Source organism: Ambystoma mexicanum, chromosome 9 (assembly GCF_040938575.1).
Source record: "Ambystoma mexicanum isolate Mex_15411 chromosome 9, UKY_AmexF1_1, whole genome shotgun sequence".
Classification (NCBI taxonomy): Eukaryota; Metazoa; Chordata; class Amphibia; order Caudata; family Ambystomatidae; genus Ambystoma; species Ambystoma mexicanum.
The window spans coordinates 1203873726-1203945814 of NC_090931.1; positions in this window are offsets into that span (position 1 = coordinate 1203873726).

Below are 72089 nucleotides of genomic sequence, written 5' to 3' on the forward strand. Positions count from 1 at the left end.
AGCACATGATCTTCTCTGTTTCTGGTCTCTCTCACAAATAATGGCTCATTGACATGTATCTCAAAACATATACCCGAGGCCTATCAGCTATTGTATGGTGTTAGGGAATGCGCCTTTCCTGGATGCTCACCAGGTTAATTCCCCCCTATGAAGTGAGTCACCTTAATGAATTGTCTCCCTTTCTCTTATAGAGATAATTCAGGCCAGCTATATCAACTCCCTCCCCCCTTGAACCTCTTATACTTGGTGGGCACTCCCACTATGATTTGTGAGTGGTGCTCTAGTTTGGCCTTTACTATTGTTGTCTTGCCCAGGTTCATTTATAAACTTTAACATATACATATTACCAGCTGATTCCTCAAAACATTTTATTTGATTATGGGGACACAGGCTGATCTTTAATAAAACCCCTAAGAGGTTACTGAGCACATGATCTACATCTTGTGCCCCAAAGTGGCTCTTTTGCCGGGAAACCAAAATAGAGTACTCGAGACGCAGACACGTTTGTTGGGTTCTGGGTCCTAAAGAAACACATGGTTGTGGATTGTATGGGCTCCCTCTTTTCCCGGAAAGTGGAAATGTAAAGGGCAAATAGCTGGATCAGCTTGTACAAGTTTTACATGTTTATTTAGAACAAAATCCATCAAAAAGAACATTTAAACAAACTTAACTAATGGCATGTTTTAAAACTATTTTTTAAATATTCTTTCTTATTTATGTGTTATAGTTCAAAAACCTTTCACATACTTTATATAATTATTAGAAAATATTTACATTAATCCAAAATTAATGCAATATAAATATCTATAGAAAACATGTCCCTATATCATAACAATCATTATTACACTAAAAGACTAATACCCTTACTAAAATCATTCATATCTAAACTTTAATTATTACTCATTAAAACTCATTATACAATGTGATTAGTTTGATCTAATTAGTCCAACATCCATTTTGACAAATAACGGACAAATTCATGAATCAAAAAAATGTTTGTAACGTCCCAATGTTTGTATGCATGTATGTATGTATTGGGTGTTATGAAGCACACTGTACATCATTTAACCACAATAATGCTTGCAAAGGTTCATGAGGTAGACTTCAGGGGTTAGGATAGATAACGTGCTATCTGAGGTGGCTACGTCCCCTGCTGGTGTATTGCTTGAACACTAGGGATGTCAGTTCATTTCTGAGTCTTAGCAGCATTATAGATGTGCTGATGCCTGATCAGATGATGTCCAAAAGTGCTGGCGAATAACAAGGCAAGTCCTGCTATCTGATATTCTCTCTCCTTCATTAGTATGTTTCCAGCCTCACACTGTTGTGGCCTCTAGAGTGGTAGAGACCCTGAGAAACAAATAGCTTTCTAGATAGCTAGGCTTGGTTTGATAACGTCATGAATGTAATTCTGGTCGTTTTGTAGATAATTTGGGCTTATATCAGAAGCCATATTCTTCCCTGTGTGTGGTTGAGATATGCTCCAACTTCATGATTCTGGTGATTAATAATGCCCCTACATAGTGTGTTGCTTTGACTCTTATGATGGTGGTTGTAGGGACTCCTAAAAGAAGTGCATTTCCTCAATCTACATGGCAGAGTACATGGTATTGGATGCCAGTTCTGAAGTCATGGGGTTGTAGGAAAACAGTTATTTTACATACAAGGACATGTTTGTTTTGGTGAGGTCTTGCTTAAATAACAAGTTGCAGTCAATGGTAAAGTTCAGGGATTTTGAAATTAGGCCTACATTCAATGGGGGGAAGGGATTCAAGATGTATGTCAGAAATTCATGTTTGTAAACGGGGACGTCATTTCACCAAAATGCCTGGGGTAGCGCAAGTGACATCAAACGACCCTTGACCCCTGATGACATCATAGGAAGTGATGTCATTTGACCCTACCCCTGAAGTAATATCGCAGGAAGTGATGGAACATGACCTTTCACCCGTTGACAAAACAGGAACTGGCATCACATAGCATTGTACACTACGAAAAATATGGTTACGATATCACTATAATGTGATTTACATTTCATACAAGAATGGATAGCCATATGTATCGTTAAGATCAGTGTGTATAGGCCCATATTACCAAATTACTGTGAATGCAAGCAGAGGTTCATGACCAAATGATAATGTTGTGTTATTGTATAGCACTTACGCTTAAGCCCTTTATATAGAAAAAATATACACCCAATATCACCCAACCTGTGTTGGTACTCATTTATCGACCTCAAAAGGATGAAAGGCTCTGTTGAGGCATTTAAGAACAGACTAAATCAGTGACTCACCCCCTGAAGTACGCCTGAAATAAACCTTTAATGAATCTAGCATTTATTGTATAGAATTCCATTATTTGGTATTTCTATTCTTTCTTATTTAGGGTCAGTGCTGAAAGTGTTCTTATTTTTCTTCTTTTTTTAAGGGGCCTGGACAAGAAAGCCAGCCACTCCAGAAGAAAAGAGCCACATGGTGCTGGCCACAGCCCATGAGCTTGTATTACAAAACAAAACTGTTTGTTTTAGGTTTTTTTTAGAGGTCGCAAGGGAGACCACAGAGGTCCCAAGGGAGACCTCAGAGGTCGCAATTGGGACCTCCGGCAACCCCTAAATGACATCCCTGTTTGTAAAAGCCTTTTCTTACTTGGGCTTTCTGGGAGTACAAAACTGAGTGTTTGGGGGGTTGAGTTTTAGATATGTTACTGTAAACCATGATTTGCTGAGCATCAGAGAGCTTTTCAGTTTAGAAAAGTATTTAGTGTAGCTGCTATTTCGGTTTAATTGTTTGGCCAGAGTGTATTGTTGGCCACAGATGTCAAGGTCAGTGAAGCACGCTCCTAAAGGTGAACAGGAATAGATTTAACGTAAATGGCTCCATGATGGACCACAGCAGGAGCCCTCACCCAGATGGAAGGACAAATGCTCTGACACTTCCCTTCTGAACCAGTTGGTCTGGAGTCAGTCCAGCCATGTATGCAATTACCAAACCTCATTTGTGTTCTCTGGTAATTTGAGTGGTAATTTGGCTTTCACTGCCTCTGTGGGGTGTTGGCAGGGCTGGGATGTTAATGGCCATGTCCACCCCCCACAGCGGGTGTGAAAGTCATTCGCACTCTGGGGTTTATCTGCAGTGCACACGTTCTTTTTTCCCCTCAGAAGATTGGCATGCCATAGGCAACAGGAAAGAAAATAGAAAAAAATGGCTGCCGCCATAGGGAAAAGGGACTAAGTCGCTTTTCCATTTCTATGACAGCGGCTGGGAGACGGTTGGAGCACCGGGAGCGGAGCACACAACTTTGGCCCAGTAGGTAAGTGGGGAGGGAGGGGGTGGGGAAAGGAAAGGATCATTTTGGGGTGTGTGGAGGCAACAGGGAGAAACTGAAAATGTCACAACCCAGGGAAGGGCCTTGAATGGCCGGACAGAGTGGGCGTAGAATGCGCATTCTCACCCACTGTTCCCGCCACCTGATTTGCTAAGGAACCTTCCCTGGGTGTAAATATGCTTGTCTTAAATCAGTTTTCTTTACTTGGGATATTTTCAAAATGGTCTAGTGGTTTCTTATTTGATCCCTCAATTTCTTGAATGACATGCACCTCCTTCTAAGAGGAGAAGTGCACATCCTCAGTAGATTAAGGCATATTCCCCCAGTCCTTAAGAAATGGCTTTTTTTAAAAGACATTTATTTTAAAATGGAGGGGTCCCAATATTGAGGGACTAATTCAGATCTACCAGAGCAGTATAATACCAGTGATTGTCTACGGCCTGGTAACTTTATCTGATGCAAAAATATCCTGGGTTGCTAAACTTAAAATCAAGATATTGCGATCAATTTTAGGAAATCCATCCACTATACCAGTTGAGGCTCTCCAATGTGAGCTCTTCGTGGCTCCAACAACGATGTAACCTCTACTATAAAATGATTACTTGCCCTGCAGGTATGCAATCACTCATAGCTCTTTTTTCTAATCATTATTGGAAAGAGTTTTCCAATACATTTTTGCACGAATTCCGTTATATGGTGCTTAATCTTTTTAGTAATTTGGAAATTGAATCAAGGATATTTTTTAATGCCTAATTGTTTAGACATTTTAAACAAGAAAACTAGAACATTTGATATCATGATCAATCTTGATTTGCTAGCAACAACGCGATTGTATGTTATGTTTAGCACACAGGGCTTTAAATTACCAACATCTTATTTGACTAAATTATGTTGATTTCAACTTTGTTGTTTTCCTACTTATCTATGTTTTAATATATTGCCATGTAGTGATCCTACACCTACAGGCAGGTGGTTGAACTTACGACAGGACGAGCGGACTTGCCACATCAGTAATTCGACTGTTGAGACAGCACGTCACCTGCTTACCAATTGCACTAATATTCAGCCTGACTACGTGAGGAGCTACTCCAGTTACCAAACTAATATTGACTTTATCATAGCCGATCAGTTCTGGAGCAGCATCCTAGGAGAAGGAATCGTGATTTCAGCTTCCACCTAGCATGTTTGGAAAGTTGCTTCTAAATGTATTGTTTTATCCTGATGATTTATAAGAATTCATACAATGTTATGCATTTAACATTTTGCGTAGATCATTTGCAATTTTACCTTAGGATGATATAGGTGACAACATTGTTATTTTGAGATGATTGTCAAATGTATTTAATATCTCTCTTTTATATGTGATCTGAACTTATATTATAAGTATATGTACATCTCTTGTAGTGCTAAAGGTTTGTATGACGGAACCAATGCACACAACAACAACAACTAAAAATAATAATAAGCCATATTCAGATATGAGCACTTGAGGTAAATAGATGCTCACATTCAAAAACTGAGGCAGGAAAAGTAGCTAAGGAGAATAGTTGCAAATAAAATCATAGAGATTTAGAAACAACATCTAATCTTTCAAACCAATCTTGTATTCTAAGAGCATATTCACATTTCCCCATTGTTCAGGTGCACGTGCGCATGCACTGATGGAAAAGGTGGCTTCCAAAAAGATGCACTTGTCTGTATTATAAAGGTGTCATAGAATCTCAAAAACATAGCCATACATATCAAGATGCCCCACCTCTCCCATACTTCGGTGTGTAATTGTACAAGTTCGGGTCGGGCATGTGGGACATTGTGGCCCTAATGCATAGAATGATTTGCGTGAAAATGCACGCAAGCCCCAGTTTGTGTATTCATGTAACACATTGTGTGGGGCTTACCGGGGACTTTCAAAGAATCTGCGCAGGCCCCACACGTCACTGCGACACAACAAATGCCTTGCGCGAGACTCGTACCGAAGGGGCATTGGGTTCTGCGCAGTCACCTAAAAAGGGGGCGGAACATGTGGAATGGGGAACAACAAGCAAAAATATGGGCATAATGAGGGATATACCATAGTAAAATCCTTGCATCGCCCATACGTGTGTTAAAAACCCATATTCATGGAATTGAACAGGGCTCCCCGTTGCACGAAAAAAGACGTGCAAATCCGGAAACACGTATGCCACGTGAAAGCTGGCATAAGCGTCAACTCGAACTAAAACAAATGCATAAAAAGGACACGTGAAAAACAAACTCTTGTGTACAGCTACGTTTGATGTACCATTTGTTGCAGCAGTGATCATGGGGCACCGAAGGAGCAGGATGATGGCCAGGGCACAGATTTTTCTACCTAGGACCAGCCTTTCTGGGATGCATGATGACCAGGTCTATAGCAGGCATACGTTTCCACCTCATATCATATTAGACATGGTGACGAGTGGGAGGATGGCCTTACATCACCCACCCTGTGCTCCCAGGCACTGGGCCCCTTCAAAAAAAAAGGTGCTCGGTGTTATACATTTTTTGGCCACTGGGTCATTTCAGAAGACAACTGCCATAGTTGGGGGCATTTCACTGCCCACGCAGTCACGTTGCCTACACCAGGTGTTGGCAATCATGAATGCACACCCCTCAGTCCGCAGGCACATATACATGCCCAGAACACCAGCAGAAAGGCAGGCCATAGTCAAGGATTGGTATGGGGTGGCGCACTTCCCTTAAGTGTTTGGTGCGATTGATTGCACCCATGTGGCTCTATGTCCACCTAGGGCCACAGAGCACATCTATTGCAATCGCAAGCACTGGCATTCCATCAACATGCAGGTTGTCTGTGATGCCAATGATCTCATTACTTCTGTATATGCAAACTATCCAGGGTCCACCCATGACAACTTCATATTCACAATGTCACCCCTACACCGTGCCCTGGAAGCTGGGAGGTATGACAACGCATGGCTCATTGGTGAGTATAAATGCCTGTGCACATGCATGCTTGTCACACACACACAAATACGCACCAACGACAAAAATGTAAACCTCTACAGGGGACAGGGCTTACCCTCTGAGCACCTACATGATGACGCCAATAAGGAACCCTGCCACATCACCCAAGTCTTTGGTGTCATTTGCCTCAACTGAATCATTCTTCCTGTGAGCTAACATACCGTTGGCATATCACAGTTTGCCTAAGAGCACGATACTCTATTCAGGTAAGCAGTGCTGAATTGCGCTGTTCCTTTTCGCTGCACCTTGTGTAGGATTCCACTGATTTCCGGCTGGGTGACTTCTCTGCACTTTTGTTCACATTTTCTTATGTACTAAACCCCTTGCATTTTCCATTCATCTTGATGCAAAGGGTTATTCTTTTCTTCAATTTGATGTTTTGCACTCCACTAGTGACCACTTTGGGTGATGGGTCCTAAAAGATTTTGGGTCTGTCCTGGGTCCACTCTCTCTGGCTCTGATAACCTAGCTTCATTGATTCTAATAAGCTGTAGTGCTACTACAAATTATGGCACCTGTATACTTTTCCAGACATCCATTTATTTTCATACTTCCTCTAGGGCTGAACAGAGAGATCCTCTACCTGATGAAGGTGGTACACCCCTTTAATTCCACTGAAACGCCCCATTGTGCCAACCTTCCGCTTGGGTACTGTGTTGTACCATCAGAACAACAGCAGTTGGCTATCCACGCTTTCTTTCAACTCAGACAAGCGGAGGGCGTAGGCTCCTCTAAATCAGCCTTAAACTGGTATCTTCCAACCAGGACTTTTTGGAATGATTTATTCATGTTTATAATGATGTATTGATGTCCACAATAAGTTGCAATTGGTTTTTCTTGCGTCAATATGCACATGATGATGGCTTAACGTCACTGATTTGCCAGGGACAGTCAGCCAATTCAGCTGTATTTTCTGTTTTGCAAACACATAGATCCCTCTTGGGACTAATATTGTTTCAAATTACATTGGATGTGTGTTTCCATTTCATGTTGAAACTGTTTTCGTACTTACTGTTTGTGTTTCCTCACAACAATATTTTCTCTGTTGCTAGCTATTCCCCATATGATTATGTTCAAATGTACATTTATATTTTTTCTCAGTCAGTGTTTAATTGTTGAAATAATATCAAGTTGCTCTATTGTATTTAGCGTTTATATGACTTTTTGATTAATCGGTGCTATATTAAGCCGGAATGTCTATTTCATGAATCTCAGACAATTTTCTTTTGCACTAAAAAAAATCAAAAAACAATTTGTTGTACACTCTATTTACTTTTTCTTTTCCTTTTTTCGGTTCTGGCATCATTGAGACCCTGAATACTCACAGGGCTTATGTTACAATATATATACAGGTACCAGAGATCTGTAAAAATATGTGATTAAATCATCACTTAAGGCAACATCTAAATAGCATAATTTGTACTTACAAAGTTAACTAATTTCATACATGGGAACACCTTTTTATGTACTCTTGCTCCAATTTTTTTCCCGTTGTTTTGGAGTTCCTCTTTGTTTTACTATACTACCACCATGCCAAACTAGACATCCAATGTCCAGTGCTTCACATAAACCATCCAATCTATTATATCAATACCATTTGCATATATAAAGGGCACAACAGGCCTTGGACATTGCAGCGTTGTCACAGAAGGCTTACTCAGTCACATAAGTGCTTGTCAAAACATTCAGGTTGCCTAGCCCCATGTTGCAAGGTGGCAGCATCATACAAATGCAGAAAGGGAATTTAGGTTGCCGTGGCTAGGAGGAGAGGGAAGAGGGGAGGACAACAAGAGTGGGGGCATACATAACATCACAGTTGACCAGGGGTGGAGGTGGGAGGCATACACAACATCACAGGGACCAGGTGTGGGTGGGGGGCATACACAATATCACAGGCAACCAGGAGTGGGGGTGAGGGGCATACACAGCATCACAGCAACCAGGGGTGGGGGTTGGGGGCTTACGCAACATCACAGGTGACCAGGTGTGGGTGGGGGGCATACACAATATCACAGGCAACCAGGAGTGGGGGTGAGGGGCATACACAACATCACAGGTGACCAGGGGTTGGGGGGCATACACAACATCACAGGCAACCAGGGGTACGGGGGCTTACACAACATCACAGGTGACCAGGGGTGTGGGTGTGGGGCATACACAACATCACAGGTGACCAGGGGTTGGGGGGGCATACACAACATCAGGGGTGACCAGGGGTGGGGGGCATATACAACATCACATGTGACCAGGGGTGAGGGGGCATACACAACATCACAGGTGATCAGGGGTGGGGGTGGAGGGCATACACAACATCACAAGTGACCAGGGGTTGGGGGCATAAACAACATCACAGGTAACCAGGAGTGGGGTTAGGAGGCATACAAAACATCACAGGTGACCAGGTGTGGGGGTCGGGGGGCATACACAACATCACTGGTGCCCAGGGGTGGGGAGCCTACACAACAAAACAGGTGACCATGGGTGGGGATGGGGGGCATACACATCATCACAGGTGACCAGGGGTGGGGGGCATACACAACATCAGAGGCAACCACGGGTGTGGGTGGGGGGCATACACACCATCACAGGTGACCAGGGGTGGTGGTGGGGGGCATACACAACATCACAGGTGACCAGGTGTGGGGGTGCATACACAACATCAGAGGCGACCACGGGTGGGGGGGCATACACAACATCGCAGGTGACATGGGGTGGAGGTCATACACAACATCACAGGTGACCGGGGGGCATACACACAGTGCCCCGTTCCCATGAAAATACCTTCAAAGTGTCAGCAAATGCCATGCACTCATCTGTCCGTGTAAGTCACCTGTCTTGTATATGATGCACACCATCATGAGACGCTGCACCTACATGGAATGAAATGCAGAGAAACAGCACAAAATACATGCACATACATTATCACAGTTGACACCAAAAAGAAAATATGCATACAACACAGAGTGCAGGAGCAACACAGGGTGAATGCCCATTGGCATTGATATGTACAGGAGTACAGTGTGCCACACCAGAGAGAGAGGGATGGAGAGAGAGAGAGAGGCACAGACAATGAATAACAAGGAAATGACAGATCAAGGAGTACATGGCCCGGTTCACCAATGATGCATGTATATATCAAGCTGTATGGATATAGATGACATACATAATATTTCTGCTCTTGAAGTCTCTGACGTCGTGTTCTTTTCAATTGAATATTAGAAAACAAATTTACCAATGATCATGTAGGATCGGATATTACATTTGCCACACTTGTGAATACCTTTAGGTAAAGGTGGTATCTAAATCTTTGACTCCTCGTGCAAGTGGGACAGGGCAAAGGTTTTGATGGCAGGTGGTTTGTGGAAAGTAACGGATAGTGTGTCAATGTTTCAGATCATCATCTAGAACAAGGCCTGCCATTATATTGTAAGAAGATTTTTGATGGTGTTGCTCTCATTATTCTACAAGGGGATACACTTGATTTGGCCATTCTGTTCTCTTTCAGGTTTTGTTACTTTTAAAAAAAATTGTATATAGAAGTTTGGTTCTTTCAAATTGGGATGCGCGATGGAGCTCTGGGGAAACAAATGTGGTGCTGTAGTCTGTTTTTAAGTCTCGTACTAAAAGCATAATAGAGAGGCCATCATGTGACTTAACATGCATAGGCGATTACCTACACTGTGGTTTCCTTGCACTCTATCGAGTATCCAAACGTCAAAGTACTGAAGGACTGTGAAAAGTGTTGAACATGATATGATATGATATGATGATTTATTTATACAGCGCCTATACACAATGAGTTTCAAAGCGCTTCAAGGCAAGGGAGGGAACAAGGGAAAATACAACGACATTCTTAGAGGCCATGAACAGTAAGGATATGAAATGAACTATTGTACTCGGCTTGATGACATTTCAGATAGTGCAAAAGCTAAGACATAGATAAGGAAGGGAGGGGGAGAGTGGGAAGGAAATGGAAACAGACAGGCGACTACCGTACTAGGCCTGATGACATTTCTGGTAGAGCCGGAGAAAAACAAAAGGTGAGGGAGAGGGGTGCAGAAAGGGAAGGGAGGAACAAAACAAGCGACTATTGTACTGGGCCTGACAACGTTTCAGATAGTGCTGGAGGGAGAGGGGGGACAGTAAGGGGGTGGGGGATCGACAGATGAGGTTGCTATCATACTAGGTCTAGGGACAATTCTGATAGAGTAAGTGCAAAGAAGAAAGCAAGGGGAGGAGATAGGAAAAGAGAGAAGCAAGAGGGGAGAGTGAATACAATTGCAGAAGTCAGTAGTAACATATAATGTTGCAAGCCAGGATACAAGATGAAGAGGGAACAGCATGATTCCGGGCCACCATGAGTACAAGATGCAAAGAAAGTCCAGCATGAGTTGGGAAAGGGTGACGCATTGTGAATCAATGTAGTCCAAAAAAGTAAAATCCAGCATTGGCCACAAGACAGTGATAGTGAAACCAGAATATATCAGGACATACTCCTGTGTGCGGGAAAGAGGGGGAACAAGGGAACAACATGGGGGCACCAGAGAGGGTGGAGATGGCCTGTGGGGACAGAGGGTGTAAACACGTGTTGGTGCATGCTTGCCTGCTGTCTTAGCAGGGGGTCAGACCATGGATCCTCCTGGTCCGCACAGGAATTGCCATTTTCTTTGACTGCCCTTCACATTGGCTGCCTGGGCGAGAGACGCCCTTGCTCTAAGAGTTAAGAGCAGGAAGGAAGAGGCAGGGCTAAGAAGGTGAGTGGTGCTTAGGCCAGGTGACCCAGATCCACTTACACCTGCTCCACAGCTGCAAAGGAAAAGAGGCTGGAGGACTCCTTAAGTAGGGAAAAGAGCGGCAAGCAGGAAGGCACCAGGTTGGCGGGGCTTGCTAAGTGGTGACATGGCCACCCCTGGTCTTTTAGGAGGCTTTGACTTTTGAGCTGAGAGATGGACTGTGGTATAATTCATTTCTCTCCTCTGCACACATACCATGCAAGATATAGAGGGACACATCATAATTTCACCCTGTAAAAAGTATGTACCTAATACAATGCATGAAAAGCCACCACTGTGAGGAGACGACTCAAACATTCGTACAGAATTGTCATATTAATGTTTCCTTAACTGATAAAATAATTGTATTTACACTGTCATTCCTTGTCATAAAAATCTTAAATTTGTTTCCAGAGAGCGCATCGCCATATACATTGTGTGAATGTTTGGCATCAAGAATTACATATTCTGATTTGACTCAAATGTGCAACCTTTTTCTGGTAAATCCTGGGAGGAAAAATGAGGAAAAAAATGATCAACACGCTTTCAGATTCGTGTCCAGTGTATGGTTCGGCAGTGAATGGAGCAAGTGTCTATAGCGTTATTTAATTACACCATATGGCATCATTCATACCAAATAAAGGGGCCCAGAGGGCAGTCTTTTAGAACACAACTTTCCTTTGTTTTGCTTGCCTTTTAATACCCTGCGTTTAATTGTCTTAATTCCTGCAGATATGAACTCGAAGTGCAGCAGTGTATAGATAGTGCACTCAGACGGTAAGCACACTGGCATAACAGGGGCCCCTGTCTTTTTTTTTCAAAATCTTTTTTTTTATTTCTTTTTAAATCATTTTGCCTTCATAAAGAAATGTTTTCTGTAACAGAAATAATGTCTTTATGAAGTCAGATTGACTTCAAAAAGAAACAATCAGCCTCATTACAAGTTTGGCTGTAGCCTTGCCGGTAAAACCGCCAGGCTGCCGCCAAACGTGCACTTTTTTCCAGCATCCGCGAATGGGCAATTACCGGGTCATTACGGCCACGCCAGACCTGGTAATTGCCCATTTGCGGGGGGCAGAAAAAAATGCTCCCCATTCCCATAGGGTTCAATGGGAATGAGGAGATTGGATGCACTGGCACCATTCATAATGGTGCCGGTGCACCCAACATGCTCTGCTAATGGGTGCCGGTACGCCCGCCATGTCAGACCTGGCGGGCGGGAAGGCACCCTCCAGCAAAACTCATAGTTTGCTGGTCTGGTAACAACAGTACCTGCAAGCTTACCGGTACCGTTGTTACCGGACCGGCAAATTTATACTGAGGCCCAATTTCTTTTTGAAGTAATAAGGCTCCCCTCAACCCCATGAAGTGTGTGTGTGAGTGTATGGTGAAAGGGTGCACACAAATGTATGTGTGGCTGCCTGGGTGTGCCTGCATGGTGAAAGAGTGCACACTTAAATGTAAGGATGACTGGTGTGCATGCGTGTATATGGTGAATGGTGTTTGTGCTTGTGCTCAGGGGCACAACAAAACCTACATTTCAGGGGGCTGATGCTTCAAATGTTGGGGGAGGCGCTAACTTCACGGGTGGTGGGGGAGGCAAACCTTTTTGTGTGGGGGCATCTAACTTCTTTACACATTTTAAAGAGACTATTCTAGTGTAGCTTCAATTTTACAAGTTAACTCTCTCCTTTAAGTGTGAGAGCACCCACTTATGAACTGTTGTGAGAATGAACGGTCTCCTGTTCCCTTTCTACACTTCCAATCACTTCCCTGCCATGAAAGTGCTAAACACACATCACAATTTCAATTGCCTAAAGGATTTGGCATTTGAATGCAGGTACTAACAGTGAAATGCCTTAGGGTAGTAACTGCTTGGCCCTTGTTAACCCACGTGCCGTTTAACATCGGTGTCCTGTTCTGTCTGGCAACTGCTCTGAAGGTCAGCCAGGTTGAGTCAACATAGCCCGAAATTACGGGGGGCGAGTGCTGCAGCCCAGTCAACTGAATACTGTTAAGACCCTACTTGTGTTTAATGCCTTAATTACTTATTGGTATCATCATTACTCCTAGCCCTATTCTTCCTTGTCCCTGTAATTATGTATGAGGCAGTACTTGCCTCATACACAAGCACTAGGATGAGGTAGAGGTACACAGAGGTAATGCCTGACTTAGCTACCTGTATCTTCATTACTCCTAATCCCACTCTTTCTCATCCCAGTACTTACCTATGAGGCCAGGAGCCTCAAACGTAAGCTCTAGGACAAGGAGGGGGGACGTGAAGGTAATTCTGGGCCAAGGAGCTGATTTTGGAGGTTGGGGTAGGGCATGGGAGGGAGAGGGCATGTGTGGGAGGTGGGATTGTGCGATAAATCATAATGGTTTTCCATGTCCAGGCTAAGCAGGCATGATATGTGGTATTAATGGCATTTTGCTGCAGCCAGTCTAGTTATTCCTCAATTTAGTATGACTTTTTTTTAACTGCACATTTCTGATAAAGCAGTCCTGCTAAGTGTAATTACCTGGCTAGATTGGCATTTGGGTGCTGCTAGTCTAGCCATTTCTTACTGCAGCATTGTATATTTTTTGAGCATCTGTGATAAAATGATATGATAGAAGTCTATTATAACACGCCTGTACACAAGTGATTCTTGGCGCGACAAGCAATGGAGTGAAGGTAGAGGGAGTGACAAGACAAATGATCTTACTAGGCCTTGTGTCATTCAAATCGAGCAAGTGCGAGAATGAGAAATGCCAGCGGAAAGGGAGGGGGGAGTGCAAGGAAGAAGGGCGGGGAAAACAAGGCTGTAATGCTCTGAGTAAGTGCAGCGGGACAGTGCAGCTCTGGGTAGTGCAAGGAGAACAAGGGACTGTAGGGTTACAGTTACAGTCCCTAAGTGCGTGGTAGGCCATCGGCAGTGCAAGGGTGACTGATCAAGAAAGAGCCTGGACTCAGTGAGACTCTGAGGGTAGCCAAGCAACCAGTCGGTACAGCACACAGGTAGGTCAGGTAGGTCAGCAGGGGAGGGAGAGAGCAAAAGCAGACGAGAAGTGGAAAGTTTTGAGCTGCTACCGAACATCAGGTGGTCCGCTAAAGTTTGAGAGGGGCAGGGAGGCCATTCCAGAGGGAGGCATCTGCAGAGGAGAGAGATCTACCACCCCACTATCTGCCTGAAGAAGCATCTATCCATTAGAGAGTTGGAGGTAGCCGGTGGAAGGGCTAGAAAAAAAAGGTATCTTGGAAGAGAGCATTGGTTGTAGTGTGGGCCCGACCGCATAACGCATTGTGGATAATGCAAAGGGCCTTGAACTTTATTCTTGCAATCACCGAGAGCCAGTGGAGAGATTTCAGGGCTGTAGAGATATGATCCCTGGGCTTGTGGACAAGGACAAGTCTTGCTGTCCTGTTCTGGATAAGTTGCAGAGGGCGGAGAGTAGAGGAAGGTAGCTTGAGAAAGAGGCTGTTGCAGTAGTCCAGCCTAGAGAGAAGCAGGGCTCTGGAGACAGTGAGCTTCTGGGGAAAGTGAGAAAGGGAAGAGTCCCTTTGAGGAGGAGCAGCTGGTAGGTAGTGGGACCTCTTGGCGACATCCGAGATGCGAGGAGAGAAAGAGAGAGTAGAGTTGAAGATGACACAAAAGGTTTTTTGCCTCGCAGGAAGGCGAAGGAAGAGGGCCCAAGATGGGTGGCCAGAGTGAGAGAGGGAAAGCAGGGGCAGGGGTCCCAATGAGAAGGATCTCCATCTTAATGGCACTAACGTCGATATCGGTGGAGGTTCACCAATCCTGAATCACGGATAGACAGTCAGGAATGAGCAAGAGATGAGAGGAGCCTGAAGGAAAACTGAGTGCCATTCGCATAAAACTGAAAGTTAGAGGAGAAGGTAGAGATCAGGTGGGCCAAAGGAGCCAAGTAGAGGTTGAAAAACCAGGGTGAGAGGGTAGGGCCCTGGGGAATGCCACAGGAAGAGAGAGAGAGAGGTGATGGAAAAAAAGGGACCAAGTTGGACCTGGGAGGGGCAGTCCAAGAGGAAGGAGGTCAGCCACTCCAGACCCTGATCAGTGATGCCCAGGTTCTCACATAGTCGATTGATCAGGATGGCGTGGTTGACTGTGTCGAAAGTCGAGGAAAGATAACGGAGGATTAGGACAGAAGGAATGCTGGAATCAAGGTTAGAGAGCAGATCATCATAGGTATTCAGGAGAGATGTTTCCGTGCCTCTGGCAGCTCTGGAGCTAGACTTATGGTCATGGAGACAACCAACAGATTCAACGTGGAGAGTAAGCTGGGAGATTGCCAGCTTTTTTCCAAGAGCTTTCCAAGGAAAGGTGTGATGGAGATTGGGCGATAGTTTGCCGGACAGGTAGGATCGGCAGACTGATTCTTGAGGAGTGGGTGCTCAAGGGAGTGCTTAAGGGGAGAGGTGAACGTTACAGTGGTGAAAGAGTGATTACAGAAATTGCCCAAGGTGCAGCGAGGGTGTCAATATGGTCCTTGATGGTTCTGGAGGAGCAGGGGAGCACCTGTTTAGACAACACTTTCATGGATCTGACTTGTCTTAGAAACCTTGTCAGGTGTTGTCAGAGAGAAAGAGGAGAAAGGAGGAGGAGAGGTAGAGATGGCCAAAGGGGGGCCGACAGAGGAAGAGGGAGAGGAAGAGGAGATAGTGGACAAGATGTCCTGAGTTTTAGCTGAGAAGTGAGAGGTCAGAGCCATAGAGAGGGCCTGGGAGGGAACCGGAGAGGTGGAGACCGCAACAGATTGACCAGTTTCATGAAGATTTTAAAGATTTTGGCCGTGTTGTTCGAGGCAGCAGAGACCCGGGCTTCAATGTGTGCTCTCTTCTTGATGAGTGTTATTGCTTCGACTGGCATTTTTGTGCATCCAGTCTAGGTCTGTATAAATGTGGCCTGGCATGCTTTACTGTAATTTCATAACACGTCTACACTGGTCTACATTGTGCAGCCAGTGGGACATGTTTTCAATGTGGCATGGCACTTTTAATAGCAAAGCATTAATGTTCCTGTGCACCGTTGGTGACTTTCATATATTGGATTGGCGTTACCCTACAAAACAATTGCAAACACTCTGGCTTTTTGGTCATTATTCTCAGAAAGTGTGCTGTATATTGCATTAAAACACATATTTATATCTTTCCCCTAGTACAGTGTGCGGCATACCCTTCAGCAGCACGTTCATGCGTATTGTGCAAGCGTGATAATCTAGGACGGCCCAGAGTGTGGCACGACCATGATTTGTTGCTGAGATGGGGGGGGCACCCTCAGCATGGCTCGCAGGGGGGCCCCCACATTTTGTGTTACGCCACTGGATAAGCACACATCTGCCTCTGTTTGACAGGATATGCACCCGTGAGGGAACATTGTTTAAGATATTTGCTATATTATTAGCTATAATAGCTTGTTAACTTGCCTCTTCCTATCATTTACTCCACCTTCAAAGCGGTGAAGAGATTAATTAGAACTAACTCCTGTTTCACACTGGCCTGCGGTACCTTTAAAAAATGGCATGTAACAACCAGGTGCCCTGCAATTCCAGAGCAATCCCTAAGACTCAGCAACTGTTAAGCGACGGTACCATGTAACATCTAGACTTTCCAGCCTCGTAGTTAGCATCAGTCCAGAAACCTTCATTGCAAGATCCCTTAGTACGTCTTCTACTATCCTACCACCCATTCATCTGTTAATCAATTTTATTCACACCTTCGATCATATACAACAGCTACACATCTCACATTGCAACAGAACACTGGCTAGATATTGTTTCCCTTGCTCACCATTACACAACCAGAACTATATACCTCACCCTCTAACCTACCATGTACAGCCCTTCTGCAAACCACCTTCCCATTCTCACTCTTAGGACAGAACCTGTTAGAAGTGAAACTTGGATACATAAAAGTGTTGCTCTCCTTTGGCTAGACATGCCCCAAATGCCCTCAGTACAACTCACCTAGACAGATATCAACATACAGAAAACAAGCTGTTCTAATATGTAGTAATCAACACTTCAGATTGCACAACCACCCTTGCCTCTCATTAACGTCCCACTCACGCCATCCCTTACAGAAACTAGCACCAAGAGCCCCCTAAAAGAGCAGATCATGTGTCGAACAAGAGCACATTATAATAAATAGCATCTGTGCATGTGTGTATTATTTCTGTATCACCTCTGGGATGACCCCAGTATTCCAACTCTATGGACAGGCTCCGAAAATAAAAATAACAAGGCATTTCAAAATCAAGATATGAAGACGCCTGGTTTGTAGAGTTTTTACAAGGATACTAGGATAGCCAGCATCAGTATTTTCCTCTGATGTATATATGTTTCAAACATAATACAAGAAAATAAATAAGGTACCAATCATCACAGTCGTCTACCAGATTACGTGCAATGCAAATGTCCTCTGATAAATATATTTTCTGTTCAGATGACTAATATCAAGAAGGAATTTGCAAGCACTCTCATTCAAACACTCACGATTTTTTGCAACCAAATTGCTTTCCATTCCCTCTGATGAAGAGGCCATTTTGTTGATAATCTAAATCGATGTATAAATATTTAGCAACCCTCATTTTGAAAAATGTGATAATTGCTGTGAGAAGATGGCTGCTGTAGCAGTGCAGCTTCTGTACTTCCTCCAGGTTCCTTCCTGGTTCACAGTGGCAGTGTTTGAGCCTAGACTACACTGCACGCATTCATATTGTGCCATCAAGTCGTGCAATGCCATGCTGTGTCGTTAGAGCTTTTTGGAATATGCAACTCCATTTTTCTTTCTACTTGACAAACACTAATTATTCATTCGAATTGAGATATAGATAGATCTGCAGAGTGACCCACATAGGCATATTCAGATAGTTCTGCACACCGCCCTCGGTCTTTAAGGCCTAAGTCTATACAGTTAAATGTGTCCCTTGCTACACCGGAACACTCCTATATACAGTGAATGTGGAACAACAGGGTTCTTGCCCTTCTCGAGCACATATAGCTCCGATCAGTGTATTATTTTTCCCTGATCGGGTGCAGATAGTGAGCTTGTTTATAGAGACTCACAAGGAAACATTGCAGGATAATTTCACTACTTACAGCCTAGTAAACAGTTATACGTTTACAGTTTTCCTGAATGTCAAGGGAACATCCAGTTTGGGAGTTGTCTTTTATGGCACCCATAGTTTTGTAGGTAGGACTATAACCTTGGTGTTTCTTGTGGTTGTTCCGCACACGGGCAATAGCTGCCCCATTCTTTGGGAATTCCCTTGATATCAGGGATAAACAGAGTTGTCTAGGTATAAAGATGGCCATCCCAGTCTGCCTCTGAATTGTATACTTGATATTTGTGTCCTTGCTCTGTGCATGAATCACAGTCATTATGCCCATGGTCTCTCCAATGTTATAAGTGTTCAGCCTTGATTGTCTTCAGTGTAATGTGACGTGGTTTTTCCATCATCAATGTGCACTGTTTCTGAATTTTGCTCATCTCTTTTTCTTCATGGATAATTAGCTAATTATTAAGTGAAGGAGGGTTGATGATTGGCAGGAAAATAGAAAATTGTTTAGTAACAATAACATTCAAGTTACTAAACTGAACTAGAAAAACTTTCTAAAATGCAAATGAATGTATCCAACCCAACCCCAATGATTCGCCTCTCCGTCCAACTTCTAAAACCTAGTTAATCTAAATCATTTTAAAGACAGTGTGGAGTTTGAGCAGGTTGATTATATATTTTACAAGGTAGAGAAGGGACGTCTAGTACCATTATACAGGTGCTAAGTGTATTTGCATATCCCCACTCCTTGTACAATACAATACAAAGAAGTTATATTTTTATTTCCTGATAAATGTATACATCATGATATTGAAAGGGTCCATTGAAGATGGGGATCTGCACTGAGGAGGTTCTTTGTATTTACAGGGACAACAGATCTGTTATTACAGGTTTCTTTTCCAGGTTTTTCTATGGTGTCTGTGTCACATCGATAGTTTGAAAGAAATATTTATTATTTCTGAGATGCAAATGACTTGTTGGTTGTTTCAGTCTTTACTTCCAAATGCCCACTTTTTCATAAGGTTTTACTTTATGGTTGTGATTTACATCAACATCAATTATTGTTTCTTCTCCATCACTTCTTATTCTATAGATATTTGCATTAAAACAGATTTAAATCATGACAAAAGTTAAGCTAATTCAGAAAATGATTGTCTTTATTGTTACATTAAGCACTCAACATAAACGCATCTTTATGATCGAATTCACATTACCTAAAACTTAGCGAAGCATATGCATTGATCGTAATGCATGTTACTGCATGTTAATGTGTTCACTTTAGGAGATTGTGGTGCTATCTGCTAGAGTGTATTGTAGGAAAGACAAGGCTTAGATTAATCCAGAGCTGCCCAAAAGAACATGTAAAGATCATTTAAATGTGCGAAGACTATTAGATATCTATTCCCTTATAATGATCAAGTTGGATGTTAGAACAAGAGCTGGGAAGCCCAGGCAGACTGACCAAGAGAAAATACGGCTACTGCTTGTTTGATCAATTATATCATGATAAAAAGTGATAGAAGTACAATTTCTTTCCTGCTCGTAGGTGAAGAACGTGTTACTATTCCTAGCCCTGTGGAAGACCTTCCCTTAGAAGGCCATGATGCACGCTTATCTTAAACAAAAGGCAACAGGATCCTAAAGCTGCATGTACAATTCCTGCTATGGGCCAGGATACTCAGCAATGGTGCAGGACTGTATATTGCTTAATTACATGGTCCTCTAGAAGTATACTAGTATATATATATTATTAAACAATGGATAACAGCCTTTCCCTACGTGACTTAGATGTGCATCCCAAGGCAAAAGAGTTCCTGATGTAATCAAAGGCACTTACAGCTAGCAATAAAATTTAAAAATATTTTTAAAAGAAAAACACCTTTGAGTCACTTGGACATGGGGAAATGACCTAAGTAGTACTACAGTAATGACCAGCATGCATTCCATTAGTATACTATTAGGTGGGATGCAACTCTGCTGAACATTACTTTGGTCACTGTCCAGCACATGATCTTCTCTGTTACTGGGCTCTCTCACAACTAATGGCTCACTGACATGTATCTCAAAACATATACCCGAGGCCCATCAGCTATTGTATGGTGTTAGGGAATGCGCCTTTCCAGAATCCTCAGTGGGTCACCTCAAAGAATTGTCTCCCTTTCTCTAATAGAGATAATTCAGGCCAGCTATACCAACTCCCTCCCCCCTTGAACCTCTTTCACTTGGTGGGCACTCCCACTATTAGTTGTGAGTGGTGCTCTAATTTGACCTCTACTATTGTTGTCTTGCCCAGGATCATTTATAAAGTTTAACATATTGATATTATCAGCTAATTCGTCCAAATATTTTATTTCATCATGGGGACACAGAGTAATCTTTAGTAAACCCCCTATGAGGTTACTGAGCATATGATATACATATTGTGCCCCTGAATGACTCTTTTGCATGGAAACCAAAATAGACTACTGGAGACGCAGGCACGTTTGTTGGGTTCTGGATCGGAAAGAAACACATGGTTGTGGATTGTATGGGCACCTTCTTTTCCAGGAAAGCGGAAATGTAGAGGGCAAACAGCTGAAACCGTTTGTACAAGTTTTACATGTTTATTTAGAACAGAATCCATCAAATAGGACAGAATCGTCAAACAGAATATTTAAACAAACTTAACTACTTGCATGTTTTAAAACTATTTTTAAAAATATTCTTTCTTATGTGTTATAGTTCAAAAACTTTTCACATACTTTATATAATTATTAAAAACATTTTATATGAATCCAAAAATAATACAATATAAATATCTATACAAAACATGTTCCTATATTATAACAATCATTATTACACTAAAAGACTAATACCCTTACTAAAATCATTCATATCTAAACGTTAATTATTACTCATTAAAACTCATTATACAATGTGATTAGTTTGATCTAATTAGTCCAACATCCATTTTTACAAATAACTGACAAATTAATGAATCAAAAATATGTTTACAATGTGCCAATGTTGGTATGCATGTACGTATGTCTTGAAGGTAGCCATTCCCCAAAACGCAGATCGCAAACTCAGAATAAATGGACACACCCCAGTAAGGAATGAGACCAGGAGATAGATTGCAAGTTGAACAAAGTTTATATTAGGTAAATAATGCATGCAGAGGACTCTGCTGCTCTGAGAGCACTCTACCAAATGATACATGAACTTTAAGTTAAATGCACAAAAAACATCATGACATACAGTGCAAAAGAGCCGCGTTCATTGGTGGGCCTGTATGGCCCAGTATGTAGCAATATACAGTGCCAGACTCCAATTGGTTGGTGTAGCTTGGGCGTTCTGTGGGCACGTGGGTCAGCTGGGCTCATCTCCGCAGGGCGAAGGTCAGGCTGGGTCCACAAGATGTAACTGTTCCAGCTAATCTAAACTACACAATAATTATTGGCATGCAAAAAGTAATGCTCGCCAAAAAACGTGTAGCAGAATTAGGAGTCACTTATAAATTGTGGACAAACATATGCACATTCTACCCAGGCATATTATGGGGGCAGAGGTGCAGTGGGCCCTTCCCCAGGTGCCTTATCTGTGGGGTTTTGATCTGTGATTCGTACTCTCTGGTGCCTCATGGTTCAAACAAATGCATTGATGGGTGTTGGTCTAAGGAGAACATATGACCACACAGGATTAGGTATATGTGGGGCATTTTAGAGTGGTCCATGAGGAAGGGTCTTTCAAACAGTTACATGAAAGAAGAACAGAGAGGCAAAAGGTTGTTCAAGCAGTAATTTCTAAAGGTGGGGGTCGAAGGAGCAGGAGCAGGTTTGTGGAGACGGATGAGTACACAAGTCAAGATTCGCCCCGGTCACACACAAGGCAATGAGCTCAGAGGAAGAGAATGATGGGAGAGAAGGCTTTTTAGAAATAATCGTGTGGCCTAGTAAAAAGATGGAGTCGGGGTGGCACAAAATGGAGTCTTTATGTGTCATCCAATGGCTTCCTTCCACCGTCATCAGAGGAAAGACAAGGGGATGTCTCTACGCGATGGGATGAGCAATAGATTCCTTTCATGCAGAATGTACAGGGGGGGTCAAAAAGACCCTTCCTCCCTTACAGTATCGGGTGTTATGAAGCATATAACCACAACAATGCTTGTAAAGGTTCATGAGATAGACCCTAGGGGTTTTGATAGATAATGTGCTATCTCTGGTGGCTCTATCCCTTGCTGGTGTATTACTTGAACACTAGGGGTGTCAGTTCATTTCTGAGTCCTGGTAGCATTATAGCTGTGCTGATGCCTGATAGGATGATGTACAAAGTGCTGGTGAATAACAAGGGAAGTCCTGCTATATGATATTCTCTCTCCTTCATTAGTATGGTTTCCCACCTCACACTGTTGTGGCTTCTGAAGTTGTAGAGAACCTGAGAGACAAATAGCTTTCTAGATAGCTAAGCTTGGTTTGATACCGTGATTCATGTAATTCAGGTAGTTTTGTAGATAATGTGGGATTATATCAGAAGCCAGTATACTTTCCTGTGTGTGGTGGAGATATGCTCAAACTTCATGATTCTGTTGATTAATAATGCAACTGCATAGTGTGTTGCTTTGACTCATGTGATGGCTGTTGTAGGGACACCTAAAAGAAGTTCATTCCCTCTACCTGCATGGCATAGTACGTACTATTGGATGCCAGTTTTGAAGTCAGAACTACACTATACATTACTATGACACCTAAACCCCACAATACTAATTTGAACATTCGGTACTCACCGACCGATGACCACTCATCAACCTCCACTAGGAACCACCCAACCTTGTAAAAAACTTGACACTCTAGTATCAATTCATATACTTAATTCTGACACCACATATACCCAAACTCATAACACTAACCCTAAAGAAACTATGATCCAGGGGGCTCTCATCAATGCAAGGTCACTCCGGGCACATGCTCTAGACATTGCAGACCTTATTATTACCACTAACAAACTTGACTTCATTGCCATCACTTAATCCTGGCTCCACGCAGCGGCAGGCCCAGCCCTCTTGCTTGTGGTCCCTGAAAATGATACTATCTTCAGGACGGATAGACCTAATGCCATAGGTGGTGGAGTAGCTATTATTGCCAAGAACATGCAACCACACTTTCCATTCAATTGCCTTATCGCCCATGGCTACTTTGAACATGCACTAATCTATAGACGTCCCGGCCTGATATCTTCATTTGAGGATGATGTAGCACAACTCCTATCTACAAACTCAAAACCCAGTTCTCAAACCTTACTTCTGGCTGACCTTAATCTGAGCCTTAACGATCCCAAGAACAACAATGCCCTAGCTCTCACCAACACTATTGAGACATTAGGTTACACGTATCAGATCAACAACCCTACAACCATCAAAGGTTGCATCCTTGCCTGGCTTGCGGAACTCACCTGCAACACAATCATAACTTCCAATTACCAATGACCGTGGTCAGGCCATCATGTCATCACATTTAATGTCGCCAATAACTCCCCACCTGTAGCACCAGCTGCATTTTCTAGAAATGCATGCAATATCACAGTAAATCATATCCTCCCTTTGTTACACCCTATCACGGCACACCAAAACATTGGGACCAACGACCTCTCCATTATGGTTGATCTATACAATCAAACCATCCTTGCAACTATAGAGAAAATAGCACCCCTATCCTTGTGCAAAGCTAAATCATTAGCCCACCTCAACTCTTGGTACACTCCCAACCTAAAAACCATGCACAGCTCTAAGAGAACTGCTGAGGGTAACTGGAAAAAATTCCCATCTGAACTGAACAAAGCAACCTTTGTGAGGCCTCCAAAAATTATAAACAGGTAGTCCTTAAAACTAAAAGTTCCACATACAAGGAGAGAATCACCAATGCCAAATCAGGAACCAAGGTACTCTTCGTCATCCTGAGAGAACCTGAGTTGCTAGTGCCACCACAGATGGAGATACAGACTGGTGCACCGGCATGCAAAAAGCCCTTCTCAACAAAATAGCCCTCCCACAATCCAAAATCAAAACAAAAATGATCAACTTCAAACCTGCCCAACAACATCAATTGATCATTATTCATACCAGTCATAATACTGCCGCACTATTCGAATTCACACCTGTCTCAAACTCAGAAGTCCTGAAAATTAATTTCAGTCTCAAACCCTCAAGATGCCAAGATGACATATGCCCAGCTTTGCTTATCAAAGACTGTGCGCCTGAATTGACACCTTCCATCTCAAGTCTAATCAATGCCTCTTTTGAAAGCAGCACTGTTCCAACCAATCTTAAAGATGCCTGGGTCCTCCCCCTACTATAGAAATCTACTATAGACCCTAACATTCCAACAAACTACTGACCGATAACCACAGTGCCCTTCCTCCTCAAAATATTGGAGAGAACAGAGTACCTCCAGATCCAAAACTATCTATAAACTAATAACCTCCTTGGCCTACGCCAATAATGCTTCCATCCAAACATGGGACTGAAACAGCATTATCGGACCTGAATATTCATATGGATGAATTCAAAGACAAAGGACCCCTTCTTCCTGCTTGACCTTTCTGCAGCGTTTGACCTAGTCAATCATAATATGCTATGTAACCATCGAGAGTCAGCAGACCACTTCTCACGAAAGCCATACAATGGATACAATCCTTCCTTATGGGCAGAACTATGAGAGTCTTCTCACCCAGTGCAGCTGCACTGCCAGCCCCGATCACCTGCGGTGTACCACAAGGCTCCTGTGTCTCACCAACACTCTATAATATATTTGTGAAACCTCTATTTGACCATCTCAATGACGTGGGTGTCACCTACACTAGCTATGCAGGTGACACTCAAATCCTCATTCCTATCTATGGCTCCTACGACATTGATTCTGTATCACTTAATGCAATCTTTCAAACCATCCAGGCCTGGATGGCCCAACACGGTTTATGCCTAAATGATGAAAAAACTGAACTGCTCCTCAGAGGATCACAATACCACCTTAACAAACTTAGTAGCTCATTTTTTTAAAAATATATGTTTATTTTAACCAATGCATCAGTGACAAGAGCGTACATAGCAATTTTGTGACTCCTTTAAAGCCTTCAATATAGATGGCATCACTATCAAGGTGTCAAAGGAAGTAAAAACCCTTGGTTTTTATCTGGACTCAACGCTTACCTTAACTGAAAAAGTCAACGCCACAGCATCAGCAACAGCTTACATATCTAAACTTATCACTGCCTGTAGAGCCTTCATGTTACCTGACAGCTGCATCAAACTAGCTAGAGCCCTCACCTTGCCCAGACTGGACTATTGTAATGCCCTCTACGCTGGTACCAAGAACCATAATATCAAAACATTACAGGTGATTCAAAACAACTCCCTTAGAGTAGCTCTAAACATCCCCAAAAATACATCTCCATGACTATAAGAAACACCCATTGGCTACCTATCCAGGAGTGAATACTCTTCAGAACTCTCACTATGATGCACAAATGCCTTCATAAGTCCGCCCCTTAATACCTGGCAGATAAATTCACTACCACCCAATCCAAAGGCCCACGCTCTCAGCACACAGACACTTAATCTCCACCCACCCCCCCCCCCCCGATTCAAATTGCAGAAAGCCAGAGGCAGTAGCTTTCCAGTGGTTGAAGCCAAACACTGGAACACATTACCAGCCACATTTAGGTCAGAAGCCTCCTTCTGGACCTTACGCAAACACCTGAAAACATAGCTCTTCACTCAGGAAGTACTAAAATAAATCACAATGAGCAATCAGCACTGTAACATCAGCTAATGATCATTGCAACTTAAGTCGACATTGCAATGAACTGTCTTGTATATTTTTGCCCTGTACATGCATAACTATGTAACTATTGTGCTTTTTACTCTCAAGAACAGCGTCTAGATGCCTCTGGGTTGGGTGCGCTTTACAAATTTCAAAACAAACAAATAAATAAATGGGTTTGTAGGAAAACATTTATTTTACATACAAGGGCAAGTTTGTTTTGGTGAGGTCCTGCTTGAATACAAGGTTACAGGCAATGGTAACGCTCAGGTATTTTGAAATTAGGCCTAGATTCAATGGGGGAAGGGATTCAAGATGTATGCCAGAATTTCATGTTTGTAAAAGACGTTGCTTAAATGGGTTGTCAGGGAGTACAACACTCAGTGTTGGGGGGGTGGAGTTTTAGATATGTTACCGTCAACCATGATTGGCAGGCCATTAGACAGATTTTCAGTGGAGAAAAGACTTTAGTGTAGCTGATATTTCGATTTAATTGTTTGCCTAGATTGTATTGTTGGCCACAGATGTCAAGGTCAGTGAAGCACGCTCCTAAAGGTTAACAGGCATAGTTTGAACATAAATGGCTCCATGATGGACCACAGCAGGATCCCTCACACAGATGGAAGGACAAATGATCTGACACTTCCCCTCTTAACCAGTTGGTCTCTACCTGATAGATAGGAGTCAATCCAGCCATGTATGCAATTTCCAAACCTCATTTGTGTTGTGTGGTCAACTGTGTTGAATGTCACATAGAGGTTGAGACGGACCAGAAGGTGTGCGTCCCCTTTGTCTAAACTGCCAGATTGCTATTTTAGTACAACATCTAGGTCTAGACACAAACTGGTAGTCTTGCAGAGCCTGTGCTCATTTGTTTGTTCAGACATTTGTAGGGACAAAGTCTTTCACTGATCTTCTAAAAGAAGGGGTGATTTATGATTGAGTGGTATTATGGCTTTCACTGCCTCTGTGGGCTGTAGATATGGCCTTTATACGCCTGCCAGCCTGAGCCCAGCTAGTCCAGAGCAAAGTGAGACCCTGGGAGGCCTGTTAAAGGCCATGTCCACCCCTCAGAGTGGGGGTTAAGTTATTCACACCATGGGGTTTATCTGCAGTGCACATGTTTGTTTTTTTCCCCTCAGGAGATTGGTTTTGTTTGAGCAGCCATAGCTACGAGGAAAAAAAAAATAGAAATAAAATAGCTGCCGCCATAGGGAAAAAGGACTAAGTCGCTTTTCCGATTCTATGGCAGCTGCCGGGAGACGGCTGGAGTGCCAGGACCGGAGCATAAAACTCAGGTCCAGCAGGTTAGCATAGAGGGAGGGAGAGGGTGGGGAAGCGATAAGGATAATTTTGAAGGGGTGTGGAGGCAACAGGGAGAAACTAAAAATGGCACAACCCGTGGAAGGTCCTATTGTGGCTGGACAGCATGGGCATAGAATTCTTATTCTCACCCCCTGTTGCAGCCACCTGATTGGCTAAGGTACCTTCCCTGGGTGCAAATATGCTTTACTTGATTCAGGTTGTTTACTTGGGATATTTTCAAAATGTTCTAGTGGTTCCTTATTTGACCCTACAATTTCTTGAATGGCATCCACCTCCTTCTAAGTGGATTAAGACATATTCCCCCAGGCTCATTTTAAGGGAATTACATACATCACACAGTCCTTAAGAAATTGCTTTTTTTAAAGACATTTAAAAAAAAAAACGGGGGATGACAATATTGAGGGCCTAATTCAGATTTACCAGAGCAGTATTATACCCGGGACTCTATATGACCTGGCAACTTTACCTGAAACAAAAATACCCTGGGTTGCTAAACTTGAAGGCAAGATATTGTGATCAATCTTGGGAAATCCATCCACTATGCAGTTGAGTCTCTCCAATGCTAGCTGGGTGTTCCTTCTGTTTGCTCTTTGTGCCTCTAACTACGGTGTAGCCTCTACTATAAAATGATTACTTGGTCCTCAGGTATGGGATCAGTGATAGCTCTTTTTTCTAATCATTATTTGAAGGAGTTTTCCAATACTTTTTTGTCCGAATTCCCTTATATGGTGCTTAAAGATTTGAGTAATTTGGAAATGTATTCTAAGGAAATGTTTTTAATGCACAATTGAAATTTTAAACAAGAAAACTAAAACCTTTGATATGATAACCCATCTCAATATGCTAGCAATAAAGTAAGTGTATGTTTTGGATATGATAACCATCTCAATATGCTAGCAATAAAGCACGTGTATGTTATGTTTAGCACAAATGGCTTTAAATTAAGTCCCCCAAATCGTATTTGACTAAATTATGTTAATTTGAACTTTGTTATTTCCTTACTTATCTACGTTTTAATATATTGCCGTGTGGAGAGCATACAGGCAGGTGGTCGAATTTACCACAGGTAGAGCGGGCTGGCCACATCTGTATTTTGACTGTTGAGACAGCACGTCGCCTGCTTACCAATTACACTAACCTTCAGTCTTACCACGCGAGGAGCTACTCCAGTTACCAAACTAATATGGATTTTACACAGACAAGAAGGGTCCCAAGACACACTGCGCCAAAAAATGCAAACATTTAAATACAATAATGTATCTATTTCTGTAGATTATTGAATTTACATTTTTGCATCTTTTGGCGCAGTGTGTCTTGGGACCCTTCTTGTCTGTGCTTAATTACCGTGGTAGTGTACCGGCAGTACACTCACACTTCCTTGACTCCCACTGCCTTTCTGCTGATTACAATTGACGGTACAAGCACTGTGGATAGCCTTGACTTTTACTCCCACTCTTTACTTTTTTGTTTTTTATATTGATTTTATCATAACCACATCAGTTTAGGAGCAGCATCCTGGGAGCAGAATCGTGATTTCAGCTTCCGTCTACCATGCTTGGAAAGTCGCTTCTAAATGTATCGTGTTATCCTGATGGTTTATCATTGTGAAAGTGTTACAATAAGAGTTCAAACAATCTAATGCATTTAACATTTTGCGTAGATCATTTGCAATTTTACCTTAGGATGATATAGATGGCAACATTGTTATTTTGAGATGCTTGTCACATCTATGTAATATCTCTCTTTTATCTTTCTTTTATATGTGATCTGAACATGTATTATAACTATATGTGTTTCTCTTTTAGTGCTAACGGTTCTTATGACGGAACCAATGCACACAAAAAATAAAATAAATTAAGGCACATTCAGATAGGAGCATTTCAGTCAAATAGATGCTCACATTCAAAAACTGAGAAAGGAAAAGTAGCTAAGGAGAATATGGATAATGAGAAATAAAAAAATAGAGAGATAACAATTTTGAAACAAAATCTAATCTGACAAACCAGTTTTGCATTCTAAGAGCGTAGTCACATTTCCCCATTGTTCAGGTGCACGTGCGCATGCACTAATGGAAAAGGTGGCTTCCAAAAAGATGCACGTGTCTGTATTTATAAAGGAGTCTTAGAATGCCAAAAATATAGCCCTGCATATCAAGATGCCCCACCCCTCCCATATTTATGTGTGTAATTGTTTAAGTTTGCGTTGGACATGTAAGACATTGTATATGTATGTCCTATGTCAACAAACAAAAAGCAGACAAAATATGGGGAACGCGGCAGACATGCTCCTCTTTATGAGACTCAGATAAGCACTAAACAACAGTGGCATGATCCGCTGATATTCCAAATAAATGCCTACACCTTCGTCATTTCTGTAGCTTTGCTGAATCCTTCATGGTGGGCTAATTAAAGTCTCCTTATGGTCTGTGCTCCAGAAGATGGAGGGTTGGTGCTTTTTGATGTCAGTCCTCCACCATTTTCATGCTTGGAGACTGTAAGTTGATTGGCATTAGTTTCATTGCATCCCTATTTTATTCTTGGGGGACTTGACAGCATTTGGGATTCCTGTTTGCCTCTCAATACATGCGCAGGTCATCACTGCAAAAAGGTCTACCATCTATCTCATTTGCCATTTCTGCATGGCACATCATATGTGATGTTTAGTGTTGCACATTTGTGGGCCTCCGGAGCATGGCAGCTGGATTGGGTTTTATACTTCTGGGACTCGGGATCCTCACCTTGAGTTGCTTGAACAGGACCTCTGCCTCTTTCTCCTCCTTATCATCAAGATGGCGTGTCTCCTCTGCTAGAAAGGTCAAGGTTACCTAAGAGGTTCATGGGGAAGTAACATGGATAATGCCAGAGCCTTTAGAGTCCTCTCCCTTGGCTGCTCGATTGGGACCTCACCTTCTCCATCCTCCTTGTCACCAAGGCTGGGGTTGCTCCACTGCTGGAAGGCCCTAGGTCACCTAGAGGTCCCTGAGGAAGTTAGATAGATAGCTCAATGTCATTTAGACTTCCCTTTCATATGATCAGCGTAGACAGTAGGGGTCTCCTGGCTATCGAGAATATCTCACTGTCACCAGATGATTTGTTTCAAAAAATAGACTGGGCTAAGGAGGTGGAATCCCCCTCAAAGGATGAGGGTAAAAGTACAGGGATCACCCCCTAGCCTGCGTTCCCCCAGTGGACACACCAGGCTTCCCTGATCTGTTCCAGCAGCTTGGGGTTTGACTACTCTGCCAGGACTGTGTGGCGTTCAGTAGCCTACATCGGAACTGGCCAGTGGCCTCTATGTAAGGGATGAAAACATCCCACCATGGCAACTCTTGTAACAATATTCTCAATGAGTCACAAGACAACAGCAAAAAATGTTCATTGCAGCAAAAATGGCTCCAAATCCCGGGAATAATCCTCACATATCATTGTGTCCCTAAATTCCCTTTGCATTGCCTCCCTATCTTCACACTACATGTGTGCCCTTTGTTGCTCAGCGGAACAGTGCAAAACGAATCACCCAGTATAATCTTAGTAATTCTCAGCAAAAGCCTCTCGCCTAGGAATTTCATGGAACACTTTCACTGTGTGATTTCTTTTTAAAGGAGAACTAATTAAGTCTCTAAAACTGTCTCAAACTAATTTTTTTATTGTTCTGCAAGATAAAATCTTGTCATGAAGTTTACTGTTTTGCCTCAAATGTTTTTATTTGTTCTATTCTTCATGATGAAAAAGCTACCCTTACTGGACATCTTTCGGCGGTATCTTCAATCATAATAGCGTCCTTGTCCAAAACATCAAACACGATAATGGTACAAGAATCATCACCATTATTATCAATATTTGTTTCTTGTCATTCATTTCTTATTCCAAAATTAGCCCCTATCCCTTTGTGTTTCCTTGGTGATACTCAGGTTGAATTTTTGCCAGTTGTGCCTAGGTTCCTTCACTAAGTTTGACCCCTTCCCTGTTCGAAATGTGTGTTGCTCTTTCAGTTTTTGGCCCATAAGATTCTTATATCCTTAAATGTAATCCATGATGTCGTCTTGCCCTTTGGTCTAGTGGAATAATCCCGAGCTCACTGTATGTCTTCAATAACACCATTTGCTTTATTTATTATCATTGTATTGTTTTCTCTATAATGACCAGTTTACAGACCCAAACTTGTTTCCCCTTTTTATTGTTTTCCCCTTAATACCGATTCCCTAAAGTACCAGTTTAATACTTCCTTTTACCCTCCTATATTACTTTTCTACTATACTATACTAATCCCACTTTGAAATAATTTGGTCCATATCGAGTTCAATGTTTTACCTCAAATTGTCTTCCTCCTGTACTCTTTTCCTATTAAGTATTTATTACCATGTTGCTATGCAAAACCACTCTACCCTGCACATCATGTTTCAATTAAGTAAGGCGTGCTCCATAATGAATATCAAGTTAAATGAGTTGTCCAACAACTCTGTCAGCACACACAAACTCATTGCTTCTTTTCAGCAGACTCTTAAAACAAACTAACATTCATCCTCTTCCGACCATTAGATGAAGTATTACTAGACTGCAGGAATTCAATATGGAATTTATTATCTTCTGCTATGCTATTTTGTCAGTGATTTAACAAAGACTGCACACTTAAGTGCAGTGTTCTAGGAGACACAGGACAGGTGTTGATGTATGTACACAAGTTGGCGTGTTGTGTAAAGAAGATTCAAAACTCATTAAACAAGTTGTTTGCATAATACCCTTGTGTTAGAGAGAATTCTCCAGAATGGCTAATTTCCCTTACCTACTGAGTTCCTCAGCAGCTTTGCTGGATTTCTAGGATTTATTTTTTTCACCTGGTAAGAGTGTGAGCCTTTTTTCCCACTCTTACATGTGTTTTGCTGTGTGTTTTACATTTTTGTGTTCATATACTGGGGAGCCTGGCCTACTCCATAGGCATCATCTTTTTACTGTGTGTCACACTGTACCTTTAGTGCAGTGAAACAGGTTTGTCTTTTTCAGAATTCCCACTTTAAACTCCATTTTCTGGCACTGACTGCTGTCTCAAAGGAACATGTACATTTGCCATTGACTTTATTAGTCTTTTTAAATTCACAGACCCAGTACAAACTATCTTCCATAGAGTACTGGAAAGGGTTAATAGTTATCGCTTTTTGTCTGTCTCTCATGGAACATTGTTTTGTTCCCCTTTCTTTAAGATTTGGCTGGTGGCAGTGGTATCTACCATATTTTTCCTACCGCGGTCTGTGAAAATAGCCTTGGTGCTGTTTTAGGCTATGTTAGTAGCCTCAACCTTTAATCCATGGACCCCATTTACTTTTATTTGGTTCCGGCTGGGTTTATTTGCCATTTCTTTTTGTAAAGGTCTTTTTTTTTTTAAGATTTTTATTTTGAAAACAAATAAACAATACAAACCAAACTTGCAGCATTATTTACAATAAACTCGTGAACATCAATTAACACTCATTACTTCTCCCCAAATCCCCCCCCCTCAAGAGCTTATTTGCATTTCTAGTTCTGTATACGCTGCGTGTGGCTGGGTATCGCTTCCTTCCGAAGCTGCAGGATCCACTACTGTGGCAAACAGTCCTGTTATTAACATTCTCAAAGCCATCAGGTTACCCACATTTTCTTCCCCGCACTTGCTGCATGCCTCCTGCCACACCACCGTTTCAGCATCCGCCCATTTTTGCAAGTCCCGCCACCATACCTCTACTCGTGGCTTGTGGCATTGCTTCCAGCCCATGGCGATCCTTCTTTTAGCAAGCACATATGCCAGGTCCCTCAGTTTCCCAAGGTGTTTAGTATTCCGTGGTCTGGGAGACACTCCCAACAGGCAGGCCCAGGCTGTATCTATGTTGAGCGTGACCCCTTTATCCGCTAGTTTCCGTGCCACTTCCCCCCAAAAAGCTTCAATCACTGGGCAAGACCAGAACATGTGTGTCATATCAGCATCTTCCTCATCGCATTTTGGGCATGCTTGTCTTCCTGCGTTTGCAAACTTAGATATTCTCTTCGGGGTCATATAGGCTCTATGCGTTATGGATAACTGTATCTGCTGCAATCTAGCATTTCTGGACACTTTCTTGTGGTATCCTATAGCACGTTCCCACATTCCATCGGTCATCTGTGCCCCCACCTCCGCTTCCCAGTCCAGCCTCAGATGAGTCAAATCCTTCCCCACCCGGGTCATCACCATCTCATATAGTCTAGAGATCTCGTGCCCTCCTTCTGATATGTCATATATTTTTCCCATTAGAACGTCTGGCTCTTCCGCCAGTACAATCTCTGGCCAGGTTTTGCGAATGGTCTGCACTAGCCTAAGATACGTGACATATTGGCCTCCATGCAAGCCTGTCTCTTCTCCCAGTTCTTCGAAATCTTTAATAGTCCCTTCTTGCCATATGACTCCCAATGTGACCAGCCCATCCGATTCCGAATAGGTCCTGATTATCATCCTGAGCTGGTTGTCTCCCCTAGCTAAGGCAACTAGTGGCACCTGTGGGGAACACGGGCATGGGTTCTCCATCAGTTGGCATATTCTGTGCCACATCTTCCACCCAAGCAACAGCATACCCGGGCGTTCTTTCATTTCAAGTCTAGGCACCCAGATAATCTCTTTTAGGTAAAACGGGGTGCAGTCCTGCCCAAACAGCCTAGATTCAGGAGTTTCTTCATCAGAGAGCCATTTGGTTACATATTGCAACTGACTGGCTACATAATTGGCCTCAAAGTTCGGCAGCTTGATGCCCCCTCTATCATGGAAGTTCTGTAGCTTCCATAGCGCCACTCTATTGCGAGTGCTGTGCCATAGGAAGTCCCTACACATGCTGTTCAGTTTGACAAAAAACTTTTTGGGTATCAAGTATGGTATATTACTGAAGAAATGTAACAGCCTAGGCAGGACCACCATTTTCAGCATCGCCCCCCGTCCCATCATCGCCAGCGGCAGCTTCTCCCAAAACTTCATATTTGTGTGGATTTTTTTTCACAGCCACCTCGGTGTTGTGCAAATGTTCCCCCTCCACACTATGATATACATCTATTCCGAGGTAGCGGAAGGAATCAGCCGCCCAAGGTACGGACAACACTGGCAACCGTTCCAGAGGGGCTCCTTTGTAGCTCCTCAATGGGAACATGCTCGATTGTTGGGGTTTCACCGCTATGCCGGACAGTTCTGCATACTTTTCCATGACCTCTAGAATATACTGAAGATTTTCCTCCAGATATTTCAAATACAGTAGCAAATCGTCAGCATACAAGGATATTAGGTGTTTCTCTCCCCCTGCTTCAATACCGACCATGTCATATTGTTGTCTGAGGTACACTGCCAGGGGCTCTAGGGCCAGAATGTATAACATCGGGGACCAGGGGTACCCTTGTCTGGTGCCTCTACTGAGTTGCCACCTCTCAGATATCACCGATCCTGTGCGTACTCTGGCCAGTGGTTCACTGTACAACAATTTCACCCACCTAACATAACCCGGCCCCATCCCATATTCTTCCAGGGCCGCCAGCAACCATGGCCACCTCACTGAATCAAAAGCTTTGACTGCATCTAGGGACACCACCGCCATTTCCCCATCGCTCCTGTTTCCCTCTTCAATCACCCGGTGGAGTCGCCTGTGGTTGTGGGTTATATTTCTGTTGGGGACATAACCTGTCTGATCCGGATGTATCAGTTTGCTGATAACCCTTTGCAGCCTATTGGCCAGGACCGCCGTCAAGATCTTGCTGTCCTGGTTCAACATTGACAACGGCCTATAGGAGCCGCAGCAATACCCTGGCTTGTTGGGCTTGGGGGGCGGCACGATTAGTGCTTCTCTGAGCGTTTCCGGTAGCCGACCCTTCTCAAAAGACTCATTGAGCATCTCTAGCATAGGGGGGAGTACTTCTGCTTTATATATTTTGTAAAACTCACCCGGGAATCCGTCCGTACCCGGGGTCTTGCAGGTGGGCAGCTGTTTCACCACCTCCTCTAATTCCTCCAAGGTAATCGGTGCGTCTAGCTCCTCCCTTTCTTCATCACTAATCTTAGGTAATTCCATGTCTTTTAGTGTTTCTCTAATCTCCTCCTAATTGTCCCATCCTCTGTCCTCATATAATGTTCTATAATAGTCCAAGAATGCCTCGTTGACTCCTTCCTGGGTGTCAACCACCTCCCCGTCTTCTCTAGTTATTATCCTAATCGGGGGCCTGGGGGTTTCGCTCTTATATAACCACGCCAACAAGCGGCCAGTTTTATCCCCACCTGCATGTTGCCTCTCGACATACTTCTTGTAGTTAAGGTTGCAGAGCCTTTCCCAAAGCTCCGCGCACCTCTGCTGCAACTCGAGTACAAGTTCCGCGTCCCCTCCTGCCCTATTGCTCTCGCACTCCAGTTTCTCTTCCGCTTCCTCTAGTTCCGTTAGGACCCCACCCTGTTAGCCTTTTGACTTAGCAATAGCAGCACCCCGCAACACTACCTTAAAGGCTTCCCAGAGTGTGCACGCTGAATCTACGCTGCCTGTGTTTACCTCAAAGTACTGTGAGATCGCATCCCTGATATCTTCCCTGAAGACTGGGTCTCTGAGCGCATCCGCCCGGAGGCACCACATCAGTATCCGCGCCCTGGGGTGGCAGTGCTGCCAGGTCAGCACCAGAGGCGAGTGGTCCGACAGGACTCACGCTCTATATTCTATTTGGGTGGTCGCTATCATCACATCTGGCGTGGCAAAAAAATAATCCAGCCTCGTGTGCAGGTGCTGCGGAGCTGAGTAGTGCGAGTATTGTGTTTCATTAGGGTGTTACAGTCTCCAAACATCCCTTTGGGGTCTCAAAAAACAAGGTTTTGTGTTTATGAATGACTTTCAATTTTGCCGGATACAATAACATATATTTGTGGCCCGCCTCTCTCAATCTCCGCTTTACCGTCCCAAAGTTCAGCAGCTACGCTGCACAGACAGGGTGTAGTCCGGGTAAGCTGTGATGTTTGCCGCTCCTCGTGTGATCATTCCTCCCTTACGAAAGTGTTCCAATATCCTCTCCCGGTCACGGTAATTAAGAATTTTAGCTATCACTGGGCTAGGCGGGTTCCCCGGCGGCAGCCTCCTTGTTAGGGCTCTATGTGCCCTTTCCACTGCAAATCCTTGGGATAGGGCTCCTCCGGGTATCTCTTGCAGTAGCATGGATTCGATGAATTCCGTGGGATCGTGGCCCTCCAATCCCTCCGGCAAGCCCACGATGCGGATGTTGTTTCGTCGGGCTCGTCCTTCCGCCTCCTCCGCTCTGCTCTCCAAGTTGCCCACTCTTTGTATCAGGGCGTGCAATTCGGCTTTATGGGAGGCGCAATCCACAGTATTCGGGCTAACTTCCTTCTCAAGGAACTCCGTGCGCTCCGCCAAGGCCCTGACATCCTGTCGGAGTAGGTTAATGTCCTCCTGCACCTCTCCGACCTTGAGGTCCAGTGCCGTTTTTAGTTCAGTGACGGCTAGTTCGAGTTTAGATTCCCAGGCCGCCCTTAGGTCCGCAATCGCAGCTAGGACTTCTTGGTTAGCGCCCGAAGTCATCATGCCGCTTGCAGGCAGCTTGTCCCTGATCTTGGTAATGTCTTGACCCAGGGACGTCTTAGCGAAGTCGTCTAAGGTGGGCTGTTTCCCCTTCGGCCTCACCGTCCTATTCGTTATGACCCAGAGGACCTGTATTTTGCACAAGTGACAAATGTGCACTCAGTATGCCCCTTTCGCTAGGTCACCGTGCGGCCTGCTTCTTCTTTTGTTCCGGACATTGGTCGGCCATTTTGTATCGTCTTTCGTCTCCGGCGCTCCTTATCTCGTATGCACCGATCTCTGCCGCCGTTCCTCCTGCACCATCCAGAAGTTCACCACGCGTAGCCCAATCATTCACACACCGGCATGTGTATTTTCATCGGTCGACAGCCCGTCATCACGCACTTTTTTGCCCGGATCATTACAGGATCTCGGTAGCTCCTCCAGATCGCGTCCTCCTACATGGCCCTCATAACCACGCCCCCCTGTAAAGGTCTTTCTCGTGTTTTACTCTGCGCGCCAAAATAGGTTTGGTTCCTTTGTTCACTGTCTCATGGCAGGCTTCTGCACAGAGGCCCTCCTTAGGTGCCTGAGAGTCTAGATACACAGGATGTGAGGGAGGGGTTTTAGGCCCCCTGCGCAAGGTCTCCTTGGAGACCCAAGTCACACTCTTGTTTGATTGGCTAGGTGACTGTCCTGCCAGGAAAGCCACCCTGCTGATTGATTGACAGCCAGGCTGTGTGAATGGGGGAAAACTGCATAAAAAGCAGGTCTCTGGGACTTGAAATGCAGAGTCGCCACTAGATCGAGATAACTGAAGAGAAGCTGAAGGAAGAGGACTGCTACAACTACTGAACATCCCGCTGAAGCCCTGCTGTGGGTCTGAATCTCCTAAATTTTGACGACAGAGAAGATCTGCAAGGAATCTTCTTCCCTTGAGGTGGTGGGACCAACCAGTTCGTCAAACACCAAGCAAGGCCTCCCTCCCCTGGTCGAATTTGCTGTGCACCACTGCAGTGATCGGATAGCCAGGAGGACCGGACCCTGTTTGGGTTTTAATGAGCGCACCTTTTATTCGTTGCTTTGCTCCTCTGCTGGTTTCTTCCCTGGGCAGTGCAGGACCCTCCAGTCTTCCTCCTTTTTGTCATTCTGGCAGTCGCTTCAGGAACTGTGAGCCTGCAGCATCAGGAACTCCTGCCTCAGCTACAGCATTCTTCTTCTTCTAAGGTACTGTTCAAACCCGGTTGTTTGTTTCGTCCGACCGCAGTGAAAGTGTTTTAAATCTTTCGGCAATCCATGGGCTTGTCCTTCTCTACACTTTTAAGTAACTTTTCGTCCAACCAACTTTGTTTCAAACTCTTGGCAAAGAGTTAACCGCAAACTACTCTGAACTGTGTGATCCTCTGCAAAGACTCTGAACCATTAACATTGGCCCAAGCCTATTGATTTGAATCCTCATTGTAGTAAGCCTTTTCTAGATTGCCCTGCCTACTTACTTGTTGGTGCTGATTGATGTTGTATAACAATGTCTTTCCCTCCCTTTTTAAATTGCTGGAGTGCCATTTTGCTCACACTTCATTTTGAGCTTAACTTGTCCAGAATAGATTGGGCGTTGTGTAGTATATTAAGATTGTGATTTTCTGCTGCTTTATAGTAGTGAATTGTTTTACAGCTGATGGTGTAAATAAATGTATATTCGTTTACTCAGAGTCAGTGTTTGTTTGAACCATAGCAATTGCTGTCCTTTGTGTAAACTCTGATACTGCTCACTTTACTCTTCAGATAAGTCTGGCTGCTCAGCCATTGCTACCACTTTTCTGTGTAGTACAGGCTTGTACCAAAGGTTAATTTGTACTTGCACTTGTAGTCTTAATTGTTTGTGGTGTTCCCAGAGGGTACTGCATATCATTCTGCCTAACACTTTGCTGTACAATTATATTCAACTACATTTCCACTGGGGCATCATTAATCCTAATTTCAATTTGTTTCAGCTGTACAAATGTGCTTGTCAGAGTTGCATCATGATGTTAATCGTACTATTGCAGGTTTGTAATATGGATCTCTCAACAATTAAATTGCTAGAAATCTTGTCCTAAGATTAATTCCTTAATGGGTAGCAAGAAAACAAGTGTTTACATTCTCGGCTTGTACGCTTGTACATTGGTTATGCCAGTGCTTACCATTGTGGCAGGAAAGAAGCTGGTTATCTTTCTGGAAGAGCCCATAGCATCTTTGTGTCCAGCAGAAGTGGCTCATCCATAATGGGCAAGAGACCATTGACTTGCCCCCATTATGGATGAGCCAAGCCAGTTAAGTGAAATTGAGGTGTGTTTTGCTTCCCCAGCCTGGCATGATCCATTGAGGATGGAGGCTGGCGTACTGCCGGCCTGACTGTGCAAGTATGTGTATGTGTGCCTCCTCGCACATCCAGGGATCAAGGGGCTTTGTGATCAAAGCACTCCAGCTCCACCATACATATGCAGCAGGAGTCAGGAAGCACACACTGCTTCCTGGTTCCTGTTGTATGCGGGCAGCAGGTAATGAAGTTACAAAACCATATTTGTGTGTGTGTGTATGCGAGTGTTTGTGTTTTTTAGTGGGTGCACAAATGAGAGAGTGCATGTTGTTTGGGTGCGTGTGTTTATGTGACAATACATGACTGCTGCATGTCTGCAAGGGTGAATGTGTGTGGATGAAGAATGAATGCTGTATGAATGCTGATGTGTGTGTGTGAATGGAGAGTGAAAGAAGAATGAATGATGCTGCATGAATGCTGATGCATGTGTGTGTGTGTGAAACTGAGAATGAATTACAAATGACTGGTGCCATATGAATGCTAATGTGTGTGTGTTAACGTGAAAAAGAATGAAGAATTAATGATACCCTATGAATTCTGATGCGTGTGTGTGTGACTGTGAGAGTGAATGAAGAATTAATAATGATATGTGTGTGTGAATGCTGCTATTACTTACTGGTAATCCTCATTACTCTAAGTCTTCCACTTTTTCATCCAGGTACTTGTGATATAACCTTACCTCACAAGTAAGCAGTGGAACGAGGAAGTGGGACATGGAGGTAATGCTAGGATTACTTACCAGCAATCTTCTTTATCACTGGTCATACTCTTCCTCAGCCTGGGCGCTTACCTGAGAGGGAAAGGTTATCGCACAAGTAAGTACTGGAATAAGGAAGAGGGACGTGGTTGTAATGTGAGCGGAATGAAGAATGAATTATGCTGTCTTAATGCTGATGTTTGTGTGAATGTGAGAGTGAATGAATAATGAATGCCATTTGAATCTGCATGTATTTGTGGAAATGAAGAGTGAATGACGGTGAATGAGGTATGGTGCATCAATACTGATGCATATGTGTGTGAATCTGTGAACGAATGATTAATTAATGGTGCCGTATGAATGTTGATGAGTGTAAGTGTGTGAATGTGAGAATTAATGAAGAATGAATGATGCTGTATGAATGCTGATGTGTCTGTGTTTTGATCTGTATCGAGAATGGAGAGTCAATGTAGAATGAATGATGTGTATGAATGCTGATGTTTGTGTGTGAATAGACATTGAATTAAGAATGAATGCCATATGAATGCTGATGCATGTGTGTGATTGGACAATGAATTGTGAATCAATGATGCCCATGACTGCTGATGTGTGCATGAATGTGAGAGTGAATGTAGAATGAATGCGTTATGAATGCTTGTGTGTGTATGGAGAGTGAATTAAACATGAATGTCGCCATATTAAGGTGCTAATGTTTGTGTGAGTGAGAGAGAATGGAGAGGGAATGAACAATGATGATGATGAATGTTGATGCGTTTGTAGATGGAGACACATGAAGAATGAATGATGCCACATAAATGCTGATGCATGTGTGTGAATGTGAGAATGAAGGCTGAATGTAATGTAATGTAAGTTAACATTTATATAGCGCCATTTCCCATTGGTCTGGCCTCAAAGCTCTGTAGATGAACGCCCTTGGGGGGCTGAATTCAAATGTCTGGGACATTTGTCAGAGAAGTTATGAATGCTTGTGGGCATTTTGGATAATTCCAAATTGGGTGGGAAGTGCCAAGCCCCTGTTATCAACCCATATCGAACAGGCATGAGTATGTGTGATGTGAGTTAGTTGGGAGTATGTGCAGCTGCTGGAGACTCGTTATGTGTCCAGCTAGACCACATTTTTGTTGTGATGGCAGAGGTGTTGTGCATTGTGTCCTAGAGTCGTGTGTCATAGCAGGTGGATGCAGGTGGGTGGCCGTGCTTGCAGCTTATATCCATCAACATGGAGTGCGATACCTACCCTTGAGTCCAAGCTGGTTTCTTGTTTATGTCGATGTGGCACGGAATTATGTCCTACTGCCACATCCTCATTGCCATGTGGGTAAACCTGAAGTGAGAGTGCATCATGTTTCAGGTGGGAAGAGCCAGGTCTTGAAGGCCTTCTGGAAAGCAAGCTGATCCTCTAATCGGTGGATGCTAAGTGGAATTGGGTTCCAAAGAGTGGGAGTTTGGATGGAGAAGGAGGATCACCCTATTCTTGTCGATTTGAAGGGGGTATTACAAGGAGGAGTGTGGATGATCATTAGTAATCAGTATGAATGATCATTAATGAATGTGGATGCATCTGTGACAGATGCAGACCTCTCATTGGGGATAGGAAGCTCAGGAGGTTATAACGGCAGCCAGCAGGACTTTTCTTTTTTATTGGTGTGGTGAATAGACTAAAATGGTGTATCCAGTTTGGACATAGTTAGATGGCAACAAGGGAAAGGCAGCATAATCCAAGTTCCAACTGGTACTGGCCTACCTGGGTGGGCCCAGTCTGGGATTGTTGTTTCACAATGGATGGCATCTTTGCTGGGCATCAAAGGTAAATGTAGCATGAGTGTTCCTGTGTGATACTGTCCAACATTGGTGGGTCCTGTCTGGGCATGTTTATTTACTGTGGGATGCCATTTTTCACTGGGCATCAAGGGTGAAGGCAGCATGAGGAGTGTTCCTATATGATACTGGCCCACATTGTTGGCTCCAGCCTGGGCATATTTTCTTACTGTGGCATGGCATTTGGTACCAGACAAGCAGCCAACAGGAGTTTGTTCTTATATGGTAACACTGCTATATATTGTACAGCCTCCAATGGCACGTATGGGCACAGGCAACATGAACATGTTTGTAAAATACTCCTGTGTAATGTTAATGACTCACATCTATTGGTTATTTTCATGTGTCACCATATGAAACCCCTTGCAAACTGTTGCTGTTTACACCATTTTTCACAGAAAGTGTGCTGAAAGTGCCCCATTCTTTACTGATGCCATGTAAATTAGAATACGGCATGCTTCTTAATTAATCAGCAGCGTTCATCACATCAGATAATGAGGCTTATTCTTCAGCGAGACAGATACATTTGGCAATGTAATGTTGCAACTTCTACCTCCAAAACAAATACCAGCACTAGTAAAAGTGGAATATGTCATTGTCAAAAAGTAAAAAAGACATCGGTCCTCATTACAACTGTGCCTATCCGGTAACAATGGTACCAACACTGTTGTTACCAGACCGGCACAGTAGGACTCCTGAAACCTGGCAGGTGGAACGGCACCTGCCCACAGAGGTCTCCATTCACATTGAGTCCTAGAGGACTCAATGGAAATGGGGACTAACAGAATTACCGGCGCCTGACTTCCCGGCCACCAGGATTGTAATGTCCCGGTGTTACTGTTAATTTGTTTTGGGTCTGGCGGCATCCTGCCGGTTTTACCGGAAGGGTTACCGCCAGACCCCTAATGAGGCCCATTTACATTTTTACAGTTTAATTTTTTTAAATCACTAGTATCCAAGGTAACTATACTGCCAAGAAAAATGGTTAATGGACCAGCATGCCACATGTAATGCCCATGTAATCGAATGATACAGATGTGTTATTATCTGCTGCAGAAGGAAATATTTCTGGATGTTATGCATTGATGTATTTTGTATTGTTTAAAGCGTGGACCTAGCTCAAGAGTGGCAGAGCCCTGTAAATGGTGTGGGTACTGTGAGAAACCTGAAGGTGTCTCCCTAGCCAGTCCCCGAGGATCTGTTATCCAGGTTGCCAGGACACAGCCATTGCTACTGGATTCAGTTCCTGTGGGTGGACCACTGAGGGAGGATCACCTGGATGGGTGGTCCTTGGGGAATGGGAATGAGAAAGCACCTTTTCCGAATCCTACCACATAGGATATTCCAAAACACTGCTCCCCTTTTCCGACACAAACACTTTTGCACAACACGAAAGACAACGGACTAACACCAGATCCGTTTCCCAGACATGTCCCAATGAAGGATCAGGCAAAGTCAGGCAATTGACCAGAATCACACACACCTGACTGCCCTTTCCCATCGCCATAGGGATAAAAGGTGAAGCAAGAGAGCACAGGACAAGCAGTACAGACTGCACGACGTGAGAGCTTGCTCAGCACAGTAGTTCAAGGGGAGGTGAAAGATGGTGTATACCGAGAGGGTGACAAGGAGAGAAGAGACAATGCTCTTCCTGATTAAAGGCTGTGAAACTTCCACAGACAGAAGCATAAGATCGCAAACAATAGCCAGCGTGTGTTGAAGCAGGTGTCAGCGGTACGCAAGACCCTCCTTTTCTGATTACCAAGCCAGGGAGAGAAGCTTGTCTCCATGGCACCAACCATGACTCTAAACAGAAGCAAAGAGAAGCGGTTCAGCAGAGACGGTGAGTCAATGGGAGAGTCGATAAGAAGCCAAACTGTGTTGAACGAAAAGTAGCAAACGGCTGAATTGAACTATAAAAGAACTATTGATGAAAAAAGGGGAAAGCAAAGCAACAAAGACATCCGGCACCACGTTGGTGCTCAAGTAGGACATTCTGGGCGATTACCTGACGATAGAGACTACAATAACCAGAAGGCCTTAGGAAAAGACGAATGGGGGAAAAAGTGATCATATGGGGGTCGTGTTAAATAGTGTCTACAATCGATAGACTATGACCAATAGATGATTGTGAGACGAAGGGGAACAAATCCTGCATGGTAAAGGTTTTACATGAACAGTATGGCATAAAAGTTGGCAAGAGTGAACACGGCAAAGGGATGCTAACAAGAAGGGACAAAATCTGAATTCCCATGACCATTGTGTCGATAAGAATTAACCTGGTGAAGGAATGTCCACAGTCAAGTATTTGAAAGGACATTGTTATTAGTGAATGAACAAAAAGCGATTGTGAACCTGAAGGAGGGAGATCCAGGGGTGGAAAGTCATCACCCATAGTTTGTTGAGAAAGGAGCTTGTTAAGTGATTTGTCACATGCGACTGGTGAAGAGCGGGGGACCCAGGAGTGAAGCCATCACCCACAGTCATACGTGAAACAGAACTTGGTGCTTGTTTGTTGAAAATATCAGGCACTCGAAGGCAAGAGACATTTTAGTGAAACAAGACTCGAAGAACCTGATAGCTGGACCAGAACTGTCGGCTTGTGGTGGGAAATCTCGAGTGTGTGCTGTGCTCAGGAGACCCACCTTGACCTGTGCTCAAAACGTGGGCAAGGGAGGCCCCTGGCAATCACATCCTGACTTATTATTTGTGAACACTTCTTTCTTTATTGAAATCCTATCCCACACTCTTTCTGTAATAGTTGAAAGGATTTGGCAATATGTTTGTTTTAGTATATGCCTTTTACTTTTACAAGACACCACAAGGACTGTCTTATTTTTCATTTGATGGTCGAAGCTTGCTCCCATCTTAGATTTAGGTTTAAGTTAGGTGTTTTTCCACCCTGCATTTATAGTTAAAAAACACCTGTGAACTGTTATCACTTGTGTCTGTCTTTACAGCGTTTGGGCCGGCCTCTTTTAACAGAAGCACCTTGCCATCAGTTGCCATCTGTGCTTCATTCTGTTCATCCATCTGGATTGGTCCTTGGTCAGGTACTGTTAAAACATATTATCTTATCCAGGGATTTCATTTCACCAGAATGCCAGGGGTAGCGGAAGTGACATCACGTGACCATTGACCTCTGATGACATCACATGAAGTGATGTAATTTGATCACACCCTAAAGTGGCATCACAGGAAGCGATGGAACATGACATTTCACCCCTTTACAAAACAGGACTTGGGATCACATTAATTTAATTTAATTTATTTGCATTTTTAAACGGCTCACACAGCCCGCGGGCATCAAGGTGCTGTTACAGGAATGATTTGTTTTTAGTTGCGTAGTTGTTTGTCTTAGTTGCGTATTTATAACACGCTTAAAAACCCAGAGGTTTCTAAGCGCGGACCCTTGGATCGAACCTGTGTTGCTTTGTGTCGTCTTGCTTCCAAGGCGAGCATGTTGCCGCTGAGCTATCCTGCCAGGACATATCATTGTACCTAAGTACAATACAAAAAATATGGTTATCATATCACTGTAGTGTGATAGACATTTCATACAAGAATGGATCACCATATGTATCATTAATATCAGTGTGCATAGGCCCATATTACCAAATTACTGTAAATGCAAGCAGACATCCAAGGACACATGATTATGTTGTGTTATTATATAGCACTACACTTTAGCGCTTTAAATAGAACAAATGTCCATACAATATCACCCATCCTGTGTTGGTACTCATTTATCAACTTCAGAAGGATGAAAGGCTGAGTTAAACTTGCTTGGGTTTAAACCTGCAACCAGCAGATCACAGACACATCGAAGCAGTGCACGCTCAACCCACTGAGCTATCTTACTGGTTATAGCTATCTTACCGGCTATAGTAAAATGAGCAATTAAAGGTCTGAATGTTCTCAAAGTCAGAAAGCTAATTACACTGTGTAGTGGATACCATTAACCCTGGTATCTGTGATTCAACAGCAGGCCAGTTCATCTGCAGGTCTAGTGCAAAGTCGGCCACCTGTCAAGCCTGCATGAACCTACTTTTCAGGTTTCAGAGGATTGCAAAATACATACCATTGGGAGGGTTCATAACACTGTATTAAAGAATTTAGATTAGCGCAACAAATGTAGTGCACTCACACAGCATCCCATACTCTGGGCACTCTTTACCTGATACATGCAAAAAAAACCTTCTGGACAGCATGCCAGGGAGATAAGACAGACAGACACATTACAAAAAAACATTAATTGTGGCACAATGAAATCAAGGGCCACTTTATGTGCTATGGTCAAATATTTCTACACTGTATACAAGCTTTTAGGCACGAGGATTTTGTCAAGTGACTGAGGACACAGAGATGAAATGTCTTGTGATGACCATAACAGAGACAACAGCAGAAAAAATATGCTATAGCTAAAACCTGCAAAAAGCAAAATACACTTCAGGAAACGAGAGGAGGTTTTCTAAGGTAAATTGTAATCCACAGGGTGTGAGATTGAGGATAACAAGGTCATCAGCGTAGCCAAACAACTGAACAGCCTGGTTATCCAATTTTGGTGGAATGCATCTGGGATCAATCAGTGCCCTCCCCATGTCCGATATGTAGAGGTTAAATAGCAGCACAGGCAATGTTCAGCTCTGTTTGAGACCCAATGTCGTATTGATCCAACATGAGGTTCCACCATTGCCCTCCAACCACATGTTTACCCGTGGCTCCTTGTGCAACATCATAATCATGTTCAGCAAGCTAGATATAATCCCTCAACTCGACAACTTTCCCCATAGGCTTCCATGGTCTACTGTGTTAAATGCAGCCCTGTACTCTACAAATGCCACATATATAGGACTGCTGCAAATCTGCCATGACTGTTGAATTATGGTTTTGAGGGCTAACACATTAACAGAAGTGGAACATCCCTTACGGAACCGAGTTTGGTTCCATGGAATAATGGCAGCAGTCGTGGCCCAATTGTCAATTCCAAAAGCAGAATCCCAGCAAATATTCTAGGCACAAGGATTGTGTCAAGTGACCGAGGACATTGAGATGGAATGTCCTGTGATGATCATAACAGAGAAAACGGCAGAACACAACATACTATTAGTAAAATATAAGAAAAGAAATGTATTTTTAGGGGTAGCAAGGGAAACCACAGGGGTAGCCAGGAGACCTCAGCGGTCGCAGCTGGATTCCTAGCAACCCTCAAATGACATCCCTGGTCTTATCTTAAATTCATATCATGCTTTTCTAGACTATTGCATCTGAACATGATGTGTTTTCTGAAGCTGACACACGATTGCTGTGACCTGTTTCCTCCTCAAGTGACCTTAGGTTTATTATTTTTTTTCCCATTATCATTTGGATGAAGTGAAACTAATTGCACCATTCCACGTTCTCCACTGTCTGGCATTAGAAGGAAAACACAATGCCCATATGCAAGGATTTGTTTTGAACTGAGTTCATGGTGACTTATGATGTTGCATTAATACTTAGGTATGATTCACCGGCATTCATTGTCATGTCGCTGGTATGATATGATATGATATGGCATATATAAAGCGCCTATACACAAGTGTTTCAAGGTGCGATGAGGCAAGGGAGGGGGACAGAAGGAGGACAGAGACAAAGATTTTACAAGGCCAAGTGATATTGAGCTCACACAAGTGTAGGGGAGAGGGGAGGGGAAAAGTGCCAGATAGGGGGGAAGTGCTGTACATGGGATCAGAAAAATAACAAGTATTGCGGCCAGTACATGGCAAGTGCAAGTGCAGACAGTGGATGTCCAGAAAGGGCAGATACAGGGATTGTAGGGTTGCAGATACAGACCCAAGTGCAAGGGTTGCCAGGAGGCAGTGCGGGTGTGCAAATGGGCGGGCAGGGTCCTGTGCCTGAAATCAGATGGTAGCCAGGTGACCAGTTCAATATCAGACAGGAGATCAGCAGGGGAGAGGAAGAGAGACGGCAGAAGCAAAGAGGAAGGTCTTGAGGTGCTTCCAGAACCAGAGATGGCTCTCCTCAAGTTTCAGAGAGGCAGGAAGGCTGTTCCAGAGCGAGGCCCCAGCTGAAGAGAGAGATCTACCACCAACTCTTTGCTTGGACAAGCAACTGACCCAGAGGGAGTTGGAGGTGGAGGAGTGAAGCGCTCGAGTGGGAAAGTATTTGCAAAGAGATAGTTGGAGGTATTGAGGCCCCAGACCCCAGAAGGCCTTGTGGACAATACAGAGGGTCTTGAACTTGATCCTTGCAGCCAGTGGGAGCCAATGAAGAGATTTCAGTGCTGGATAGATATGATCCATTGGCTTGAGGCCAAGCACGAGTCTCGCAGTCCTGTTCTGGATGAGTTGCAGAGGGTGGAGAGTAGAAGCAGGCAGATTTAGAAAGAGGCTGTTGCAGTAGTCCAGACTAGAGAGAACCAGAGCTCTAGAGACAGTGAGTTTCTGCGGGAAGGAGAGGAAATGAAGAATAACTCGGAGGAGGTGCAGTTGGTAGTTTGACTTCTTAGAGACATCAGCGATGTGAGGCGAAACGGAGAGTGTGGAGTCAAAGATGACCCTGAGGTTCTTAGCCTCACAGGTGGGAGAAGGAAGAGGGCCAAGGGAGGCCACCCATTGGGTGACAGGAAAGGAGGGTGCTGATGTGCGGATGAAGAGGATCTCTGCCTTACTGCCATTAAGGCAGAAATCATTGGCGGCACACCACTCCTGGATAGCAGACAGACAGTCTGAGATGAGAGAGGGAGAAGAGGTAGCAGAGAGGAGACTGAAAATGAGCTGAGTGTCAGCCGCATAGCACTGAAAGTTGGAGCAGAGAGAGACAATGGGGTGGGCGAGAGGTGCCAGGTATTGGTTGAAGAGCCAGAGAAAGAGGTTAGACCCCTGGGGAACACCACCGGTAGATAGTGAGAAAGAGGAAAGGAAGGACCCAATTTGGACCTGGGGGGGTCGGTCACAGAGGAAAGAGGTCAGCCAGGCCAGGGCCTGATTGGTGATACCCACGTTATCACAGAGACAGTTGAGCAGGATGACATTGTTGACCGTGTCCAAGGCAGAAGAGAGATCGAGTAAGATGAGGACAGAGGGGAGATTAGAATCCAGGTTCAAGACCAGGTCTTCCCAGATGTTCAGGAGAGCAGTTCCCATGCTTCTGGCTGCTCTGAAGCGAGAATGATGGTCATGGAGACAACCAACAGATTCAGTGTGAAGAGTAAGCTGGGAGATGGCAAGCTTTTCTATGGGTTTGCTCAGGAAAAGATTGATGGAGATCGAGCGATAGTTAGATGGGCAGGAGGGGTCATCTGAGGATTTCTTAAGAAGAGGGTGCACAAGTGAGTGCTTCAGGAAGGAAGGGAAGGCTCCAGGGGTGAAGGAGTGATTGCAGAAGTTAGCCAAAAGAGTAACGAGGGTGCCAATGTGGTCTTTGATGGTTTTGGAAGAACAAGGAAGAACCTGTTTGACGAGACTTTCATAGAACAGACTTGTCTAGAAAGAGGGAGGTGAGCTGGCCACGGGTGAGCCTGAGGTAGAGAAGATAGTAGAGGGAGGAGGAGGAGCGGACGAGAGGGCAGGCAGGATGTCCTAGGTTTTAGAGAAGAAATGAGAAGCCAGGGCCATGCAGAGGGGCTGGAAGGTGACAGGAGCTGTAGAGACTGCAGCAGGATTGGCCAGCTCCTTGCAGATTTTAAAGAGTTTGGCCGAGTTGTTAGTTGCCGCAGAGACATGGGCTTGGATGTGGGCTCTCTTCTTAGTGCGGACAGAGAGCAGGTATTGCCTTTGTAGCAGGCGGCAGGCCAGTTTGTCAGAGGTTGCATGAGATGCTAGCCATTTCCTCCCAGCCACTCTGCACTTGTGTTTAAGGGTAATGAGGTCAGAGTTGTACCAGGAGTTGCACTTGGTTTTGGGCTTCAAGCAGATCCTCATGACAGGGGCAAGAACATCAAGAGTATAAGAGATAGAAGAGTAGAGCATGGAAAGGGCTGTGTCAGGATGTGAGTCAGCCAGAGGTGGTGGAGGGAGATAGAAGGTGGCTGTGAAACCTCAACTGACACATGCTCAACTGACAGGTGGCAGTGCTGGAGTTGGCTTGGCCTGAGGGGTAGAGAGGGAGAGATGGGAGGAAGGAGAAAGTGATCACTCCAGGATAGAGGAGCGGTAAGAGGGATAAAGAGGGGGAGGTCTGAGGAGATCAGAATATCCAGAGTCTGCCCTGCTAGTGAAATTTGAGAGTTTTCACATCTAAGAGTGATTAGCCATGGAAGCTAAGATCAGATTGTCCTCATTCAAGGCATTTTTGATTTATTTATTGTGTTGCTATTGTTTTCATATTTGTAAACAGTAATGAAACAGAAGGAACATAAAACAGCACAAGTAGACAATGTGTGGTCATAGGCTATGTAGGTTTGGATAAATGGTTAGCCTCACAGCTTGGATTGCTGAGTGGTTATGTACACTTGCTTGCAAGATCGAGGTAGGCCTTCCATATTTCCAATTCCCCAGGACGGGGTGAAATAATCTGTTCAGTGATCAGCCACTGTAGTGCAGGTTGATAACTCCTTGATTGCGAAAATGTAAACCTTGGGGCTGGGTCAGTTCCCTTTTGGGGTGGCACCAACCCTGAATTGCACATGGTCTTTGCCCTGTCTGGAATGGCCTGGCAGGCAAAGAACAATGTCCTGGAGGGTTGCACAGAGCAATGCCAGAGGTTAGGATTCATTCTACACCTTCCAGCCATCACCTCTTTTGTGTTGCCCCAATTCCTTTCGCACCATTTTACATTATTTTCTATCAATGTTTGATTGTGCAAGGGTTTGCCCAAGCTGGGTGCATGCTGACGTATGAATCCACCCTCCTTCAATACCTATATTATTGGGTTTTAAAAAATTGTATTTGAGAGTTAAAAAAAATCAAATGAGGTCAGTAGTAAAACCGCAAACAGTATAAACAGAAACGGAAACACTTTGAGACTTGCAATAATGATTGACACTAGCGTACAAACTTGGTTCGTGTCCAGGAGATGTTACCACCCTACTGAGTGCCAAAAAATTCCTTTAGTCTCTTATTAGGGATGTACATCTTTTGATGAAATGTCAATAGGATGTGATTAAGCTGCTAAGAATGTATGCTGTACTTTAGATAGCTCTCTATTAATCACACTCTATGCATTTAGGTGCTTTGGTACAACTCCTCGTCTTGCCCTACCCCCTTTCAAAGGATCAATTTTGAAAATGACTGTACAGATATTTGCTGTGTGTTTCAACCTGTGTGTTACATTACCTGCCCAGCATGGTGACTACTTTAGCCCTGTTCCCCGGCTATAGGATGGCAGAGGCCTGCAGCACGGTCAATTACTGGACTGTCTGGGGAGGTGGTGCGTGTAAGATTGAATTCAAGTTCAGTTAGCCATCAATAAGATGCAAGGCATGCTAACAACAAGAGTTCCATTCTTTCCTCCTCTTCCTCATTAAGGACACAGGTTCCAAAGGGTTACATAGGTAGTTTCAGAGGGGTGGTATTATAAAGGTTCAGGAGGCAGAGCACTGCTCAGAAGGTGACAGTGCATAACCTCAGAAGGGTGGTATTATACAGGTTCAGGAGGCAGAACACCGGCTCAGAAGGTGACAGTGCATAGCCTCAGAAGGGGTCAGCATACAACCTCATTTATTTTGCAGTGCACTGGCTAAGAAGAGGGGTAGTGCACAGACTCAGAATGGGGCAGGCTCCAAGGGGCACAGTGTACAGCGGCAGAAGGGGCAGCACAAATGTCCAGACGAGGGTGCAGGGCCGAGGGTCAAAAGGGTGGAAGTGCACAGGCATAGAAGGGGCAGCCATAGGCTCACAAGAGAATAGCTCATAGGCTGAGAGGGGGTAGTGCATAGGCTCAGAAAGGGATGGAGCACAGACTCTGAAAGGGAAGGGCACATGCTAAGAAGCAGTTGGAAAGTGAACAAAAAGGCACAGCACAGTGACTCACACATGAGAACAGCACACAAGCTCAGAAGGAGGCAGTCCATATCGGTCGAAGGGGTGCAGCGAAAAGGATCACAATGGGGCAGCACGCAGGATCACAAGCAGACTGCAACAAGGCTCAGAAGGAGCAGTGCAAATGCTCACAAGGAGGCAGTGAACTAAAGCTCACAAGGGAGAAGTAAAAAGGCTCACAATGGAGAAACATACAGGCTCAAAAAGGGGCAGTTCAAGGCTCTCAATCCTGCCATCTACCCGTATTCATCAAACTAGGTACACCACATGCCTGCTGTGTTCCTCATTAGGACTTGTCAAAAGTAAAATGCTAACCCCCAAACCCTGAAGCAATGTATGTGTGGGGGTTGTGTCTCTGAGAATGAAATACCTGTATATGCCCAATAGGACACTGTTAATTTCTTTCAGTACAACCATGTCTTGTTCTCACACAACATGCTATGTCCTATGATCCACAATGACGGTAAAGACAATTAGCACCTAGAAATCATCATTGACCTCCTTTCAGTCAATCAGAATGTTTAGAGTGCAGTCAATAACTACTGGGGTTGACTGCATTCTGAACATTCTATCATCGGAAGCAGATAGGAAAGCACCATTGGAATGGACCTTTTTTGCTGCAACATGCTATTTAACACATTTATGTATGTATTTGTTTATTTTGTCATTTATATAGCGCACAAAGCCCAGAGGAATTTAGGCGTTTTTAGCTTATGGGATCGGTTACATTTGTTTCTTACAATGAGAACAGGTTACAGTTATTACATCTATGGAAAAGCCTCACCTCATGGAGTGGGGTGCTACATCAAAATATGCAGTTACAATCAGGTAAGATACAATTTTGCTTTGAGGACACACTTTAGAAAAGCCTTACCTCATGGTACTGGGTGCTAAAATATGTGGTGGGACATGAAAGGGAAAAAGAATACATATACATACACATTATAGAACATCTGTTTACTTTTACATGACACCTAATACTGTTCCAGTTCAAGCATGTTTCAATTAAAATTGTAAGTATTTATTTGTAGGGGAGAAGCAGGAAAATAATCTGTGATTAAGAAACGGCCAAAGCAATTTTGAAAGTTCTGTTTTGGTGGAAACTGGGAAATAGTGAAACCACACATGTAGATGCAAACGAGGCTACTCGATACCCTTGGGATGCAGGGTTTTCTCTATATTTAGAGGTATTAGATACATATATAAATATATGTTTATCAATTGTGTATCCATGATCATAGGTACCTGCAGAGAAACCGTGGGCCTGATTCACAGAAGTGTTTTATAGTGGCACAATCCCATTGGAAAATGCTCTGTGAATCAGGCAACACATGTTAAAGAATAGAATAATTCATTGCCTGCCCACAAACATCAGTGGGCATTTGCTACCAGTCACTTTTATAGAACATACACAGCCCCTGAAGAATGTCCGGCATATGTCAGCCATTGAGGACGGAAACGTATAAGTAGGGCATAAGATTATCATAGGTTACAGTTTGGGGTCAGAGGTCCCACACTATCGGTAATCAAGTGACAGCGACTTGTTCTTACATGAATTTGATTGTTTTTGTTATGTTTTGTATCATCAAATATACTGATGTCAATGATTTTAAGGCATTTGTTTATGAATTCAAAAAGTGATTGTAAATCTTATGTTGTTTAATAAAAGGGTTTGATATATGTTGAGTAGATGGTTGAGGAAGCAATACCCTGTTAACTGCTGCATGTATTACCTTGATACACAGTCCTGTTATGGTCTGGAGACCTTCCTTTTGTTGTTATAATATTGTCTTTCCACAGTGTAGGAAGATGTTACATCCCTAAGTGGGCCGGGCCCTGATGAGATTTTAGTTTCAATACTAAGAAGAACGTGAATGCCTGCTTTGTCAGATTCATCAAAGTTCACCACAACTCATGCTGCTCAAAATACACTCAATGCCTGAACAGCATCTAGACTTTAAAGCCTAGTCAGTGCTTACAGATATTATTAAGGACTTGCTCTTCCTCTACTGAAAATATTTTCAAGACATAATCGAGCAACAGGGAACCGAAATTCTTATTCTGAGTCACACAAGGGGATTGGCTTCCCATGGGGATTCAGGAAGGAAAACAAGCTGAAATTGAGGGAGCCCTATGGCTAACAATATGACATGGGTGTAGTGGGACCTGCACGGGTGTGGCTGAGGAGAAGGAAGGGTGTCCATGGGTGAGGCAAGCATGGCAGGGCTACCTCAATGGGCATAGGTTGGGAACAAAGCAAAATGTAAACAGAGGGGTCAATCAGAAGGTTGTTGTGTATGACATCAGGTCTGGTCTGGTATATTCCGTGTCAACTTCACCCTCCTGATGCTTCTAAAGAATGTTGAGCTCAAAGGCAGCCAACTTTCTCAAAGTGTCTCTGTGCCTGTGTATTCTATAAATAATATGCTGCAAACACCCCCTCTGCTCTGACAGCTCAGTGAACATCCACAGATAGGGAGTACAGTGTGTCAGGGGGCAGCACATGTGTGTCTTTTGCAGTGCTGGTTCATTAGGAGTTCTTTCCTGGCCACTTCTTGGCTCCAGGGATGGCTGAGACCATCTCACTGAATGGTGTAATCGGGCAACACCTTTTATAGTGTGATGCCTCCCAACATACAGACAGAAAGGGAGATACTGATGGAGAGAGAGATGACAAAGAGAGAGAGAGAACAAGAGAGAGGGACACACGTGCAAAGAGAGAGAAACACATGTAATGGTGAAGATATTTATGATATGATATGGTGAGTCATTTATAACGTGCCTGTACACACGTGTTTCTAGGCGCGACAAGACAAGATATGGAGACATACGGAGGATGAAACAAATGATCTTACTAGGCCTTGTGTCATTCAGATCATGCAAGTGCAGAGGGAGAGGGAAAGGAGAAGTGCCAGGGTGAGAACATGGGGAAGTGCGATCAGGGCAGCATTGCTCTGAGTAAGTGCAGCTGGGGGAGCCGGCTCTGGGCAGTGCAAGGATGCAGGGGGCTGTAAGGTTACAGATACAACCCCTAAGTGTGCGGAGGCCCAGAGGCAGTGCAGGTGCTTAGAGGTTGTGAAGGAGCCAGGTGCCCATTGGGTTCTGACAGTAGCCATGTGACCAGCCAGCACAGCAGACAGGTGGGTCAGCAAGAGAGAAAAAGAGAGAAAGCAGAAGCAAAGAGGAAGGACTTGAGCTGCTTCTGAAACCTGAGGTAGTGATGCTCGAGTTTGAGAGAAGCAGGGATGCCATTCCCGAGGGAGGCACCTGCGGAGGAGAGAGATCTACCTCCAACTCTCTGACTGGCGAGCATCTGCCCATCATAGAGTTGGCGGTAGTAGAGCAAAGGGCTAGAGAAGGAAGATGTTTAGGAAGAGAGAGCTGGATGTAGTGCGGACCCCAGCCCCAGAACGCCTTGCAGACAATGCAGAGGGTCTTGAACTTATTCCTTGCAGCCACCAGGAGGCAGTGGAGATATTTCAGGGCTTGAGAGACATGATCCCTGTGCTTGTGACCATTTTTGTAGTCCTGTTTAAGGATAGTTGCAGAGGGCGGAGAGTAGAGGATGGCAGAGGAAAACAAAGAGTCAGATGGAGACATCAAAAGAGAGAAATAGAAAGAGATATACGGAGAGTGGTTAACACACAGAGAGCTGACAGGGGTGAATAAGTGAGACAGCAACACATACGTAGAGGAAGGAGATAAAGACAGAGAATTGACAAAAAAGAGAGAGGAAGAGAGAGAAAGTGGAGAGAGAGATTGCTAGTCTGCCATGAAATACAGACATAGCTAGTGTTATATAATGCCTTTAGCATGGACCTCTTTCATAGATAAAATAGTAAAATGCAAAATGATAGTGAGTAAGCTTAGTGACTGGGCAAAATATAAGCACTATGTGCAATACTGAATTCAATGTTGCAGTTAAGTGAGTCCCTTTGTAGATGGACAGTGCCCAAATATGAGACTTCTGTCAGGAAAAATAAACATACAAATGATCTTCATTAAATGCAGAATGTACTCATAACAACACATTGGAGCAAGGTAAAGAAGAAAAGGAGAGCGATTAGAAGCTGGATAGTACATTATAGTCCAATTTCAATGCCAAGCAACTTTTCTTTCAGCCATATGTTGTTACTTGGAGGAAGCTTATTGGGGTGATTATGCAGTAGTTCCTGGGATGCCTCTGGTTCTGAATTGTCCATGGAAGCTGTGGTTGATCAAATCCAAGTTTCCATCATAGCTCATAGGGATTATAGACAATTGTTACCTCCAAAGTTGGCAAATATGGACAAGTCAATTACTAAGTGAAGCTCCAGCAATGGTGGTACAGTTGAAAATTGGCTGGGCTATCAAGCACAACAAGAGCTATTTTCCTGACTATAGGCATATGTTTATCATAAATGCAGCTAACTCTAGCAGTGTGGTGAAATCTGGTGCAAAATGAACAGGGATTTGCCTTGGACTGAAACAGGTAATGCCTTTGTAATATAATGTGATTGTAATGTAATTGTCATTTGTATAGTGCCTTTCCCCATTGGTAAGGTCACAACACACGTTTGGTTGAAAGCCCTCTAAGAGCCTATGTCCAGATATAGGAAAGCTATTATAGAGGTTTACAATGTGTATGTGCATTTTAGCCAATATGAGGTATTTAGAGGTGGCTGGGTCCCTGTTAACCACCCATGTGTAGCTGGCATGTGGATGGGTGCTGAGCGGTAGTTCAGGAGTAAGCAAGAGCAGGAGAGACTTTATGTATGGAGCTAGACCAAATTTAATCATGGGGGATAGCTGTATTCTGATGGCAGAGGTGTTATGCAATGTGTCTTGGGTTAGTGTATTTAGTGGATGGGTGCTAAGATGTTATTTGCAGGGTGTGTGAGAGTCTGCAGGGTATGCTAATCTGTGCCCTGAATGCATGATGGAGTAGTTCTATGTGTACTTTACTTTACACATATTAAAGCATTAAGTTCCTGTCATGAACTTGTGGCAGATAATGTGTACATTACCTTTCTCATGGCTTGCAATTTGTGTCTTGCATCCATGCAATGGATATGTGCCTTTCTTTTGTATTCCGGACTCATAAGAAAACCATTTCTTTAGCTAGTATATTATATGAAATCCTCGGGATCAAAACTAGGAAGTAAATAAAAGCACTACACATAATGGGCCTCATTACAACCTTGGTGCTAAGTGCACCAACTTTACCACCATGGTGTAAACTCCGTTTACACCATGGTGGATGGCGGATTTACCGCCCCATTCCAAGGTGAGTGGGGCGGTAAATGCCCATTTCCCATTTTCCCTTCCCCATTCCCATTTTTGCCCCATAGGGCATAATGGGAGTGGGGAAGGCGCTAATTACGCCGCCGTAAATTATGGCGGCGTAATTAGCACCATGGCAGGTTAGCGCCATGGATTTTAACGCCTGCTAAAAGCAGGCGTTACAATCAGAATCAGGCGTTAAGGGTTAACGGTGGCGTTAACCCTTAACGCCTGAGTTGTAATGAGGCCCAATGTATTTAAGAAAACTCCATAATCTTAAAAGTGAATGTAACATTGTGTGCCTAATGCTATATCACATAGAAATTGACAAGTGTACATTATTTGGGAGTCACGTCTGCTCAATTATAGAGTATTTCTGTGTTCCTGTGTCCATCTGGCAATTGATCACACAAATATGTATTGTGGAAGATGCAATACCTGAACATCTACCCATTGTACCGAAGTTTAAATCCCCCTTCCTATTAACTCCAAATATTGAGTTTCTGCATTTGGACAGTGTGATGCTGGAAATGCATCAGAGGGACAGGGCCTCCGTATCCCTGTCCTTTACTGCCTTTTTATCGTGTGTTCTGTCGTGTTTTCCGCGCAGGAGTTCATGTGGGACTCCTGGCGGTGCAGCTCTCTCTCTTTTGGTTTGGTGAACAGACCCATGGGATACCCTTACGGCACCCATGGGTGGGGGTACAACCCTCTGCCCCTAGTGTATGTTTTTGGGCACCTGTGAGTGGCCCACAGAGCAGGGTATGGGCTGGTGGCAGCTCCATGCTGAATTTGACAGGTACTCTGAGTATCCTCCATTTTGGGATACCCAGGCCCTGCCACTGGAATCAGTTGATTCATGATGGAAAACAAGATGGCCCCTGTGGCCTCTTGCTTTCTATTGCCTGTTACCTTGCTTTCCCAAAGTTCTGGGAAGCCCTGACTCTGTCCCTTCCACCTGACTGGCTGTTGGGTGGAAGTTCCATATATGGTGTTGTTGTGAAGTCCAGTCCAGACTGGCTGGAGCCTTCCCAGTGACTGTATGTTGTGGGTACACCATGTGGGTGGGACCTGGGTGAATGGAGTGTGTGACCACTATACACTTCTTGTTGTGGCTGTCTGGTTTCTGGTATGAGAGACACAGACTGAGACAGCCCTGCCCGAAACTGGCCTGAATGCTGTGTGTAGTGTTGAATGGCTGGGTACTTGTCCCAATCCACATTCCTTGTTGTGAGTGTCTGAGAGGGAGGAGAATGACCTGAATGCACTGTGTGCCTGATTGTCTGAATGACTGCATGAATGCCATTCTGTATGATTGGCTGCTGAGTGTGAGCCAGCAGTGTGGATGAGAGACAGGATAGTATATCTGGGGACCTCTCACCACTGGAAATTGTTCTGAAGCTGTGTCTACACTTGAAGAGTAACTGGAACTGCTGATCCTCAACACCCAGCTGGAAGAAGGAGACTTGCTGTTGTATTTGCTTCGACCTGATCTGAAAGCTGCCAAATTCGTTGAAGACTGATCTGAGAGAGGACCTAGTAAGGAGCCCTCTTCCTGTGCTCTGAGGGACCATCGAGCACTGCTGACCTTCGCCCAAGCTCCCTGGAAGTCAGACCCTCGAAAGGCTGCCGACCGGAGACGGGACGGCTGAGGAGATCGAAGTGAAGGATCTGGACTTGCTGCCGTTGAAGTCCATTGCCGTCGACCAGGGTTCGCAGGTTTGTGTAACCGCTGGAGGCCTGTCGAAGTTGTGTTGCCCCAGAAGAGGGGACCGCTTGACGCCATGCCGCCGACGACTGGAGCCGCCCGCTCCTTTGCCTAAGAACATTTGAATCGAAGGACTCCCTTGTACGCAATGTCGACCGTTTTGTCCCGCCAGAGAAAGTCAAGGCCGCCGACGCGCCGAGGAGAATCCGCCGGTGGGTTTCCCACCACTCAGAGACCACAAAGACTTTGACGACTCAACGCCCTTGCTGGGCCACAGTTCTTCAGAAACTCTTTGCGGTCCTGAACAATCAATTGCCGAGGTGCCGCGCACACCTCATTCTCGCAGGACGTCGCCGACGAGCACCGCCTGGATCGACACCGTGGTCTCGGCACCCTCGAACTTCTCATCAACGCCGTCGACGCCAAGTTCACCTTCTTCAATGTCTCTCGACGATCCGTGGCTCCAGCTTTAAAGGGAGTCACTCAAGAAGGATCCCTCGACGCTTCTTTGAAGAACTCTGCTCCACCACGTACATTGAGGGGTAAAAACATTATAGGAGAAAGTAAGACTTATTGATCAATATATGGACTGGGCGTGTGCTATATCTTTATTTTACAGGTTGCTCAGGTGGGGGGATCTCCACACAGAACTGTGCTTAACGGTAGAGACCAGTAATCTGCCTATTGTTTCAACCATCTTGCTTTTCCTCCTTTCTCTACTACTGGTTTCCTTGTTATTGATCTGTGTGACATTCTGACAGAATAGTTGATGCACTTTAATGAGATATGATAATATTGGTGGTAGCAATTGTACATATTTGACATTGTTGATTTCTGAGTACAAAGTGCGTTATTGTGATAGTGTACATATCTTTGAATATTAATTATATAAAGACTGTGTTTTCAGTAAAACAGTGTGTGGACATTCCTTTGTGGGGGCTTGGGGACTACACTGTACTTAAGAACCAGCCTGCATCACCTCCTGAGAAGCTAGGCCTTGATTGCTCGTCCATTGCTACCACAATAGTGAATCTTGGCTGGGGTCCTCTGTGTCTCTCCTCTACTATATAGAGAGCAGAAGTAGAGACACCCCCCACCGGTATCTTTACACTGGTGGCAGCGGTGGGATGCTTATGGTTTTAAGAATCAGTGTATAACCGTGCCACTTACAAAATATCTGCACTTTATTAAATTAAGGTTTGGTTGTGTACAAAATAACTGTATTACAAGCAATGGAGTCTATTGCAAATGGTAAATTGACTAGGATGAGCTTAGAGGCTCTCCAGAGTGCTTGTGAAGCCAGGGAGTTAGACTTTGTGGATAAGTCTAGGGCTGAAATGATAGCTGCCCTGGTGGACTACCAGACTGATGGTGAAACTCTTGATGAGGGGGGGAATGCAACCAATGAGGACTCTCCCCCTGGGGGTTCTACTGAATCTGTTTCTGGGAATGCCACCATTCCTGCTGCCTCTGTTCCGAACCCCAGCACTGCACTTCAGGGGGAAGCCCTGAAGATTGAACTTTTAAAATTGGAGCTACAACAGGAACAGTTAGCCTTTCAATACAAAAAGTTGGCAACAGAAGCAGAGTTGAAGAAAGAGGCTTTGGCACAGCAAGTGATACTCAAAGATAGAGACACAGAGCACCAAAGAATCCAGCTAGAGAAAGCTAGAGTGGAGACTTCAGCTAATCCAGTTGAGAGTGGCAGATCCCCAGCCACCAGGTTTATGAACAATTTGGTTGGTGTGTTTGTGGAGGGTTCTGATATCCTCCAATGGATTGAAGCGTTTGAAATGGCTTGTGCAATTCATGATGTTGACAAAAGAGATTGGGCTACGTGTTTGTTAAGCAGAGTTCCTCAGACTGGGTATGACTGTATTCTGAAGCTGAATGTGGAAGACAGGGGTCTGTATGAGTGTATGAAATCTGCTTTGATTGCCAAGTTTGGCAAGACACCTACCCAATACCTTAAAAGGTTCAGGGAATTTAAGAAAAGAGAGAATGTGTCTTGGGTTGACTGGGTGAGTGCTGCACACATGAACATGATGGGGTGGATTGATGGTTAAAAGGTGAAAACTTTTGTTGAATTGTCCCACCTGTTGTTTTTTGAGCATTTTTCTGAAGCCTGTTCACCAGAGCTGCATCAGTATGTTGCTGACCAGAACATTGTGGATCCCTTTAAGCTGGCTATGTTGGCTGACAAGTGGGTCTCCCACCAGGTGCCCCTAAGGACTCCAGTGGGAAGGACAAGGACAAAGAAAAAGGGGCCTCTCAGAAAGCTGAGGAGTCCCAAAAGCAGTCGCAGTCGGGTAAACCTAAACCCTCCTCTCCTAAGACCCAAAAATGTAGTGGGGATAACTCATCTGTGGGTGGGAATAAGAGTAGTGGTCCACCTGCTGCAAAGCAGGCTCCCAGTGGTTCCAGTACCGTACCCCACACTCCCGGCACCTGTTGGGATTGTGGGGCTCTGGATCACAAAAGGGGTGACTCCAAGTGTAAAGGTAAGGCACTTGGAGTACAGGCTGTCAGCCTGACCTACCCTTTTCCCATGTTGGAGGTGGAAGCCACTGTCCTCCGCTGCTCTACAGGGATCACATTTGGTGCTCCTGTAGAGATTTCCTTAGTGTCCCTTGGGGCCTGGGACCAGTATGTGGAAGTACTGGTGACTATTCCACAGAACACTCGTAGTTTTTTGAGAAGTGTCCTCTTGAATGGCCAGCCTTCTACTGGTTTGAGAGACACTGAGGCAAGCATGACAGTGGTGGACAGGACCCTGCTCAAGCCAGAGGACTATGTAGGTGCTCCTCTGAGAACCACCAGGTTAGCTGGTTGGCCTCCCAAGTTATCGCCTGTAGCCTTAGTCACACTTATAATTGGAGACAAGACGGCAAAGCTTCCTGTCCTGGTTCAGGACAATGTCCCTGCTACCATTATGTTAGGTAATGATCTAGTAGAGTTGGGGTTGATCTTGGATGGTCTTCCCATGACTGCTGCTGCAGTCACTAGGTCACAGGTGACACAGGGTCTGGCTGTGAGTCAGGTACCCGAGCCAAAGGCGAGGCCTAAGGCAAGACGAAGGAAGAACAAGAAGGCCACCTCTGCACAGGGGACATGTTCCCTTCCTGCTGTTCCTAGAGCCCCCATTGGGATCCATGCTCCGGACGGGTTGGGTCCAGTGGTAAACCCTGTCTCAACTCCTGTGGGAGAAGAGCCAGAAGACTCTCCTGTGGGAGTGGTTCTCAACCCGGAGGATCATCCTGATCTTCAATGCTTGTTAGCTGAAGGGGGACCCTCCCGGGCAGACTTCTGTAAGGGACAGAGAGAGTGCCACTCTCTCGAGGGTCTGAGGAAACAGGCCCTGTCCCAGGCACAAGGAGAAGTGCTTAGGACATTTCGGATTTATTGGGAGGGTGAGCTCCTTGTCAGTGAGCCCACTAAGCCTGAACCTGGTGCCCTCAAGATGTTGGTGGTACCCCAGGTTTACAGGCCCTTCCTACTGCAGTTGGCGCATGAGGAACCCTTGGCTGGTCATCTTGGTACCAAGAAGACTAAGCAGAGGCTCTCTGCCCATTTCTACTGGCCTCGTATGGGAGTAGAAGTGGAGTCCCACTGCAGGACCTGCCCAAACTTGTCACTTGTCTGGCAAGACTGGAGGCAGTGTTATTGCCCCACTGCAGCCATTGCCAGTGGTTGGCACACCATTTGAGAAGGTGGGCATCGACATGGTTGGTCCCCTGGACCCTCCCACTTCAGGTGGACATCGGTTCATCCTGGTCTTGGTTGATCATGCCACCAGGTACCCTGAGGCTATACCGCTTCGAACTGTAACTGCCAAGGTGGTTGCCAGGGCTCTCCTGGGCATTTTCAACCGTGTTGGATTCCCTAAGAAGGTTGTCTCTGAAAGAGGATCCAACTTCATGTCTAGTTACATGAAAACCATGTGGAAAGAGTGCGGGTAACCTATAAGTTCTCCACCTCTTACCATCCCCAGACCAATGGTCTAGTTGAGAGATTTAATAAAACTCTCAAGGGCATGATAGGTGCTTAGGAAGAGCACCTAAGGAGGAAGTGGGATCTCCTCCTGCCATGCCTGCTGTTTGCTTACAGAGAGGTAGCTCAAGAGGGTGTTGGTTTCAGCCCCTTTGAGTTATTCTTTGGACATCCCGTGAGGGGGCCCCTCTCCTTGATCAGAGAAGGTTTGGAAGCCATCCCTCCAGGTCCCGCCAAGCAAGTGGGGGACTATGTGTTAGGCCTCAGACGGAGGATGACACAGATGATGGGTCAGGCAACAGCAAATCTCAAGGCCAGCCAGGAATTGAACAAGTACTGGCATGACCTTAAAGCATCGCAAGTGGATTGGACTCCAGGACAGGAGGTCCTCGTGATGGAGCCTACCAAGCTTCGGGCATTGGCAGATAAATGGACTGGACCCTTCAGGATAATCTCCAAGATGGGCGAGGTCAATTATCTGGTTGACATGGGAGCCCCAGGAGTAGCCCCTCAGGTATTCCATGTTAATAGGCTCAAGCCTTTCCACGACGAGCGGAAGTCTCATGTCTCTTGCTAGCTTCAGAGCAAGAAGAGGAGAGTGAGCCCCTTCCTGATTTGCTGCATAGCAACCCTCAGGATGGCTCTGTGGAGGGAGTGCATCTCTCTCCAGATTTGACAACAGAGCAGCAGAGGGCCTGCAGGACTTGCACCAGCAGTATGCCTCTCTGTTTTCACTGACACCAGGCCTTACACCGTGGTGTAAGCACGAGATTGACACTGGTGAGAGTGTGCCTGTCAAAAGCAGTAGCTACTGTATGTCAGACACTGTTAAGAACCACATCCAGGCTGAGGTCGCCAAGATGTTGGATCTGGGTCTTATTGAACCCTCAACCAGTCCCTGGTCCAGTCCCGTGGTCCCTGTCCCAAAGGCAAGTTCCCAGGCAGGTACCAAGGATTGGAGGTTCTGTGTGGACTACAGAGGAGTCAATGCCGTCACCAAGACTGACACGCACCCATTGCCCAGGGCTGATGAGCTTGTGGACACCATAGGTGCTGCCAAATTTGTGAGTACCTTTGACCTCACCTCAGGCTATTGGCAAATAGCTCTGACGGACCATGCCAAGGAAAAGACGGTGTTCTCAACACCAGAGGGACTCTTCCAGTTTAGGTTCATGCCTTTTGGTCAACCATGCGCTCAATGGGCTGGAAGCCTTTTGTGTGGCTTATTTAGACAACATTGACGTCTACAGTTCCACCTGGGAAGAGCATTTGACAGATCTGGGTAAGGTGTTGCAGGCCTTGAAAAGGGCTAAACTCACTATCAAGGCCACTAAGTGCCAGGTAGCTCAGGGGAAAGTCACATATCTTGGTCATGAGGTAGGAGGGGGTCAAATCCAACCTCTCCCCAGTAAGGTACAGGATGTACAGGACTGGGAGACTCCCACTACTCAAACCCAGGTGAGAGCCTTTTTGGGCCTCACTGGGTATTATCGCAATTTCATGGCAGACTATGGAACCATAGCTGCACCCCTGACAGCTCTTACTTCACCCAAACAACCTAGGAAGGTTAATTGGACTGAAGACTGTCAGAGGGCCTTTGATGGCTTGAAAGAAAGTCTGTGTAGGGCACCCGTGTTGTGTGAACCTGACTACAGCCGACCATTTATCGTCAAGACGGATGCCTGCGACACCGGAATTGGAGCTGTCTTGTCCCAGTTAGATGACAAAGGGAGGGAACATCCTATCATCTTCATCAGTAGACAACTCAAGGGTAGAGAACTTAGGTGGGCTACTGTTGAGAAGCAATGTTTCAGTATAGTTTGGAGCCTTAGGTATTTTAGGCCCTACCTTACGGGGTCTACCTTCAAGGTCCAAATAGATCATAAGCCCCTGAATTGGCTTATGCAGATGAAGGGTGAAAACCCGAAACTGCTCAGGTGGTCCATTAGCCTGCAAGGGCTAGACTTCACCATAGAGCACAGACCAGGGAACTGTCACGATAATGCAGATGGCCTTTCCAGAAGGTATGTTGACCATCTGGATGAGGGTGTCTATCCCGTGGGAAATTAGGCACCCTCCACCTCAGTCTGGGGGGGGGGGGTGACTGTGATGCTGGAAATGCATCGGAGGGACAGGGCCTCTGTATCCTTGTCCTTTACTGCTTTTTTATCATGTGTTCTGTCGTGTTTTCCACGCAGGAGTTCATGTGGGACTCCTGTCGGTGCAGTTCTCTCTCTTTTGGTTTGGTGAACAGACCCATGGGATACCCTTACGGCACCCATGAGTGGGGGTACAACCCTCTGCCCTTAGTGTATGTTTTTGGGCACCTGTGGTTGGCCCACAGAGCAGGGTATGGGCTGGTGGCATCTCCATGCTGAATTTGACAGGTACTCTGAGTATCCTCCATTTTGGGATACCCAGGCCCTGCCACTGGTATCAGTTGATTCCTGATGGAAAACAAGAGGGCCCCTGTGGCCTCTTGCTTTCTCTTGCCTGTTACCTTGTTTTCCCAAAGTGTTACGCTCACCTGAATATCTTTCTGTATGTGAAAAGGGAGTATTAACAATCTGCGGGAGAAAGTATAAGCCTCCCGCTCCCTTCTCACCCCTCTACGAAACCCTCCTGCGACCCCCACGTGAAGTCTCACCTTAGGGTTTGAAAGGTTGAGCTCTCCATCCTGCTTCTCATGCAGGGGCGCATTGTATCCAGTTACTTCACTGGGATTTTGATTGTAGAGGGTTCAAGTTTTGTTTTCCCGGTATAGTACCGTAATGATTCTGTTAATGAGTATCATTCTGCAATAATAATTGTTCGTTGTCTCTTTTTCAGGTGCGGAAACTATCCCGAGAAGAGCTGTGGAACCGAAGAATGAGACTCTGGTGAGCTTGATGAGAGTTCTCTCAGTGTCCTTGTATCAATGCGCTCACTAACGCTGATGTCTTTTTTCCCCATAGGGGCCGGGGTCCGGAAATGCCTGGATGCGGCACCGACCCGAAACGAAGCTCAATCCAGAAGAAATCAGGTAAGTCTTTAATGGGCGTTTGGGCAATGTCTTTTCATGCACCCACTAACGCTGATGTCTTTTTTCCCCATAGGGGCCGGGGTCTGGAAATGCATGGATGCGGCACCGACCCGAAACAAAGATCAATCCAGAAGAAATCAGGTAAGTCTTTAATGGGCGTTGGGTAACGTCTTTTCATGCGCCCACTAACGCTGATGTCTCTTTTTCCCCTTAGGGGCTGGGGTCCGGAAATGCCAGGATGCGGCACCGACCCGAAATGAAGTTGGAATAACCCAACAGGTAAGCTTTGTAATGGAAATTAAGGTTTCCTTGTTTTCTTTCCCCTCTCACCTTTATTCTTGTCTTTTTCTCCCTAGGCGCGGTGATGTGGCTGCGAGTCCAGATGTCGCCGTAGAACGTGGTGGTACCTTGTACAGGTGAGTGAGATGCAGCGCTGCAGCGATCGATGCAATGTGCTTTTAAATGGATGTCTTCCTTTTCAGGACCGTCGGCGAGATGTCTCCGGAATGCGGATTTAGCAGATAAGGACTCTTCTTTACCCTTTTCTCTTCTCTTCTCTCTTTGCAGGTGTTCCAGGATGCTGGCAGGAGTGGCAGAAGACAGAATGCAGAAGCAAACATGGTGAGCGTCCAGCTGCCAGATGCAGAACAACGCGCAGCGTGAGTTGCTGCTTGGGCGAGGCTTAAATAGCATTCAAAGTAGTTCCAGGTATGTATCCTTCCTCTCAGGTATGTATTCCTCCCCTGACCACACCTGTGTGGTTAAGTAGTTCCAAAGATAAAGTGGTCCCATTCAGGCCTCAGAAGGCCTGGATGTTGCTGCATGGTCTGCATCAGGTAAATTAACACTAAGCACCTTTAACACAAAAGTCCCCTTTTATGAGCCTGGCGCCTATGGCGCCAGGACTGTGGCCCGATATGAGCCTGGCGCCAAAGGCGCCAGGACCGAGTCCAAAGAGCCCCTACTTGAGGCTGTTGTGACTTCCCTTGAAGACATGATGTCTGCCTCTGGGGTAGCTGGGTCTTGTCTGGCACCTTGGAGGTAGGCATCATGACACAAAGTCCTGGGAAGCCCTGACTCTGTCCCTTCCACCCGACTGGCTGTTGGGTGGAAGTTCCATATATGGCGTTTTTGTGAAGTCCAGTCCAGACTGGCGAGAGCCTTCCCAGTGACTGTATGTTGTGGGTACACCCTGTGGTGGGACCTGGGTGAATGGAGTGTGTGACCAATATACACTTCTTGTTGTGGCTGTCTGGTTTCTGGTATGAGGGACAAAGACTGAGACAGCCCTGCCCGAAACTGGCCTGAATGCAGTGTGTAGTGTTGAATGGCTGGGTACTTGTCCCAATCCACATTCCTTGTTGTGAGTGTCTGAGAGGGAGGAGGATGGCCTGAATGCACTGTGTGCCTGATTGGCTGACTGACTGCATGAATGCCCTTCTGTATGATTGGCTGCTGAGTGTGAGCCAGCAGTGTGGAGGAGAGACAGCATAGTATATCTGGGGACCTCTCACCACTGGAAATTGTTCAGAAGCTGTGTCTACACTTGAAGAGTAACTGGAACTGCTGATCCTCGACGCCCAGCTGAAAGAAGGAAACTTGCTGTTGCATTTGCTTCGACCTGATCTGAAAGCTGCCGAATTCGGTGAAGACTGATCCGAGAGAGGACCTGGTAAGGCGCACTCTTCCCGTGCTCCGGGGGACCATCGAGCACCGCTGACCTTCGCCGAAGCTCCCTGGAAGTCAAACCCTCGAAAGACTGCCGACCGGAGACGGGACCGCCGAGGAGATCGAAGTGAAACACCTGGACTTCGCCACCGTGGAAGTCGATTGCCGTCGACCAGGGTTCGCCGGTTTGTGTAACCGCTGGAGGCCCATTGAAGTTGTGTTGCCCCAGAAGAGGGGACCGCTTAACGCTGTGCCGCCGACGACCGGAGCCTCCCGCTCCTTTGCCTAAGAACATTTGAATCGAAGGACTCCCGTGTATGCAACGTCGACCGCTGTGTCCCGCCGGAGAAAATCAAGGCCGCCGACGCGTCGAGGAGAATCTGCAGGTGGGTTCCCCACCACCGAAAGACCACAAAGACTTTGATGACTCAACGCCCTTGCTGGGCCACAGTTCTTCAGAAACTCTTTGTGGTCCTGAACAATCAATCACCGAGGTGCCCCGCACACCTCATCCTATCAGGACGTCGCCGACGAGCACCGCCTGGATCGACGCCGTGGTCTCAGCACCCTCGAACTTCTCATCGACGCTGTTGATGCAAAGTTCGCCTTCTTCGACGCCTCTCGATGATCCGTGGCTCCTGCTTTAAAGAGAGTCACTCAAGAAGGATCCCTCAATGCTTCTTCGAAGAACTCTGCTCCACCAGGTACATTGGGGGGGTAAAAACATTATAGGAGAAAGTAAGACTTATTGATCAATATATGGACTGGGCTTGTGCTATATCTTTATTTTACAGGTTGCCCAGGTGGGAGGATCTCCACACAGAACTGTGCTTAACGGTAGAGGCCAGTAATCTGCCTATTGTTTCAACCATCTTGCTTTTCCTCCTTTCTCTACTGCTGTTTTCCTTGTTATTGATCTGTGTGACATTCTGACAGTAAAGTTGATGCACTTTAATGAGATCTGATAATATTTGTGGTACCACTTTAGAATTGTATATATTTGCCATTGTTGGGTTCTGAATACAAAGTGCGTTATTGTGATAGTGTACATTCCTTGGAATATTAATTATATAAAGACTGTGCTGTCAGTAATACAGTGTGTGGACATTCCTTTGTGGGGGCTTGGGGACTACACTGTACTTAAGAACCATCCTGCATCACCTCCTGAGAAGCTAGGCCTTGATTGCTCGTCCATTGCTACCACAATAGAGGTCCATTGCTACCACAATATAGAATCTTGGCTGGGGTCCTCTGTGCCTCTCCTCTACCATATAGAGAGCAGAAGTACCGACACCCCCCACCGGTATCTTTACAGACAGAATACCGTACTATGGGACAGCTCAAACTTTAAAGTGGAACATGATAGATAGCCATGTGCTGCAGAAAAGATGAATCTCAGAAAATCTAAATTTGATTACTTCTATCTTATCAGCTGAACTGGAACCCACTCAGGCTCTAGATCCATTTAGCGATGGGAGAACCAATATATTATCGGCATTTCAGATCTCGTGTGTTAACTACTGCAAACCTAGAGTGACCAGGTGGTTGAAGACATATTTTGCTAGGGCTAAACATTTCCTAGCTGATCTACTCATAGACCATTGAACACTAAGATTTGATATTGTTGTGGCCAGAACTAAATACAGATCAGCTCTCCAATCCTTCACAAAAGAACTGGAAATTCAGGCGTAGGACAAGTTAGCTGTAGCATCGAAGGATCTTAACTCCCAACAATTCTGGGAGTTAATCTCTCTTAATCCACCGTGCAAAATGAGGTCCACTAACCCTAATTCGGCTGTGGCAGAAAAGGACTGTGTAGTACATTTCTCCTCCCTGTATAACTTTGGCACTGTTTCAGCTCAGGTGAAGGAGATAGTGCAGGAGGGTCTTTAAGCTATTCCACTCCATAAATTGTACTTTCGGTCCCAGAATGAAAGCTTGCCATTATGAAACAAAGACTGTCCTTTTGCCTGGGAATGGAAGGTATTCCTACTGACCTGCTGTGGTCAGAAATAGAATTATGGGCACCTATTCTCACAGTTGGCTTTAATGCGATTATAGCACGTGAGAACTTTCCAAATTCATGAGGTCGGCAATTCATTTCACAATATTTAAAAAGGAAGACAGGCGAGTTTTTGGCCAGACTAGAAGACTGGGTTTCACATAAGCAAATTCTGTTCAAAGTCCAACTCGGTTTTCTACCTGGAGTGTGTATAGAGGATCAAACCTTGAATCTATATATGTTAGCTGCTGGTACCCTTTATCTATTGTGCAGGCCAATATGTTTGGTGTTTATGGACCTGAGCATGGTTTTCGATAAGGTAAAAAATGCCACGTTGTGGGACATGCTAGGTCCTTGGACTGTCCTCCAGAACTGGTAAGGCTACTAACTTACACCACAACACTAGAGCTTATGTGAGGAGTGGTGACCAGGGACATTGCAATTATTGTGTTCAGTCAACTCAGGTAAACATCTGGGATCCGGCCTGGACTTGTTCCCTGTATATGAAGGGGAAATGCAAAACCTTAGTTACCGTAAATGCAGACGTCCTGAGGGTTGGGAATTTTAACCTCCCATGGTTATTTACGCTGATGATATGGTGCTGATCGTAAAAATATCCAGAGACCTTCCGCACTTTATCATGGCGTATACCGCTTTTATGAAGAAAACGGACCTCCGGGTCAATGCAGCAAATCTGCAGCAATAGTTTGTGTGCCTGACAGGCCACGCGTTCCTCTGTCAAAAATGTTTAGCAACAATGTTAAAGTCCCTTGTGTCAAGGAATTTGACTACCTTGGAATAGGTCTCCAGGGTGATCGACATATTTCCAAACAAACCATGAAATTTAAACAAGCGATGGGTGGGGTCTTGCAATTTATGAAATTATATAGAAACCAGCCACTGGACAGAATCTTGAAAGTCTAGAAAAGCAAAGCAATCATGACAGCTGTTTACAATGCATCATTATGGGCTTCACCGAAGCGGCTGAGCTACAAGTGACAGAAAATTATTTAATTAAAAAAACCTCTTGCTTTCCCCCAATCGGCCCCAAACTAAGCTAGGAATTGGCTTCTTAACGGATGATCTCATAATGCCGTTGTTTTTCACTGGCTATGCATATGAATGAATGCCAAGACGGACCTCACTTAAGTAATTATTCTGGAAATGCTAGCGAAAAGAGGGGCAGAGCACCTTCCATGGCATATGATCATTTATTTGGAGAAAATTGGCAGCTAAAGCTGCATGTTGCCGCTGCACAGTTTAAATTGGTTTGGAGCTTTCCAAATGAGGGCTAGAATCGTGGCTTTTATCAGTGAGATGCGAGAAACCAACAAACTAGCTACTCTTTCTAAAAGGAGGCATGCTATTATTAGTTCGATTGGCATAAAAGTTTATTTGGTGTGGGCGAATAATCTGTCTGAAGGGCACTGGATAACAAGAGCAAGATGTAATTGTCTCCCACTGAAGTCAGAAACAGCCGCATGGCAAGGTGACATCTCAGAGAAGCGTTGATCCCTGTGCCTAGCTGCGGCTGGAGAGAATTTGCTTCATTTTATGTTTTATTGCACAATATATATTGATATCTGTGTAAAAACATGGAAGATCTTGCTCACAGAACTCTGTTTCACTCAGTGCTGGCCAGGTGTACTCCTTTTTCTTTTTTGCCGAGTCAAGTAGGATGGCATGGAATGTACTGCAATTTGTCAGACAGGCACTGCATACAAACTGCATAAACTTGGCAGGAACCTGGGGTAACAATTTCTGCACTATGTGTTGTCTAGGCTTAACATGAATCCTTCAAGCTTGCTTCTTGCTTTGCTATTGTTTGCCCATTGTGGTCACAATATAGCTAATCTGGCACCTGAGGGATGGGTTTAAATGACATTTTTGTATCCAAGTCAATTACTTATAAGGTCAAGATGAATGTGTTTTATTATTTTAATGAAAGCCACAATTGTATTCATTGCTGATATTCTGATCAATGTATTTATAGCTGTATTTCACTGTACGTATTGGAATGCCGAATAAAGTCTGTATGATGATGAAAATGACAAGAAAGCCCCTAATTCCAGGGTATGTTTTCATGATTTCACACATGCCCTGCTGATCTGTAAGTCATGAGGCTGGCTAGCCCAGAGAGGTGGCATGTCAATCAACCTAACCCAGGTCACTTTGTATTGTGAAGCAACAAGCATTGTATTCCTAGAGCAGAGCTGACAATGATGACAAACTCCATCATTATCCTCTTTCAGCCTTGTACTCTGTAACATACACATGGAGGGCTGGTCCTCAGACAAAAACACTAGTCTCTCATTGGTGCAATATGCATTCAGAATGGAATGTTGTTCTGACCAAAGAGTCCTACTGCTTGTGGTGCTCTCTCATTACCAGTTCCAACACCTCGCCATCCATTAATACACATGTTGGCTTAGACATCCATAGGGGAGGTGATTTGCAACAACCATTGTCAGCCATGGCAACTGACATGTCTTTGGCAGGAGTAGCATAGCAATGTTAACCACGTGAAGGCACCCGTCTGTTGTAAATAGTAGCACCCACCTTCAGAGAGGAGGGATACTGTTGATTGAGCCTACCCCACAATTGTCCACTACATAACTCCTTAGGCAGAACTAAAGTGCTGGGTACACATTAAAAGTCAATAAATCAGTCAGTCAGTCAAACAACTTTATTCGGCCAAACAGGCCATCAAAGTGCATCCTAAAAAACACAGTTTTAATGCATAATTACAATAAATACAAC